We start from the raw sequence: 72,089 nt of genomic DNA, 5'->3' as shown, positions 1-72,089 counted from the left end.
ACTTGTTAGGCTTCCAACTAGTTTCATATAATCATCGTTCTCCCATTAATGGAAAATATTTAATAATAATAATAATAAATGCCATAGTGGCTCCCTTTTATAAAAATAATAATAATAATAAAAAAATAATAATAATAATAATATCTCAATCACATATGTTAACTAAACACCACAGAACATTTCCAGATGCTACCCTTGCTATCTGTACTTAGACAGCTAATATCAAATCAGGAACACTAACTATGACAATCACAATCTAATAACCCTAAACTTTCATTCAACACATCTGGAAACTCTAATCAATTGATTTCCGTTTGTATCACTTTAACCTTGTTCCATAAAGTTCAGAGGATGGCAAACAGTAAACTGTCAAAATGTAAAACACACCAAGCTACTCCCAAGTCAATTGCTTACTGGTACTCATTTGGATACCAATAAACACATGCTCTATGCAAGAGTCCACAATGATTTAACAAAGGTACCTTGTTCCTAAGGCCTAAACACAAAACAAACAGCAACCGAATGTAATCAATTGAATAAACTCAATGATTTCAACACATCTGCAAAATCTAATCAATTGATTTCCTAGTCTTCTCAAGCAATAGCAGGAGAAGCCTGCCCATGCACAACAAACAACGTTCTAAGCAAATAAGAACAAAAATATTTATCCAAATTCAACATTCTGTCCATTAAAGAAGAGCTAGCACAAAGAAACATGATGTCAATTCACCAAACTTTGAACCACACAACTGCAATTAATTGTGCTGATTGATGCAAGAACATCCAACATAACATTGATAAAGAAAAGAGCTACTTAGACAATAGAACGAGAATTCAGAAAACATATTCCTTGGCATACTGGAGGACCACCACAAACACCAACAACCTTTCAATAATCACCACCGCGAAGGCTGAGGACAAGGTGAAGAGTCAATTCCTTCTGAATGTCATAATCAGCGAGAGTCCTTCAGTCTTCCAATTGCTTTCCTGCAAAAATCAACCCCGGCTAATCTTTCTCTCGAGCCTACCCCACCTGGAGATTCAATATCAAAGGTTTTGGCCAGTACCCCTTCAAATTCATCAACAAGACAAACAACAACTGTAACCCTAGTTCAGATTCAATCAGAGAGTCCGATTTGAAACCCAGGCATCTTTTTAACCGAAAGTCATAAGTTATTTAGCTATAGATGATAGACGCATTTATGTGTCTAATATATCTCAATTGTATATAGTGTTAGTACTCGATTCTATACGAAGAACATACTCCAAAAGAGAGTCGTTTATCAACAGTGACAACGACTTGCCTCAGAGGGTCTTAAAACAACAGCGTCAACAGCAGCAGTGAGGTATCGTTATTTACAGCAGTGGTGTTTTATCGTTCTTCTCTGGACGCTTAAAGAGGGTCGTAGTTTCGCTGTATTATATTTTTCACTCTTTTAATCATATTTTGAGCATCAAATATTTATTTCTATAACATGATTATTATGAGTAGCTAAACCCCATTACTGGGGTGATGGAGGAAACCATTCTTTATGCATGAGTAATTCTATTTAATTCTTTTATGACTATTTGCACTATTATGAGTTGTTTTATGATTTTTCTTGAATATTTGTGATTTTATCTGATGATGTATGCTTAGTCTAGGAACTCTTGATGCATCATGCTTATGATTTACATCTAATACTTTACAAAATCTATTTTTGGAAAAGAAAAGAGTCGATATTTGTTATCATTATAAGCTATAATTGTCTAGAATTAATAGTTGATTCGCATGAGTATAAGAATTGGTGGAATCCTGAGTCCTAGTATCTCTTGATCCTGTGACAAATTGTGTATATATTTTTTTTTTTAAAAATCTTTTCAAGTCCGAGTAACGAACTCTTATTTACCGCACGAAAATTACTATAACAAAATGGCGCCGCCGACGCGGACTTGTATATAGATTTATTTTTAATTTTTAGGTTTATTTTTTTTATTATTATTTTTTCCTTTTTACTTTGTCTTTTTTCTTTGATTTACAAGTTCGAAGTGGAGCACTAAGGACTTGGAGAGGAAAAAGCTTAAAGCGAAAAGCGAAAAGAGAAGAAAAAAGGACAATTTTAGGATTTAATTTTTAATTTTTTTTTAGAGTGTGTGAGGAAAACTGTAATTTTTTTATTTATTTTGGACTTTGGACTTTAAACAATTGGACTTTATTTCTTTCTTTTTTTTACCCTACGGAAGGGTATTATTAAACAAAACAAAAAAAAATTATATAAACTGTGTGCAGGGAAGGACGACGATTACTATATCGTCTCGGCCCCTCGGGTTCGTACATGACATAGGAGTCGTGGCCCGAGTCGACTTCAACGGTTCATCCCCCGTCTGGTACGGGAGGTAAGTCCATCGAAACACTCGCGAATCTCCTGTCAGCGGGTTTACTGTATTCCTTAAGGTGATTCATTGATTGAGGATGTATTTGGACTGTTTTTAAATTCCTAGTAAAGGGCAGGGCCTGGCCAATACAAGATAAGGGTTTGGATTTCATCACCGCTCCCTTCTTGCCCGCCTTAGGAAAACGAAACCTAACGCGAACCCAAGCTTAAAATTTGGAATAGAACGAGACCGATAGGGTAACGAGCTTAATAGGAAACTCGTTCGAAAAATATTGGTTGCTCTTTAAGCACACTCCAAAGTTCATGATGGTTTCTGTGAGTTGAATGCGTGACTGCGCCGCCTTGTGATAGCGGCGAGGCCTTGGGTATCAAAGCTCCACTGAGCTTCCCTCGCCTTAATTCAACTTACTTTGACTCGGATTGATTCCAGAGGGGTTTGCTTAAATTGTAACGAATTCCCTTTCGAAAGATAGAAGTTGGTCTAGAAACAATCTAAGTGGAGCCATCATGCTTTTTGTTTGCTATATTTTATAGGTTTGATTTGGTCGAGTCAGCCTTGTTTGTGATTGTGTAGAATTCCCTTGCAATTAAGAATGTCGAGCTGGTATGATAGAAGCCAATACAATGAATATAGACCTGAATTTGAATATGGTCAGCATCAGTTTTATTACCATGGTGATCCCAATCACTATCCTCACAACCATCAGTCATACGAGAAAAATTCTGCTAATTCCTCTTTACTTGAGTCGACACGTAAGTTAGCTGAGACAACACGTAAGTTTGCTGAAATGAATAACTTAGTTATGGACGAAAATAATGCAATGAGTGAACTTTCTTTACCTGATTTCCTAGATTACGTCAGGAATTCATGTGAGTCGGACCAAAAGCTTTTGTTAGAGACCCAGAATAGAACTTCTCTAAAAGATCTAAATTTCCAAAATAGTGTTTCCAATTTTACCCTTGATGTAAATAGTGAATATTTGCCTAATCTAGAGGACGAGGTTAGAATAAAAGACACTACTTATTTAGATAAGGTTCAATCATCTTCATACTATGATGATGAGGATAGCAGTAATGAAGAATCTGAAATATGTAGGCATAGTGATCAGGAGTCTAGTAATCCAATTGAGATATATAGTGATTATATTATTTCTAGTTCAAATCCAAATAATTTTTATGATTATTCACCTATTCAAAAGGACAAGGATTTGATTAGGGATACCACCGTTTTAGACGATGTAGTTTTTCCTTTTGATTACGAAGCCGATAGTGGTTTAGAGGAACGGGTTCATTTCGAAAATACTGTTTTAGAGTCTAGCGACTTAAAAACAATAGTCTTGGAAGACGAAGATAGACCCGTAGAGATGAGTAAAGATGCACTACCTGATAATAACTTAGAAGAATCTCTTGAATATTTTAAGGACTCTGAAGATACGGAAATTCAAGAAATAATTAGAGGTCTATCTAGAGACAGTGAAAACTCTAAGTTTGGGGGTGATTATCACTTTCCTAGTTCCTTACCTTTAACTCTCATAAAGTCCACACACTTAGGAGTTGATATCCATGCCTCAACCATCTTACAAGATTATCTTCATACTAGGTTTCCCGAACCTAATGATGTCCTGAAAAAAGTTCAGTCGTTAGAAACCCATCCTATGGTTGATGTGGTTTGCCCAGGCTATGATACCCAGATTGACTTTGTTTTCCCACCAAATAGTTTTCTTCCAATTGTGGGAACGTATAGATTTCAAATGTGTCACTTATTAAGTTCTGAGACTAATCCTAAGTACTTTAGGAAATTAGAATCGACACATTTGATTCAGAATGACCACTACTCTGACTGTGGTCAACTATGTAAGTCATACCTAATTGACTTAGAGGATCCTAAATTATTTAGGTTATTTTGTGATTCCAGGTTCTTATCTGAGTTTTTCCAGACTCTAGGACCTAATAATTTGGATCCTACCTATGAGGAAATGCATCCGAGGAAAATAGTCTATTTAGACCCCTTCATAGAACCTGAACCTAAACCGCAATTAGCGATAATTATCCAGAAACTAGGTAAGGGCATGCTAGTCTTGTACATTTTCTTGGCTCACTGCAGTTTCCTTTTGTCAGCTCTTTTTGGTTTTAAAGACCCACAGTTATTTCGGCTACTGTTATACGGTTCGAGTTGACTAAACCTTTTCTATGTCTGGCTGAAGACTTTAAACTTAGCACTTCTTGGGAGGTAACCCAATCTCATGCAACACGGTAATATCTTTCCTTATCTCTTTTGCTTCAAATGGTAACAGTTTTTCCTTGTTCATGCTTTTAATTTCATCTTTAGAACATTGAGGACAATGTTAGATTTAAGTTTGGGGGTATGGGAGAAACTTTTTAGTTGCAGTATGAATAAATAAACTCCAGAGCCTAGAAATTTATGCGTATTTAGGATGGCACTAACCAATCTAAGTGGATGGAAGCATTTTGGTTGTAGGAGTTGAGGAACCAATCTGAATAGATGGAAACATCTAAAGAGTCTATTCATAAAAGTACAGAGCTCAGGTGTTAGAAATAACATGATAGTTTCACTATATCTCGTTGAGTCCTTTTCACTTCTATTTTTATTTTTATTTTGTTTTTAAACCATGTTTCTCTAAGTGATAGGTGGGGCCCACGATTCAAGTTGTTACCAATGCTAGGATGAATTAGAGTGATTGAGTTACAAAAAAAAAAATCAATCTGAAAAAAAAAAAACAGTTGACAAAAAAAAAAGTTGACAAAAAAAATTGAGACCAGATCAGCCGACCAAAAGGAAAATTCAATAAAGTCGACCACTGGTACCCTTGTATATGCCAGTTGTGTTGACCTAGAGTTAGGTTATCGACCACTGGTTCCCTTGTATATGCCAGTGTGTTGATATTAGTCAGACTAGTATCTCAATCCATTAGGATAGGTTCATTTTGGCGGAGGCTTTCAGACAGATATGGGAAACGTCGTTCACTTAGTAAACATCAAATCCATATATGTTTTTCTATATCCATCTTCTTGATCTATCCATGTGATTAGTTTTGACTCCGAATATGATATCCATAGTGCAACTATCTGAGTAGAGCTCTGTCACTTTATATGAATTTTAGTATGCTTGAGTGCAAACTCGTGTACATCAATTGGAATTTCGCATCAGGGTACTTCTTCCTGTGGTCAATAAGTATGCCAACCAAGGAGATTCTTTAGTGCCTTCCAAGGTTCTGCGTAGATAGCTAAGGTCTGGAGTACAGGTTTTGTGGGTATATCTCTTGTAAGCCCTCCCGAGACTATAACTCGGCCACTAGGGCCACCTAGGGGTTTAAAGGCTTATTGCATACGCTAAATGCAATCGACGATGCCTGCGACAGTGAGTTAGGATTTTATTTTGTAGTTTTGATTTGCTCGGGACTAGCAAATAATAAGGTTGGGGGTATTTGATAGACGCATTTAAATATCTAATATATCTCAATTGTATATAGTGTTAGTACTCGATTCTATACTTATTTGGTTATTTTATTTATTTGTAGGTGTTTTTAGAAGAATAAGGTTTTGCGGCGAAATTGGCTGAAAATGCGGCGTTTGGACCTCCGTTGATAGAGTATTGGAAGCACCTCAGAAATATCCCGGAGGAACCCCGAAAAAGTGCGGAAAATGTCCCAGAAAACTCACTACACGGACCCTCGATTTTGGATAAGGGGTAACCTAATTACTAAGGGGTAACCCATTTCCAGGCAGCTGCTAAAGGGACACCGGAGCTGGATAGGGGGCATCTCTTCTTCACATTTCAAATGAAGTTTTGGCGGGAAAGTGAGTTTGTTAACCGGCAGTTTTTGATCGGAATTTTTGAAGGAGCTATAGTGCGATTAAAGGGTTGGAAATGTTTGGGCTTACTCTATGGACTTATAGGAAGCTAACAGGGGTGATTTTAAGGGCCAGAAGTGGCTGGAATGACCGGGAGAAGCAATCAAAGTCCAAACAGGACACGTATGTTGTTGTTCACGTTCAAATATTTTGTGAGAAATTTTTGGGAGACTTTCACGCTGGATATACATGTATCTAGTTTTGTTCAAGTCAGGAGAGAGTTTTGTGGCAATGGGATAGCTAACAGACGCGTACAGAAGAGAGAAGAAGATAGAAACCCGTAACTGGCAGAGAAGAAAAAAAGAGATTCTATCGGGATTTCTTTGAGCTGTGAAGTATATAAGAGGTGGAGAGAAGTTAGAGAAGGTGGATCAAGAGGTTTGGGGTCGAGCAGAGACCAGAGAGAGGCTAGAGGAGCGAAGAACGGGAGCTGCAGGAAGGAGGAGTTCTGCTGTTGCTGCTGCCATTAAAGAGCACGAAGAACACGAAGAACGTACTCCAAAAGACAGTCGTTTATCAACAGTGACAACGACTTGCCTCAGAGGGTCTTAAAACAACAGCGTCAACAGCAGCAGTGAGGTGGTGTTTTATCGTTCTTCTCTGGACGCTTAAAGAGGGTCGTAGTTTCACTGTATTATATTTTTCACTCTTTTAATCATATTTTGAGCATCAAATATTTATTTCTATAACATGATTATTATGAGTAGCTAAACCCCATTACTGGGGTGATGGAGGAAACCATTCTTTATGCATGAGTAATTCTATTTAATTCTTTTATGACTATTTGCACTATTATGAGTTGTTTTATGATTTTTCTTGAATATTTGTGATTTTATCTGATGATGTATGCTTAGTCTAGGAACTCTTGATGCATCATGCTTATGATTTACATCTAATACTTTACAAAATCTATTTTTGGCAAAGAAAAGAGTCGATATTTGTTATCATTATAAGCTATAATTGTCTAGAATTAATAGTTGATTCGCATGAGTATAAGAATTGGTGGAATCCTGAGTCCTAGTATCTCTTGATCCTGTGACAAATTGTGTATATATATTTTTTTTTTTAAAATCTTTTCAAGTCCGAGTAACGAACTCTTATTTACCGCACGAAAAATACTATAACAAAATGGCGCCGCCGACGCGGACTTGTATATAGATTTATTTTTATTTTTTTAGGTTTATTTTTTTATTATTATTTGTTCCTTTTTACTTTGTCTTTTTTCTTTGATTTACAGGTTCAAAGTGGAGCACTAAGGACTTGGAGAGGAAAAAGCTTAAAGCGAAAAGCGAAAAGAGAAGAAAAAAGGACAATTTTAGGATTTAATTTTTAATTTTTAGTTTTTTTTTAGAGTGTGTGAGGAAAACTGTAATTTTTTTATTTATTTTGGACTTTGGACTTTAAACAATTGGACTTTATTTCTTTTTTCTTTACCCTACGGAAGGGTATTATTAAACAAAAAAGAGTCTGATTTGAAACCCAGGCATCTTTTTAACCAAAAGTCATAAGTTATTTAGCTATAGACAAGCATAAGATTGTATTATTACAAAACTATATCAATCCTAACTCAATTTCAGATTCAATAAAAGATAATCTAATATGAAACTCATGCATCATTTCAATCAAAAGTCATAAGTTATTTAGCTATAGATAAACATAAAAAAGATATACCTTTTGCTGTTTTTGATCTCTGATAATCGCCCAAAAGGATTTTAGGGCTTAACTTTATAGTTATTCTGAAACGCCAAGCGGGAATAATCCCCCAAAAAGATTTTCTTTTGATTTTCATCCCGCCCAAAAATAGTTAGGGTTCAAATCGAAAAAAAATTGACCGAGATTATTTCCGCTAAATGTTCTTCTTCCATTCCTTCTCAATATATTCTTCTTAACATCCTACGGCAATGGAGAGATGCTTCCGAAATTGTAGAACAAAACTTTACTAATAAACCCTAATTTTCTGTCAATAGCCTAAGATAGAGATAGATAGAAGTGAGAAGAACCGATAGAACCGGGGAGAATCTTTTTAAAGACACGCGTCTTTCTTTCTGTTTTTTTTTTTTTTTTTGCATACATTGTTACTGGTCTCCAGTACCAACTACCAAGAGAACCTTGGAAAGCCCAAGAATCTATACTTCGAAATCACCACATTAGTTACGAACCATAATATTGGGCATACCAAAATCTTCCAAGGGATACTGAATGAAGACAAAAAAGGTTGTGAAATAGCAAAATCAGATAACCCCTTAACCCAAAATTTTTTAGTGGCAAATCTGCCCAATCAAAATTAGTGTTACTAATTTTGATTAGTGATTAAATATTTTGTTTAGTGATTAAAATAATTTTCAGAATTATAAGAGTTGTTTGGATGAAAATTTTGGGGAAAAAAATCAAAGTTTTGGTTTGGTTAAGAAGGAGAGAAAGAGAAGGAGAAAGTGAGAAAATTCTAATTCTTGATTCAATGGAGGATGAGGAGTGTCATATGTCATCTAAAAAACCTAGGAAAATACACATCAAATACAACAATGATTCCCAAATGGTTGATTTCCTAGATTACGAGAATGATTCAATGGAGGATGAAAAGGTTCGACTTACATTTATGAGCCGAACCGATCCCTTTATGAACAGTTCGGCTAGCTGAAACTGTTTAGGTATGCGCCGAACATTTGCTAGACACTAGTTCGGCTTGTATAAAATTTTCCTAGAAAGCCGAACTTATTCCTGAGAGTTCTGGAATAAAAGTCGGCTTATATAATGAAAATCGTATTAGCCGAACTGTTCATATACACTTTCAGGCTGAAAATTTGAAGAACCGTTCGGCTTAAAAAACAACAACATTATGCGCCGAACCTAGGTTCGGCTCACAACGCAACTAAATTATGCGCCGAACCTAGGTTCGGCTCACAACTCACCTAAATTATGCGCCGAACCTTGATCTGAAACCTGGATATTGACAACTAATGAACAGTTCGGCAAGCTGAAAGTGTTATTGTTATGAGCCGAACCAACTAGTTCGGCTTGTTTAAAAATATCATAATGAGCCGAACCTAGTCCTGTGATCTGGAAGAAAAATTATGTGAGGTTCGGCTCATAGATGTAAGCCGAACTGTTCATCAATGGGTTGGTTCGGCTCATAGATGTAAGCCGAACCTATTCCTGAGAGTTCAGGAATAAAAAATGTTAATGGTTCAGCTTATATAATGAGAATCGTAGATTTTAAACCATTAAAATCAAGTAGATTTTATCTTCATCTTTAAGAGAATGAAAATACGAAGATAACGCAAAAAGAATGAGGTCATTCCGACATTGGAAGAAGAAGTTATGATCAAAACAAGATCGAAAGAATTCAGTCTACAGCGGGAAGTTCGGCTGATAACTCATCAACACTAGTCAGCCGAACCTAAAGCCTATAAATCAATATTTTCGAAGTGTTTAAGGGTATATAGGTCATTCGTACCCATTAGACACCCCTTATCAATACACCCTGGTTAGGAAAATGACTTTTTATGCCTATAAAGTTTTTGGTGTGTCCAATATTATGGTTCTTAGTTACTTGTAGCCACGTGCTTCATTGATTTTTTCCTAAAGGCCTCAACTTGTGTTCTTTTTTTGCCGTGGAATTTAGCTTTTGTTAGTTCCTTTGCACGAGCTATGTTGGAAATTTAATTTAGTGTTGTGTATTGGGTGGCCCGCCATTTACAATATGATACGCAGGTGGCCCACCATCTCTCTTAATGCGACAAATGATCCAGAATTTTCTGGACTTAACTTTGGTTTAGATAAGCCTTATTTTTTTATCTATAAGGATTAGTTTTCATCCCCTAATTGACATGTGTAGGCCATCGTGGCTAATTCACAACCCTTTTAACATTCTATGTTCAGGCTATAAATAGCCGAGAGAAGACTTGTAACGATGGCTTTGGGAAGAAATAACAATAATTTCATTCTCTCGTTTTATCAGTGTATGAATCCTTTAATTTTAGACTACTAGTACTTCTCTATACAAGGAGTGAACATTAGCAACTGTATAAGTATCATCCGCTTAACATCCGTAAACAGAGAACAAATTACAAAAGATTATCAGCACGAATCGCTCCCGACGGTCGACGGCCAAGCTATTACTGTTGAACAACTAAAATACAGGGAGTATATGTAGTTGTTGTTTCTTTGAATACTTTTCTTAAATGTCAAATCTAATTAAACTCGAATTCGCAGGTCTTGACATCTCAGGAAAATATTATATTTCTTGGGCACTTGATGCCGAGCTTCATTTGGAAGCTAAAGGTCTCGGGAAAACTATTACGGAAGGAAACAACGCTTCCAACCAGGACCGCGCTACGGCTCTAATTTTCCTTCGCCATCATCTCCATGATGATTTAAAAAGGGAATATTTGACAGTTAAAGATCCATTTACTTTATGGAACTGTCTGAAAAAACGGTTTGACCACCTGAAGTTGGTCATACTTCCAAAAGCTCGGAATGATTGGTTGAACTTGCAGCTGCAAGATTTTCGATCAGTGGCAGCTTATAATTCTGCTCTATTTAAAATTACCTCGACATTAAAATTGTGCGGGGAAATGTCACTGACGAACAAATGTTAGAGAAAACATTTACAACTTTTCATGCCTCGAATGTGCTCCTGCAGCAGCAGTATCGAGAACGTAAATTTACAGAATATTCCGAGCTAATTTCCTGTTTGTTGATTGCAGAGCAGAATAATGAGCTTTTGTTAAGAAACCATGAAGCTCGTCATGTTGGTTCCGCAGCGGTTCCTGAAGCACACGCTGCTACGCATTTTAGACGAGGAAATAATCATGGTAACAAAGGCAAACATGGAAATCGTAAAGGAAACCAACGTGGGGGCCACAAAAATGAACGAGGAAAGGGTGTCCGTTACCAGCCGTACCAACGGCCGCTAAAAATTTTGGAACCGAAGCAAGAAAAGGGAAAGAGTTCTTCTAGTCAAACCCCTCAGAAAAGTGTTTGCTATCGGTGTGGCTTAACTGATCACTGGCAGCGTACCTGTCGTACGCCAGAACATTTTGTTAGGCTCTATCAGGCGTCCCTGAAGCGACCTGCCGAAGACATAGAAACAAATTTAATTAAAGCCAGTGCCCCCAGTACCAGGGATACCCACTTGGATGTATCTGATTATCTCGTCGACCTTGAAAGTGGCGAGCCTAGTCAGTTTTCTTTCGATGAGCTGTAGAACTGTTTCTTCCTTATGCCCTATAGTATATTTCCTTGTGTTTTCTGTATGTTTTTTTTTTCTTCTTTTCTTTTCTCTTGTTATAATTTTGGGTGTGTTCTTTTTGGTGACGTATACCACATTTTTTGGTGTAATATAAGTGGACATTTTGGTAGTATTGTTGTTTAATTTTCTCCCGTCTATTTGTGTTGAAGGATATTGATTCCAGAAGCAATATATCCAAAATGGACGATGGGGATGTTTGTTTGGTTGACAGTGGAACAACAAACACAATTTTTCGAACCCATAAATATTTTATAACCTTGAAGAGGTTTAAGGCTAATGTGAGTACCATTTCGGGTTCGAGTAACATGATAAACGGCTCCGGAAGAACGTGTATCATTCTACCAGGTGGTACAAAATTAATTATTGAAGACGCCTTATATTCTACCAGATCCCAAAGGAATCTGTTGAGTTTTAAAGATATTCGGCGTAATGGTTACCACCTTGAAACAGCGGATGAGCATCATATGGAGTACCTTTATATTAATTCATCTGCCTCGTGCTAGAAGCACGTTGTGGAGAGGCTTAAGGCCATCTCATCTGGGTTATATCTTATGAGAATTCGAGCAGTCGAATCTCATATTATCATTAACCAGAAGTTTAATGACCCTGAATTATTCAAGCTTTGGCATGACCGGCTTGGACACCCAGGTTCTACCATGATGAGTAGAATAATACAAGATGCTCATGGACATCCGTTACAAAACCAGAAGCTTTTGTTAAGTAAGGATATGAATTGTGTTGCTTGTTCCCTAGGAAAACTGGTTATAAAACCATCCTTAACCAAAGTTATTATTGAGTCACCAACATTCCTACAAAGGATACATGGTGACATTTGTGGGCCTATCCACCCACACTGTGGACCATTTCAATACTTTATGGTATTGATAGATGCATCTGCTAGATGGTATCATGTCTGCTTATTATCAACACGTAATGTTGCATTTGCCAGACTGCTTGCCCAAATTATTCGGTTGCGAGCCCATTTTCCGGACTTTCCTATTAAGTCCATTCGGCTTGATGGCGCTAGTGAATTTACATCTAAGGCTTTTGATGCTTATTTCCTTTCAGTTGGTATTGATGTCGAGCATTCTGTAGCACATGTGCACACTCAGAATGGATTAGCTGAGTCTTTTATAAAACATCTTCAGTTGGTTGCTCGACCCATGCTTATGAGGACTAAATTACCGGTTTCTGCATGGAGGCATGCTATTTTGCATGCAGCGGCTTTAGTCCGACTTCGACCAACTGCTAGCCATCAATACTCCCCTCTACAACTTGTCTCGGGGAAGCAACCAGATATTTCGCACTTATGTGTCTTTGGTTGTGCTGTTTATGTGCCTATTGCACCACCACAATGCACTAAATTCGGTCAACAACGTCGCCTTGGTATTTATGTTGGTTTTGATTCACCGTCTATTATAAGGTATTTAGAGCCTTTAACAGGTGATGTCTTTACAGCCAGACTTGCAGATTGTCATTTTGATGAGACACTTTTCCCGCGCGTTAGGGGGAGATGATAAGCCGTCAAAAGAACGGCGTGAAATATCTTGGCACACACCAAGTCTGTCTCATCTTGACCCTTGCACTGATCAATCTGAAGAGGTGCAAAGGATTATACATCTACAAAATATTGCAAACCAAATACCTGATGCATTTACTGATACTGGTCGAATTACAAAATCCTATGTGCCTGCTAGAAATGCTCCAGCTCGGATTGATGTACCGACGGGACAAATTGGGAGCTCAGCAGCAAATGGTTCATCAAAGCCACGCCTGAAGCGTGGACGACCAGTTGGTTCAAAAGATTCTGTCCCTCGAAAGAGGAAGAGCCAATCTGTCTCAATCAAAGGTAGTGCTCCTGAAGAGGCTACAGATAGTGCTCCTGAAGAGACAATCAAAGAGCGATCCACTTTATCTGATGAACCTCCTGAAGAGAATAAAGTCTCCGCTGAGACACAGGTACCTGTGAATGAGGAAATTTCCATAAATCATGCATGCGACAGAGAAGTGTGGGATCGTAATACAATAATTGTCGACGATATATTTTCATTCTCAGTAGCTACTGAAATCGCCACCGATAATGATGATATTGAACCACACTCTATAGAAGAATGTCGACAAAGAGACGACAGGCTTAAATGGAAAGTGGCAATCCAAGATGAATTGGAATCTCTCTCTAAAGCAACGTTTTTGGGCGCCCAATACAGACACCAGAAAATGTGAATCATGTAGATTACAAATGGGTGTTTGTAAGAAAGCGTAATGAGAGCAATAAATTCGTTCTCTATAAAGCACGACTAGTGGCAAAGGGTTTCCTACAGAAACCTGGGATTGACTATGAATAGACATACTCCCCTGTTATGGATGCAATTACCTTTCGATATTTAATTAGTCTGGAAGTCTCTGGAAGGTTTGACATGCATCTAATGGACGTGGTCACTGCGTATCTATATGGAAAGCTAGATACAAATATTTATATGAAACTTCCGAAAGGATTCAAATTACCTGAAGGGAAACCATGTCATATGTATTCACTAAAATTAAATAGAGCTCTATATGGATTGAAACAATCCGGGCGAATGTGGTATAATCGCCTCAGTGAATACCTAATAAAAGAGGGATATGTAAACAATCCTATTTTCCCATGTGTATTTTCCAAAGCAATTGAATGCTTAAAGAAGGAGTTCGAGATGAAAGATCTCGGTAAAACAAAAAAAATTCTTGGCCTACAACTTGAGCATTATGAAAGCGGAATTCTTGTTCATCAATCCACTTACACAGAGAAAATCTTGAAACGTTTTAAAATGAATGAAACATATCCGCTTAGCACCCCAATGGTTGTAAGATCTCTTGATCCCAAAAGAGATCCATTTCGTCCTAAAGAGGAGGATGAAGCACTTCTTGGTCCGGAAGTACCATACTTAAGTGCAATTGGGGCTTTATTATATTTAGATCAACGTACCAGGCCCGATATTTCTTTTGCAGTAAATGTACTAGCCAGGTATAGTTCTGCGCCAACAAAAACACATTGGACAGGGGTAAAACAGATTTTTCGTTACCTTCGTGGTACTACTGACATGGGTTTATTCTACTCGAAAGATTCTTTAGACTATCCACAGATAACAGGATATACGGATGCTGGATATCTATCAGATCCGCACAAAGGAATCTCTCAGACAGGATACGTTTTTACCGTTGGCGGTACTGCAATATCATGGTGTTCCTGTAAGCAGAGCATCCCAGCTACTTCCTCGAATCACTCCGAGATAATTGCTCTCCATGAAACAAGTAGAGAATGTGTATGGTTGCGGTCATTAATCGAACACATCAGAAGCTCTTGCGGTCTGACTTCCATAACTACTGTGCCAACGACAATTTGTGAAGACAACTCGGCGTGCATAGCACAAATGAAAGAAGGCTACATCAAGGGTGATAGAGTAAAGCACATTTCACCGAAGTTATTTTATTCTCACCACCTCCAGAAAAATAAGGATATTGATATCCAGAAGATACAATCTTGTGAGAATTATGCTGATCTATTCACCAAGTCTCCGCCGACTAAAGTTTTTCGAAAGTTGGTATATGGAATCGGAATGCGCCACATGTACAAGCAGAAAAATTAACGGAGGTTTTGTTCAGGGGGGGAGTTTTGGACTATAATGCGTTGTACTCTTTTTCCTTCGCCAAGGTTTTTGTCCCACTGGGTTTTCCTTGTCAAGGTTTTAACGAGGCAGCATACGCGTGTCCAACACCGTTCTAAGACTTTTGTTGAACTCTTTTTCCTTCGTCCGGGTTTTGTCTCACTGAATTTTACCGACAAGGTTTTAATGAGGCAACATTCTTATAAATGGTGGTCCAAGGGGAAGTGTTGTGTATTGGGTGTCCCACCATTTAGAATATGATACGCACGTGGCCCACCATCTCTTAATGCGACAAACGATCCAGAATTCTCTGGACTTAACTTTGGTTTAGATAAGCCTTATTTCTTTATCTATAACGATTAGTTTTCATCCCCTAATTGACATGTGTAGGCCATCGTGGCTAATTCACAACCCTTTTAACATTCTATGTTCAGGCTATAAAAATAGCCGAGAGAAGACTTGTAACGATGGCTTGGGAAGAAATAACAATAATTTCATTCTCTCATTTTATCAGTGTATGAATCCTTTAATTCTAGACTACTAGTACTTCTCTATATAAAGAGTGAACATTAGCAACTGTATAAGTATCATCCGCTTAACATCCGTAAACAGAGAACAAATTACAAAATTTAGGATCTTGTATATTTTTTTGTCAATTTCTTTTTTGAACGAATAGCGTCTAGCGAAGACACGCCCCAACTCAATATTCTGGTATTTCATTTTTAAGCAGCTTTGACTAAGTTTCCTTACGGTTTAGTTAACCATACTAACCATTTTCAGAGGCATTTTGCTAAGCCGGTGGCTAGCCATTTTTGGGCACGTAATAGAAGAATATCGATGGGCGTATAAAGACTAAAATATGTGACGGATTTATTTTGTAATTTAATGTTACACCATTAAATCACACACCTAGTGAATTATCACGTTTTAGAATGACAGTTTTTTTACGTTAAATGGTGGACCCAACTATTTTCATGTTATATGACAATATTTATTTGTAATACCTTAATCACATAATTAATTTGTCATTTAAAAACGTCATTTATAGCCCTTTATGATGTTGCTGATAAGTTGGCAAAACATGATACTTCAAGAGAATATGAAGGAGTTTAGATAGGAACAATTCCAAGTTTTATAGTTTTTATTTAAGAATGATGTAATGGGTGTTACTACACCAAGACTTGTTAGTAGTATTCTGCCTTAGCCTCTTGTTGGAGGCAAGCTTATTCACACAAAAAAATATAAAAAAATCACATACCTAACCAAAATATGTATGACACGTTAAGAGAAGATCTAAGAGACAATCTTTGGGCACAGTATCGGAAAGTCGGCGGGTGTAATTTTTAAGTTTTATTTCATTACCGGTTTAAACATTAAATTGTTAATTTGTTAGTAGTCTGTTCTTCAATATTAATTTTTATATAAATATTTAATTGACACATCTCAATTTCCATTTTTTTATTATCCGATATTATTTTTTATAAAAAAATTTCCAATTGTCACTTGGCGATTTCAGCTGATCGAGCGACAACACACTATCGCCAATATCTAGTTTTTGCCAACAGTTTTCAATATACCGCCTATATATACACACACCACTCGTCCTCATTTCTAATTCACACCTTAGCACTCCCTAATCTCCATCAGCATGGCTATTCCTAATGTTACGCTAGAAGAAGATTTATCCCTTTTCCAAAAACTATGAAATGTATTATCCGAAGATGGGTGAAGAACGACGCTAAGTTGGTTTAGTCAGTCAGAGTTATTGGGGTAAATTTCATGAAACCTTCTGCAATGACACAAGTAACCCTCACAATCGGGATCATGCGCGACTATATTGTCTATCTTTTGAATAAGAAAACAAGTTGAAGAATTTAAAGTTTTAGTTCGGATTATAAGTAGATATAAACTTAGGAGTGAAACTTATGATGAAATTTTTGTGCGATATCGAGAGGAATGACGAAGATGAAATTATTATTTTCTGAATACGAAGCTCATTTTCACATCCTTAAGGAGTTTTTCATTACCAGTACAGGATTTTAATACGATGTAATGATGTTAATACTAGTGTTATAATTAAGTAAATCTTATATTAAGTTAAATTAAACAACTTTTCATTTCAAATTAATATTCAGTAGAAGAATGCAACAATATTGCAAATTTAAATTCAAATTAATACATCAATTATCTAATTAAGAGGTTCTACTACATCTAAGTCGTCATCATCATCATCACTAGATGGGTTGTTGTCAAATCAGGATTGTTGTTCGATCTGTCTTTGTAGCTTATCCAAATTCAATTGCCATTCATGTTTTTGTTGTTGGATCATAATTGAAGTGTCTACATTAATTAAGAATCTTATGCTTGTCATAGTCATAAACAAATTTATCTTGAGAAAGCCAACTTTTTTATTCATCTCCATATTTTAAATTTCCGACCAGCCGGTCTTTGCTACTCGAAGGTCTTCTGATGTTCCATAAACTCCGTCATGGTTAAATCGTCGGAACTTTCTCCTTCTTAAGCTAATTTTCTCGCCAGTCTCGCTTTGTATTTCCCGGGATTTATTTTTATTAGTACCATGATTCACAATTAAGTCGAATTTCGGTTTGTATCTGGCGAAGAAGTTGGATTTGATGGGCCTGGTGAAAATGGTGAAAAATTTGGTGTTGAAGGAGAAAATTTATATGGTGATCTTTCAGGTACTTGTTGCAAACTTTCTAACAAGTATCGAATTATATTTGTTCAACACTTTCAAAATATGGAAACAACTTTAGAATTGGAAATTTTTCCATGTTGGCATTGTCAATTTATATGACACTTTCTTTTCACATCAACATAAAAAACACCGCACTCTCTGGGCCTCTTTTAACTTGGATTATTGCAGAAACATATAAGGCAACTTCCTTATTGATGTTAGTGAAGCGTTGTGACAACCCATTTGCATCACGATCATTGATGTTCCTAGTTTATTCCTGATATTTAGAAACAAAAAGGTTATCCCACATGATGTTACCTTGTTGTTGTCCACCATTGACAAAATATTGGGTAAAATAAATATAGTTTGGAAAAAATACATTCATCTTCAATGACAGAGAATTTTGAATCCCGAACATTTTTCCCCCTTGAGATTGAGGTTGAAATTGAGATTGAGAAGCCATATTACAAAAAGTTAGGATTCTGGAGAAGGTCTAGTTTGTGTATCTTGTTTTAGATTACAAAAGTGAGAGATTGAGAATTCTAGATAATTAGAAATTCTGGTGTGGGTTAAAATGAATATGAAATTGAATATATATAGGTGGGGAATTCCTGATTATTACATGATAAATTATTGAGCGATGATCATAGCGTCGACCGATCGAAAGACTATCGCTTGCGCTATATGGACCATCGAGTGATAATGTCTTTTATCACGTATTACTAAGTTGTAGATTTAACACTTTGGCATTTACATTTGCCACTTTGTTGTCCCCATAATGGTTGTAAAGTGTGAGGTTTGGATGGTGCATAGGTATTGGCCTAAGTGAGTTTGATTTAGACACCTAATTGTTGATGAGGGCATCCTAGTGACAGGCCCTCATGGCAAGTGATATAATAGGTAGGTGCCTAGAGTAACTGAACATCTTCCTTTAGTGATTCTTTGGAAACTTCTGAGATATACGATTGTTAATGCATAGTAGTACCAGTCAATAGGAACAACGTGAAAATATTGAGAGGAGAAATCATTATGCTGGATATATGTTATAAATTGTCGATGATGATGATGATAAATCAACCATGGTTTTGATTTGATGATCATTGATGATAATAATAATAATAGATCTGATGTTGATTTAATAGTAGGAATCTTCACTTGTCTTCGCCGACTTGCAGTTCTACCCATCACTGCCAATTTCAAGAAGAAGAGGATCTAAGATTGTAGCAATAAGGTTTTGAAGAAATAGAAATCTTTATGGATGTTTAAGATTTTGTTTCGGTTACACGTTGAGGGTTCTGAAAGGGATGATCAACGAGGGCTTTTCTTTTTTGTAACATGACTTTTAGTCTTTACTCTTGGATTTGGTAGTCAAATTTGGTATCGAACGCCAAAAAATTAAGTGGAGGTTAACTATAGAATATTTTTTGGACACCACTGTTTTTTTGGAACCATGATTTGATTAGGCCACCTTTCCTATAGTTATAAGGGGTGTCCTAAAAGGTGAAGATGACTAGTTAACCTTTTAACCTAATTAAAATTATAACTCTACAACTTCTTCTTCCTTTATTCTACAGTTTTTATTCTTCTCTTCTTCATCAATTTATGATCATCTAAACCTAATCATATACAAATCTAATCAAAATCATCAAATTTTTATCGTTGTCGATTCATTGAGTTTCTATCGTCGATTAATCAATCTTTTGTAAACAAGCCCGTCCATAAATATTTTCCCACAAAACCATTACTTCTAATTCGTTTTTGATTGAAAATTTTGAGTAGTAGTCATCAAAATAGGTTGAAAATGGAAGTTACAGTAGTAAGTTCGGTTAGGAATTTTGTGGAAAAACTATGTCGAACTAGCCGATCTTGCTGGAAATGAAGATCATGAGAACATTTCGGCTATTTCGCAAAAAAAATATTTACTAACCGAACTTTTAATTTCCTAACGAACTTTTTAATTTCCTAACGGAACTTTTTAATTTCCAAACCGAACTTTTAATTTCATAATCGAACTTTTCTCTGAAATCCTATATATTGAGTTCAGTTACGTCACAATATTTTTGTCCTAACCGAATTTTCTATATATTTAGTTCGGTTACGTCGCAAGTTTTTTTCTCCTACCTGAACTTTTCTCTAAAAGCAAAAAACTCCATTAAAACTAAGTTCGGCTACCTGCGCTTTCATGAACATTAGCTGAACTACATTAGCAGATAAGTTCGGCTACCTGTTCTTCAGATCTTGTAGTCGAACTTGTTTGACTAAATTTGTAGTATGCTTGGGTGGTTTCAAGCAACAAAATAATTGAGTTTTTCCAACTCTTATATTCTCCTTCTTCTTCCCTCTTAATAACTTAATTTTAAGAAAAATAAATATTGATTTAATCTTACAATATTCACTAATTAACCTAACTTAATTACACTAACTAATGATTACACTAACTAATCACTAGATAATCGGTTCCACAGTGTGATGGCCGACCGAAGAAATCGACGCGAAAGTATCATTTTTCCTAACACGTCGCGAAAGTATCATTTTTCCTGACACGACGCGAATTATCATTTTTCTTGACACAGCGGGAAAATTTCATTTTTCCTCACACGGGGTGAAAGTATCACTTTTCCTGAAACAGAAAAGTACCCGATGTATAAACCAAAATATGGATGCATTATGTGTTATGCATCCTTTGTGGTGGCTTGCATTATGGCTATGCATTCAATTTTCGAAAATTGTGCATAAAGTGAAAGTATCACTTTTCTTGAAACGGAGGGGGTGCATCATTTTATTAGTTGCAAAGGAAAATAAGTTGATGCATAAACCAAAATATAGCCACATAAAATATTACATATCCTTTGTGGTGGTTTGCATAATGAATATATATTTAATTTTCGAAAATTGTGCCTAAAATGATAAACACCTCCGAATTTTTCGTAAAATTTCAAAATTTGATATTGTTGTTTTTACTCATTGCATAGATTTTTTTAAAACCATCACAACGATATAAAATTTGTAAAATTCCAAATGCACGAATTTTTAGATATGTTATATTAATGTTTGGTTGCCAATTATACGCCTGAACAATAGGATACATAAGGAGTTATCTTAATTGGATTAAAAGGGAGAGACAATTTGAAAATTTCCAGGATATGACACCAAACCTCCCAAAGCCAATTTTTTTGTGTCAAATTAGAAAAAAAATATCATATCCCACATTAACACAAAATCACCTTATATAGAGTCCTCCCTCGCTTCGCCCGGTAGGCCTAATTACACAAACCTAATTAGGCAATGTAATTTTATTAACATAAATATTTAGATTAGAGGTGTCTTCACTTTACTTCTAAATGTCTTGCTATAAATAGAACCATGGTCCCCACAGAAAACCATGGTCCCAGAAAAAAATCGTTCAACTATAAGACTAAGTCTTATGCGGTGATAGTCTAGCAGCTAGATTAGCAGTCAGGACTACCTCCTAAGTCTTATGGGAGTGCTAATCTAGCAGCTAGATTAGCAGTCCACGTCAGCCCAGCGCTGAATGGTTCCGCGCTTTAAATCAGCGCTTTAAATCTTAACCGTCAGCTCAAAAACAAATCTCTCAGCGCTGAACCATTCCGCGAAAAAGATGGTTTTTCAACCGCTGAATCATTCAACGTAACTATCTAGCATGCTAGTTCACATTCTAGCAACTGGTAGGAGAGAACTAGTGTTAACTTTTTTTGCCACACTTTTTTTTGAATTGAAACACTTAAGTGCTAATCTAGCACCTCCAATCTAGCCCATAAGACTAAGTCTAAGTCCATTTAAATTTCCAGAGCCCAGCTTATATATTTGGCACGTCCGTGTTAAACAAGTCCTGAATCTCCTGACCGAGATAAATCCATTCAAAACTCAAGACCTCTCTCTCTCTCTTTCGGTCAATATTGTCTACCATAACTAGGGCAAAAGAAAAAGGAGTTTAATGATTTCTCTACCATAGCTAGGGCAAAAGAAAGAAGATTTTAGTGATTATTAGGGTTCCGAGCAACAACAATTTTTTTTTGGGGTTTTAGTAAAAGATGGATGTAGTGGTGAGGATACCTAAAGATAACAATAAACAAATTACAATTGGAGGTGTTTTTTTTCAGGTGAGCGTAGGTTGGGAAAGAGTTCAGTTCTGTTATTTGTACCAATCTTGAGTCTAGACTCTTGGATGTTTACTCACAGCAAAAATAAATATTCGAGTCACATCACCTAGGAGACTACGACATCACATTCTATGAAATGCATATATTATATAGAATATATGTACCCCCCTGTAGATAATGAACCTATTTTCAGTTAGGTGTAATATTTTTCTCACAATCACAATTACTATTCATGTACCGTTCTGGTTTTGACGTATATTAGTTTCTCGAATGCCTTGTTCTATTGTCATGCGAAATGTGAGCATAGCATTTAGAAAAATGATTTTTCCAACACTAAAAATTGGTTTTGTTGGCCGCAGTTTGCCAGTGTATGTACTGCACATCATCCAGATATTTCAGATGGACTTTGTGTTTGTATCGCAAACCATTCTAGCTTATATTGTGAAGTTGTTCTGACATATCGTTAAAAGTGGGTCGAGGAACTGGCTGCTGGAGATTAGAAATCCCAGTTCCGAGAATTGTGCGTCGAGAAAATTACCGTGATTGATGTCTTAGTTCAGTCTGCACAACACATCCTAATAAACAGGACATGTTGTATATGGCCTTATCATGCTGGACTGTGGAAGCAACTGAATTAGATAACTTTTGGTTGAATATATGTAGATACGTCGTTAAGTGATATAACCATATGTCGACAGTATGATCTTTGGTGTGGGATTGTGCTTATAAAATGTTAGCAAGCTAGGGTAATGTACCATCTTCTGTTCTGCCAAGTATCTGTTGTTACTTGTTAGTGTACTAGTGTTTGTATCACCGTCTTTCTATCATCTCTAAGAGGAAACTTATCTCTGGCGAAGATTGAAACTCTGCTGTAGCTAATTATGCCAATGCTTCTTTAGCATGTAACAGACTGACTACTTTATGTGTAAAACTTAAATATCTACTCATGTGTATGTTCCGGTGTTGATGTTCCTGTTTCTGTCTTTGTTTGAAGAGCGTATTGTAGTAGTGTGCTTGGAACACAAACATTTCTCTTCTCCATTAAGCAATTTATAATTATATTCCACTTTGTTTGTCTGTGCAGCTAGGTCAAAAAACCTCTCAGCTGCCAGGGGAGTATACTAGAACAAGATGCATGTTGTCTAACCTTGGCCTTCAGAATTACGAGGAGAACTTTAAGAAAGGCTTATTAACAGACATTACTATGCCTTTGCTTACAGATAGGCAAGTGTTATCGAGGGAGTTTGTATCACCTGTTTTGTCTTGAGTATGTTCGTAGCATTTGAGATGATGACAACCTTTTCTATATGTCTTTATCTGTTGCAGTGTTCTTAGAGACGCGAGAGTCCCTCTTGGACCAAGGCTTCTAATACTTGACCACATTGCAAGGTGCTGATCGCAACTCACAAATTTATTTTTCTTGGCCTAAATACTGTGATTTTTGGTGGGGCTATTTAGCATCACATAGTCTCATTACTAGCATTATCAGCATCTTCGCTTGTATTTTCTTCACCTGAACCTTCGGAAGTAGGAGTTTGGCGAAGAAGCATGATTAGGTTAACTTGGTAAGACTGAATTCGTGCCTTCAATTCCAGTCTGGGGACATCCCTTAGCGGACCCTTCACCACGTACAAGGTATTGGGGGATAAACATGGAGCCACACCTCGCAAAACACTAGCCATACATTATTTTTCATCCAACATACCTAATTTAGGTGATATTTACTCAGACAAATGAATGGGGCTTTTATCTCTGTCAAAAAGTGAACCCAAGATTTTCTTAGGAATAAAAAAAAGGCCAAAACGTTTAGGACTTAGCAAAGATCCTTAAGTAAAGTCGACGCCTTGTCAGGTCGAGGCGCCTAGGCACCAAAACTCTTACTTTTGGGTCCTAAGGGGGGCGCCTCGTATGATACAGTCACCACTCAGTTTGTGTACAGCTAGGCACCCCTCACCAGATCCAGTAGTATGGTTGGGGTTGCTGGGCCTGGCCCAGTCTCACCTTCATCTGTGTAACAATAAATGTTTTCGCTATGATAACCTTGTGACTTGATAATATTCAGGGATCCTGAACTGCAAAAGATGCGGCAACATCATGTTGGGTGAAACTGATGGTAAGCACCAAGCATTTAAGTTTACAAGTTAACCAAGGGTGTCAGGCGTGAGTCTCATACTTGAAGATAGATGTTCGAGTCCCTTGCTACAGAGAAAATGATGTTATTTACAAGTTTTTCAGTGTTTTATTGTTCTGGAATCAAGTTTAAGAGGCATCAATGTTTAGTAAATATTTACAAGTTTTTCAGTGTTTTATTGTTCTGGAATCAAGTTTAAGAGGTATCAATGTTTAGTAAAACTAGTTTTTGTGCAACTGAGAGGATTTTTTTTTTCGTTTCTAAATTCTAATCGGAAGTTCTAGTGAGGATTGAAAAAGATCCACCCTTCATTTTAGAAGATCTGCTAGTGAAGAATGTAAAATGGGATCTGGACAATGTACAAGCAGTTTAAAAAAAACGTAATTTTAACTAGACTTTTCCAGCTGGGGGTGCCAAATAACTAGCTTTTTTTTTTTTTGAAAATTTCTTATATGAAAAAAAGAAAGATTACACAGGATGATCCAAATGTTGGTTACCCTTATCTCTTCTAACTGATTACAGATATTGGTGTCTACCAACATGATATTATCCATATTCTGGAAACTTGACGTAGCAACTGAATTAGAAAAACATAAATCTTAAAGTGGAAATTGAACTATTGTCCCTCCTTTTAATGGAACTCCACAAATATCCTTAAAAAACTTTACAAATATCCCTGAAGGTATAATTGTAAATTATTCCAAGAAAATAATAGTTCAATTTCCTTATTTAACCTTCTTTCCCATTCACACACACATATTCTTCTTCTTTATTTTTGTCTAATAAACCTCTGTCGCTCTCACCACCACCATGTTCATCGTTCTCATCACCGCCACCATCTCGATCGCCTCCACCACAACTAGCACCACTACCTCCGTTATTTCTGTCTAATCAAGATGTATCAGCAACATATGAAATCTTCTTCTTCTTCTATAATCGATTTTTAAAATCATACCCAAAGAAACGAGATCTGATTTTTTAGGTTTTGAAATCAAGTTTTGAGCAACGATTTGGTGGTTCGATTCGATTAAGAAAAAGGGATCTACGAGCTGCTGCGATAAAATTGATTTCGAAATGGTTATGGTGTGTTAATCAATAGGATATGTTGGAGATAATGAACCTGTTGTTGCTGAGAAGTAATGGGTGTGTTCGAATCTGAAGTGGCTGATGCTTCTAATGGATTGTGATTAAAATGAATAGATGAACGTGTAGGAATTACAGGGAATATAGAATTATGAAGAGAGAAGTAAGGATGATAATGGTAGCGGCGGTGGTGGTTCTGGTGGCGATGGTGATGGTGGTTCGAATTGGTGTTGAAGCTTCATAGAAAACAGTGACGGTTGCTGCTATGGATTGTAAATGGTGGTTGATGGTTTTGTTGGTGGATCTGAAACTGCAGCTGGTGAAATGGAAGCATTTTTCCATCAGCATGGATAAACATCCATTGTTGATCCAACTAAAATGGATAAACTTATATTGTTGATCCATCATCATGGATAAACATCCACTGTTGATCCAACTGAAATGGATAAGCATCCACTATTGATCCAACTGAAATGGATAAACTACTGTTGTTGATACAAAATTATCTGAACCGATGGTGGCGGTGGTGACGGTGGCGGGTGGTTGCTGCTATGGATTATTAATGGTGGTTAATGGTTTTGTTGGTGGACCTGAAACTGCAGCTGGTGAAATGGTAGCATTTTTCCATCAGCATGGATAAACATCCATTGTTGATCCAACTAAAATGGATAAACTTATATTGTTGATCCAACTGCAATGGATAAACTTCTACTATGAAATGGATAAACTTCTACTGTTTATCTAGGGTATATCAATTTCAGTTTTATGCCACTTACTGTTGATCCGTCATCATTGGATAAACATCCACCGTTGATCCAACTGAAATGGATAAACATCCCTTGTTGATCCAACTGAAATGGATTAACTACTGTTGTTGATACAAAAATATCTGAACTAATGGTGGCGGCGGCGGCAGACTAGTGGTGGTGGTGGCGGCGACAGACTAGTGGTGCTGGCGGCTACGGACTAGTGGTGGTGGAGGACTGTTGGTGGTGTAATGGTGGTGGTGAAGGAGTGGTGGCGGTGGCGGTTAGTAAGTGGTGGTTGTTGAACGGTGGTGGTGGAATGGTAGTTGAATATTGGTGGTGGTGGTCCTAGTGGTGGTGGTGAAGCGGTAGAGGAACAAATTTGTTCCATCTTGAAATAAAGAAAAATATTACATGGGTGAGGGTATTAAGGTAATTTAATATTAAATGGATAAGGTTATAAAAAAGCAGGGACATATTTATTGTTGAATAAGGATATATTTGTTAGTTTTGAAAAGGGAGGACATATAATTAATATACCCAATCTTAAAACAAAGTTAAGAAATTGAGGCATCATCAACCGTTGTTTTTTATGTATTTCCTGTTTGCGCGTTACTTTTGCCAAAATGTCTGCCGCTTCATTACTCTGCTTATTTGTAAACGTAAAGCCCAAAAAGTTATCATAGGTCTTCAGAATTTTCACTGTTTCTGAGACTATGCCCTGATTTCTCCAAAAAATGTTACTTTGCTTGTCATGTACATAAAAGATTATCCTCTGGCAATCACCTTTCACCCAGAATTTTTTTAAGTTCATACTATTTGCCCAGGTTGCTGCCTCTAGCATGCTTAGAGCCTCTGCTTCTTCTGCTGTGGAGGCCCTGAAAGTCCCAGATGTAGCTTGGATTGCATTACCTGTATCACATCGCAAAATTATACCATATCCAACAGGAGAAAGAGAATCAATCCAGGATGCATCAAAATTAACTTTCAGTTGGTTTGCCTGAGGTTTGTACCAGCCACTATTATGTGTGTTTGTTTGATTTCGTAAAGCAGCAAAAGAGTTAGAATTTACTCCCTGATTTGCTTATCTCAGGGGAGACCAAAAAGCCAGATGTCTCTGAAAATCCAGAGAGAGTTGGATACTTGTAGTCGATTTGGATTTGAAGATTCTTAGACATCTTTCTTTCCAAACCAACCAACATTTGGTGATCATAATTTATATTTCTGAATTATCATACAATTATCATATATTTGAAAGGAAAAACTTATATCTCTACTAGAGCTTGTTCTTACCACAGGAGGTAATAATGCAACTAATTTTTCATATGGAAAATCAAAGAACAAATGCTTTAAAGACTCACAATCATGCTCGCAGAAGATACATTCATGTCTATATTGTCTCTGTGTTCACCTAGTTTTTTTCCTATCAGGAAAGGCATTATGTATACACTTCCACAAGAATATTTTGATTCTTTCAGATACCTTTAACTTCCAAAAAGATTTCCAGAAGGCAGTAATATCAGGGTTAATGCTATCAATCGAAGGATGTTTTAGTTTTCTGTACATTGATTTAACGGTAAATTTTCCGTCATTTGTAAGAAGCCATCTTAATGTATCTTGTTTCAGTGACCATTTTTGGTTAGTAGAACCTAGAATCCTATCTGCAATTTCCGGCGCAAAGTTACTTCGAACTGTCATTACATTCCATTTTTTAGTATTTGACTCTATCAACTCAGATACAAGTGTTAAAAGGTTTTGTTGATTACTATAATAAATTATGAGGTTTTGTTCCATACTTGGGATCCATTTATCTGTCTAAACGTGTATAGACTTACCATCGCCTACCTCCCAGCAGCTAAATTTATGAATTAAAGAAACTCCCTGCATAATACATCCGCATATCCACAAAGCATTATAATATTTTTAGGAATGAAAAATGGTAGTGTTTTTAAAGTATTTGTTTTTAAGAACAAAGACTAATAGGGTATTTAATTGAGTTGCAATTCTGCATGCTAACTTAGCAATCATTACTTTATTCATTTTGTTTGCTTCCTTAAACCTTAGACCTCCTACTTCAGTTGGTTCACACATAAAACCCCAACTAATGGGATAATAACCCTTAGAATTTTTTTGTTTACCCACCAAAACTCCCTTTGGACTGCATCAATTTTATCTGTGATTTTTATAGGCAGAGAAAAACAACCCATTTGATATATAGGCAAACTAGATAAAGCAGATTTAATTATGACTTTTTTACTAGCTTGAACTAAAGTTGTACCATTCCAACTTTGAGCTTTGTGTTCCATATTTGTAACAATTTTATCGAAAGTATTAATTTTTGATCTATCGACAAATAAAGGAGATCCTAGGTAAGAGTCTGTAATGCTAATTTTTTTAATCTTTATCAGTCTAATCATAGTTCTCTGATGTTTAGAATGTATTATTCTGCTAAAGAAAATACCTGACTTAGAGAAATTTATTAGCTGGCCCGAGGCACTACTAAATTGATTGATTATATTTAAAAAGTTTTTACAGCTAACAAGACTTGCTTTAAAAAACAACAGAAAGTCTTTTGCTAAAAGAAGATGAGAGATTGGGGTATTATGTCTAAAATTTTTAATTTTAGTTATATGTTTGCTTTTCTCCTTTGCTGAAAGGAGCCTAGAAAAAACACCCATACATGTTAGAAAAAGGTAAGGAGATATTGGATCTCCTTTCCTTAACCCTCTGGTAGGAGCAAAGAAATCACCTGGCAATCCATTTAAAAGAACTGCAATTGATGCAGTCGATATGCATTGATGGATTAGACTACACCAATCCTTACTAAAACCAAAGGCGAATAGAGTTTGGAGTAAAAAATTCCAGTTGACTCTGTCAAACGCCTTGGACATGTCTATTTTGATACCTAATCCTCCATTTTTTGTTTTCATTTTCTTTATTGAGTGGACCACTTCATGTGCCACCACAATATTATCAGGAATTTGTCTGGAAGACAAGAATGTCGTCTGGAAAGGATAAAATCATTTTTTCTAAGTGAATTTTCAATCTATTAGCAAAAAGTTTAGACAAAATTTTATAAGGGGTATTATTCAGTCCTATTGGTACGAAATCACTAGGAGATTTTGGTTGTTTTTTATTTTAGGAATTAAGAAGAGAAATGTCTCATTTAACATTGGGTTAATTATTTTTGTTATAAAAATATTTTGTATTATTGCAACTATTTAACTCCCAACTAGCGACCAATTGTGTTTAGAAAAACTCACCGGGAAACCGTCTGGTCCTAGTGATTTGTTTGATTTCATCCGAAGTTGGAATCCATAATAAATCCTCATTGTCCTTCTTTGAAATGACCTTAGGAATAAGATTCATAAGTTCTTGGTCAGGGGAAGTTGGAGAGACAATGAACATGGTTTCAAAATGCATTTTCAGTTCCTCCGCAATTTGAGTTTTTTGTTTCAATATTTCCCCATTTTTGTTTAAAAGACAATCTATTTGGTTACATTTACTTCTCTGTAAGGTTTTTATGTGGAAATACTTAGTATTTTTCTCTCATAGTTTTACAAAATTGTCTCTTGACAATTGCTTAGCAATTTCCTCTTGAGTGTTATACAGGTCCTCTAATTCTAAAAGTTTGTGACTTATGATGCACCTGTTTATTATGGTCAATGCTAGATGACTGAATTTTCTCAATACTTTTTAGTAAATTTTTTATTTTCTTGTCAGGAACTCCGAAAACATCTTTGCGTCAAGAAGTAAGATTTTCACCTAAGGTTTTAAGGTTGTCAAGCACAACATCAGTGACATTAAGTAAAGATGGATTCCAAGTGTTTGTTATTAACTGAATACATGAGTTTTCTTTAAGCCAGTTATCGAAAAATTGAAAAGGGAAGTTATGATTTTGAGCCGAGAAAGAAAAAAAAATCCAGTCTAATTGGGCTGTGATCAGAAACAAAAGAAGGCAGGTGAGTCAAAAAAGAGTCGGGGAAATGAGATATCCATTCATCATTTATATAGGCTTTGTCAAGCCTTTCCTGAATATTTTTTATGCCTTCTCTATGATTATTCCAAGTGAAAGCATTTCCTTGAAATCCTAAATCCGATAAACCAGCCCTTTGAAGCAGCCTTTTGAAAAGCTCGGCTTCCATACTATTGAAGGGAAGACCCCCCATATTTTTAGGGGGACTCAAGACTTGATTGTAATCTCCAATTAAAACCCAAGGCATACCAGAGTGTGCTATCCTAAATGATAAGTTTCTAAGAATTCCCATGACTCTAGTTTCGTAGGTTTATAAGGGTTACCGTAAAAATTCGTTAAAAGCCAAACTTTATCATAGAATTTTTTTTTTATCAGCACATTTAACATATTTATGTTAGAGTGCACAATTTAAAAATGAAAACCGTTGACCCATGCCAAAGAAAGACCAGATAAAAATAATATTTTAGGTTTTTCGGTTTTTATTATGTGATCTAAATGTTGCCTAGTTTTCTTTATATCACACCCTTGAGTATTCCAAGCAATAATTTTAATTTTTCCAAAACATAGAAGATCTTAAGTATACTAGAGATCACAGAGAAAGACAGGATGGCACTCAAATAATGCCTAAATAAAATCTAGAAAGAAAAAATCCAAAAAATAATTAAATTCAGATTTCACAAAAATAATGAAGTATGCGAGCTACTAAGGGAAGTACAAATTGACCCAGATTATATTTGTGCATAGCCTAGCAATAGACTAAAGCAAGTGCAGTTGGGACAGCAAAACGAAAAAAAGAAGTATACATGGTCCTAAAAGAAGTATCAAAGTATCACAAAATAGTTCATAACAAGCAATAACAGCTACCCATGATCCTAAAAAAAGTTCCAATAATGATTGTCTCATAAGATCAATAAAAGACCAAGAAACACAATCGCATACTTGATGGTACGAAACACCCCATTGAAGGCACAATTGTCTTGCAATTATACCACCTATATAATTTCATATATCCACTGAGAATTGACTAGATTAGATGAAAAATACATAATCATGAAAACCAACCAACCACATAATGTCGCTAGGATGCTGTGAAATGAGCCGCAATATTTGTGGGTCACTGTTTCGTAACCCGATTTTTTCTATTTTTTCTAACAAAAAAATACAAAAGTTACTAGGCCAACGGTTTGTAAAAGTTAATTACATATCTTCATTGAGAAGAATCATTTTAAATGGACTAAATAAAATTTTCTTTTTTTAATATATACATTAATAATACGTCCGATTCAATTTAATTATCTTATCTTACTCTTAAAGTATCTTACTCCTATATTATCCACGTAGAAACCAAATTTTGGAAACAATCATGACATAAGATTTTCTTTAGGAGTATATTGGTTTTGAGAGATTTTAGGATCTAATTATGTTTATATAGGAAAGTAATATTAAAAAATAAAATTGGAAAGTGAAACTGTTGGCACATTTTTAGGTGGCACTAGGAGATATGGCGCGTATTAGCTGGACTGAAAAATGTTGGATCCAAGGGAAAGGATGGTGCCACATTCTAGTGGCGTATATATTTGGTGCAACTAGTAGTATATCTTTTCCCACACCAAACCATCCCTCCCTTGACACTTGGAGATTGAGTTTTTATACCGTCCAAGTTGTTTCTTTCACTTATCATGATCCTAACAAAAGTTTCCAATAATGGTTGTCTCGTAAAATCAATAAAAGACTAAGAAACACAATCGCATACCTGACGGCACAAAACACCCCATTCAAGGCACAATTGTCCTGCAATTCTGCCACCTACATAATTTCATATATCCACTAAGAATTGACTAGGTTAAATGAAAGTAAAGTCATTAACACGAGCAGATATCCATCAAAGTTGCATCTATATACATTATTCACCGACAACCTTAAAGGATATAAATGCATATAGAAAAACCAAACATATTGGTTGTCTCTCAATCCTTTGAGCAAGTTTTCTAGCATATGGGTCTTTGATTTTCTTAGCTTCTTCAGTTAAGAATGAAGGAAACTCTCTTGCATACGCCCTAAAACTCCTTGATGAATTTATGTAAGTTATAATCATTGTAGTTGACGAAAAAGCTTGCATGGAAGATATTATCAACTGAGAGATTGAATGTGTCTCTTCATTCCCTCTCTCTTGCTTAAATCACAGAGCCATTGATGGAAAAAAAAGTAGAGGATTAACCCATTTCTTTAACCAATTTGGAAAGTCGGTCAGAAGATTTTTAAGATAGTGCCTCTGAGACTTGGTCTCAGATAAAAATAATATTTCAAGTTTTTCGGTTTTTATTATGTGATCTAAATGTTGCCTAGTGTTCTTTGTACCACACCCTTGAGTATTCCAAGCAATAATTTTCATTTTGCTAAAATATAGAAGATTTTAAGTACACTAGAGATCACAGAGAAAGACAAGATGACACTCAAATAATGCCTAAATAAAATCTAGAAAGGCAAAATGCCGTAAATAAACAAATTCAGATTTCACAAAAATAATAAAGTATGAGAGCTACTATGGGAAGTAAAAATTCACCCAGGTTATATTTGTGTATAGCCTAGCCATAGACTAAAGCAAGTGCAGTTGTGACATCAAAACGAAAAAAAGAAGTATACATGGTCCTAAAAGAAGTATCAAAGTATCACAAAATAGTTCATAAAAAGCAATAACACCTACCCATGATCCTAAAAAAAGTTCCAATAATGATTCTCTCGTAAAATCAATAAAAGACCAAGGAACACAATCGCATACCTATGTACGAAACACCCCATTGAAGGCACAATTGTCTTGCAATTCTATACCACCTACATAATTTCATGTATCCACTAAGAATTGACAAGGTTAGATGAAAGTAAAGTCATTAAGACAAGCAGATATCCATCAAAGTTGAAAGCTATATGACATCATTCACCGATAACATTAAGGGATATAAATACATATAGGAAAACCAAACATGTATTCGTAGTCTTTCAATCCTTTGAGCAAGTTTTCTAGCATATGGGTCTTTGATTTTCTTAGCTTCTTCGTTTAAGAATGAAGGAAACCCTCTTCCATACGCCCTAAAACTCATTGATGAATTTATGTAAGTTATAGTCATTGTAGCTGACGAAAAAGCTTGCATGGAAGATACTATCAACCGAGAGATTGAATTTTGTCTCTTCACTCTCTCTCTCTCGCTTAAATCACAGAGCCATTGATGGAAAAAAAGTAGAGGATTAACCAATTTCTTTAACCTAAGCCCACCTTTACCTATAAATTCGACCAAAAATGGTAGATTTTGTCAAAAAAAAAAAAAAATCTTACTCACTCGACCGGTCCAACTGATTCTATAACACGCACATGGTTGATGCTTTTGGACAAGTTCAACCATATATATATATACCTTTAGAGGGAGTAACTAATATCCCTGAGATTTACTCAAAAACCAATCCCAATTTACACTTTGTTGTTTGCGATAAAGAATTCAAAGCCAAACATAAATCATGACAACCAACCAACCACATAATGTCGCCAGGACGCTGTGAAGTGAGCCGCAATATTTGTGGGTGACTGTTTTGTAACCCGATTTTTTTTCCATTTTTTCTAACAAAGAATACAAAAGTTAATAGCCCAACAGTTTGTAAAAATTTATTACATATCTTCATTGAAAAAAATCATTTTAAATGGGCTAAAATAAAATTTTCTTTTTATTAATATATACATCAATAATACTTCCAATTGGATTTAATTATCTTATCTTACTCCTAAATTATCTTACTCCTGTATTATCCACATAGAAACCAAATTTTGAAAACAATTATGATAAGATTTTATTTCGGAGTATATTGGCTTTGAGAGATTTTAGGATCTAATCATGTTTATATAGGAAAGTAACATTAAAAAAATAAAATTGGAAAGTGAAACTGTTGGCACATTTTTAGGTGGCAGTCGGAGATATGGCGCGTATTAGCTCGTCCGAAAAATGCTGGATCCAAGGGAAAGGATGGTGCCACATTTTAGTGGCGTATATATTTGGTGCAGCATGATAGTAGTATATCTTTTCCACACCAAGCCCTCCCTCCCTTGAAAACATAAATAGGGGAATTTTATTCTCTAGGATCACTTCAATCCCCAATTATGTTTGAGTTAGGTTTTCAGTCTGTGATGATAAATCCAAGGCTTGTTCTTGATCATCAAGAACAAGTGGGAAAACTTTTGCTTCATATGAGGCTTAAGTTCTTAACTTGGATCTTTGAGACTATTTGTGTTTGTAGTTGCACACCATTGCTTCATATGTTTTTCTTTAAGTACAATTTTTTTTTAAATTTTTTTTTTTTTTTTATGATCTCTGAGGCTATTTATGTTAGATTTGCAGTAGAAACCCTCCATTTTTGTTGCTTAAAAGGGGCTAAAACATGATTTTTGAAAGAGTTTTTGTGATGTTGAAATGTGAAATTGAATCGGTGACCTTTCTCTTTGTCCGATCTGTTATAATATTTTTGTTTGTGTGATTTCTGTGAGATCTTTTGGGTAGAAAAGCCATTTTTAACCTATTCTCTAGAAAGCAATCACCAATCGACCCGTCCGATTCAACTCGGCCTTTTCAGGAACCGACTTCACAAGGTACTTGGACTACAGTAACTACTATACTCCGTCCACACCGTATCCTCTCTAACCGTCTTGGTTTTAAACTCATTTGAAAGTCATTTTTTCTCCCGCTCTCAGATCAAATTATTTTGAAAACAAATACTTCTCGTCTCCGGCGTTTCTCTTTTTCTCTTCCCTACTTTTCTCTTCTATTTCTGAATCTGGTACTATGGGAATGCTTTCTGTTTCTTTGCTATTCAATTCTCCATCTGTGTTTCGAGTAATTGTGGTGTTTTTAGGTTTAGTGTGATGCTATTATGAATTTGATCGATTTCAACTGGTTTTTATTCATTTTTAGTCTAATTTTTTTGGTGAATCAGGTTGAGTTAGGGTAAACTGAATTAGGTTGATTTACGGTAATAGAGTTAACAGATTGGGTGATTGAGTTAGGGTAAATGATGGTAGATTGTTTTATTGACTACATAACGTGGATTGATTTTGATAAGTTCACAATGGTTAATTTAGGAAACTCGTTTGCTATGAGGAGTTGTTCTGGATATGAATCTGTATCAGGGATCCGCAATCCAGGTATGCTTTATGAGTTATCTATATTCAATAATAAGTTTGTTATCTTCTTGTTGGATTTCTATTTTATTCCCTGGTTTGTTAAATATGGGAATTGAAACCAATACAGGTTATGCACTGAGGAGTTCTAGTTCTACTGGATTAGTGATTCGTAACCCAGGATTATCAGGTATGCTGTATGAGATATCCATTCTCAATAATAAGTTCATTCTCTTCTTGTCAAGTTATTGGTTTGCTATTGCATGTTTATTCACTTTTCTGGTTTTTAGGTTTTTATGGCCATGGATTGTCATTCGGATTTGTTAGATTCCCTTCTCTTTCTAGAGCTCCTCGAAAGCTTGTGATCACAAACTCTGGTGTGGAAGATGCTATTCTACGAGCTACTGAATCAATGGTCGACAATCTAATGGATAGGAGTTCGGAACTCATCCCAAAACCAGTCAAAAGAATTGCTCGTATCATCTCATCCAAGAAGACTAATGTGTTGGAAATATTGCTTTTCTTTCTAATATTCTATCCAAGGTCTGCATTCTACTTGGTGAAGAAACTTCTTCCTTCATCTACACTCATGAAACAGTTTGCTCTAGAGGTCGGAAAAGAGATTGGTAAGCAGGTCATAGAGCAGTCTGTGGGTGTTCTGTTTGGAGCTGCAGCTGTATATTATTGGAAATCGGGTGAATCTGCTTCTTACATTGATGTTGGAGGGAAGGCCAAGTCAGTTGATCACAAGTTTGACCAAAAGTTTGATGTTGAAATTGATCAAGCTTCTTTGATGGTGACAAAATTTAAGGAGCTGGTTGAAGGTTTTGAAAAGAATGTAGATCTGAAGTTCGTTGATGGGCAGACAAGCGTCTATTTGGATAGCTTCAGTTCTGATTTTCTGTATGCTAAGGTTAGTTGTTGCTTATTTATTCTCTTTTATATCAAATTTCCCTGCTGCTTGTTATCTTTTGTTATGAAGACTGTGCTCTTAAAGAGCTTTCAGTGTTCAAGATTGTACTCGTAATGAGCTAGTTTTTACTCTCAAGGAGCTGTTAGAATCCAAATTATGCTCTTAGAGAGCTGTTTGACCTTATTTGTGCTCTTGAAGAGCCTCTAGGCTTCTATAATTGCTCCGCAGAAGCTGTTACCAATTGTCCTTTAATCAGCTCACTGTGGCTTCTAGTCCATCTATGCTGCAGGTAGTTGTACCTATTATAGAGGCTTGGGATTGGATCTGCCACCTTTCCTGTAGCTATTCTGGGTCTTTGTGCCCTCATATAACTTGCTCCATTTTAGAGTCATGGATATAGCTGTAGGTATACGTCACTCCTTTTAGAGATTATGACTTCTCCAGCTCAGAATACATTAAGTGTGTATAATTTCAAGATGCAATTATTAGTAGATGTTGCTGAAGATATATATATATACCGATTGAACCTCTTAAAATCTCAGTAATGCTATAATTCAAGTAACATTTAAGTTCTCTTTTGTTATGTGTTCCCAGATTCATGTCTCCTTCGTGATGGGTTGTGAGAATAAAGCCTTTTGCAATATCAGTGTGAGTGAGCCTTGCTAGCTTCTTCTCTCGACTTAGCTTTAACAACTCTTATGGTTCTCTTCGATTATCATGATTATCAGTTTGACTCTTCGTTTTGTTTTTTGTAGTCGATTGTTCGTATGGAGATCTTAAAGGCTACAAGGGGTTCCATTTTGCAGTGAGGATTTGTAGGCCTGTATAGATTAGCTCAAGACACTCTAATTGAACATGTGGTATATACATATTGTCAGGGAGACGGTGATAGAACAGTTTACTAATTAGAGCCCTGTTTGTTATTCGGGTAGATCATAAATGTTTGGTAGACATAATTGTATATCCTTAAAAAAGTTTTAAGTACTATCAAGAGTTATTACATGAATGAATTTTAGCTTCATCTGTTAACCTAGGTAACTAGTTATTTTCATTTGGCGCATTAGTTTCCGTGCTATGAAATTATAAGTATACTGTATATGCCTTTTGGGATAACAAAAGTTAGTTCTGCAGAACTTTTTTTGAGCATTAGTTTCTGGGTTATAAGGGTTTACCACTGGTGAACAGTTATCACACTCACAACAAAAGTTGAGAAGTGAAAGTATACAAAATTTACTTTTAGTGTTTACAGTAGAAAAGTTACTTTCATGAAAACATTTTTACATTCACATAACACCTATCGAAATTAAGTTGAATTGAATTGAGTTCCATTTTCTGACCCTGTTGAAGACGAACACCTTTCTTAACAAAAGTATCAGCTGAAAAAAGTTCACCTCACGGTAAACATGTTTAAAACTGATAAGCTGAATGCATGCCTTTGAATCAAGCACTTTGGACTTCTGGTTTTTGAATAATGGCCACCATGAACAATGAGCCCTTTTCACTGTCAGGTTTTTCATCTTCAAAGCAGGCTTTATTCCTCATAAACCACAACTCTGCCGTAAGTGTGAATGCAGCAATAAACCAGATTAGCGAGTCCTTGCAATTCCATTTCCAGTGCCCTGGTTTTTGGCAATAAAAACACTTTCCTTTGGGTTCTTCACCTTTGCCCTTCTTAACCCCAAAAGGGTTGTGGTTTCAGGATCTTCTTAATTGCCCTTCTGACGAGTTCATACATACCATCAAGAGACGAAATTACTCCATCCAAAACAATTCAGAGAAATCTTGATAGATGTTCCTCGCAATAGCTAAAGCAACCCTACAGTTCGGAAGACAAGGATAATAAGTTAAGGATCATCGTATTGGTAACATATGAAGGCAATTAAGGTTTGAGTTGAGTTCAGATTTATGAATGATTAGACGGCGTTATCAAGCTTAAGCTGAATATTTCCAAGGTATGAGATTTCACCTCTGCTTTGGGCCACCACTCAAATTGAACCCATCTGTCCAATATTGGTTTAATATCCATCTGAAAGATTTCTGATGAACTCATCTGCGTTCGCAGTTGCTGCTGCATGCTCAACCTTCTTCCTATTGATTTTTGCCGAAAAAATCTTCGCAGCCAAATAGCAGCAAATGTGCCTGAGAGAAGTATCTGAAAAGGGCATGTCAACTTCTTTCAATGCATTAGACAATGATAACTACCCAGGAAATACCAAACTTAAACCATTTTTTTATTTTTTCTGGAAACATACTTAAACTAATATTTAATCAGGCAGAACGATGAAATTCAATTAAGGAATACCAGGTCCAAATAATGTTGAATCTTTAGTAAGATAGATGTTAATACATGAAATATATGTATCGTGTAGAACCCATTGGAACTGCAGAGGAAAGAAAATATACACAAATCGTGAGAAGCTAGACCAATATGACACCTCCAGATAAAACCTCCAGATATTATGACCATCATAAGAGCTGAACCCTCCAATAAATGAAGAAAATACTGGACCTGGTTAACACAAGGGGAATGCATTTGATACTATAACGTGCCAGGATAAGAAGGGCACATAAATCAAAAGATCTGATTAAATATAGATACTTGGTTTGCATAATACAATTTAACGTCTAAAGCATTATAAACTAAACACAAATTGGAGAAACTACGGATTCACGAAACAGATAATAATGTCAGTACAGTAATGACATAACTATATATTCAAGGAAATTAGTCTCTCTCTCTCTACCGAATTTCTGCTTGTTTAGTGGAGAACTGGAGCTTATGCTTCTGATATAATGGATTCCTCAATACTTGAATATTCCTGGTATAGTTAGTCCGTACGGTAAATTGCTAATGTCGTAAAACTTCTAGTCATACTGTAAGCAGAAGGCAGCCCCACACCCGGATACAATCTCTTCCTAAAGCACCCAATAAGGCATTTTCTAACTACTACTATTTTCTGTAATTCAAGGATTATAAGCCACAATAATACTTACATACTTCAAAGTTCAAACAGCAAATTTATTATTAGGGAGTGGGATATAAAATATGATTACTATTACCTTGAGGGATAAAAGCTCACTTCCTCTGCAACTAAACCACTGATAACCCTCTCCATACATCTTTCCACAATCAATCAAGCAAATCCACCATGGTTTTCCTTCTCAGAAACCTCTCTGGCAACCTCAATATCATCGCATCCTCAATCTGGATAGGAAAATGAGTTGCCACGAACACGATCCCGCCTTTCTTTCGATGCTCAGCAATAATGTATAATTTCACACCTTCAGTATCCAATGCCACTGACGGCTCATCAAGTAACCAAATCGGATGATCAAGTGCACCTACTCTAGCAAGCTGGAGCCATTTGCGTTGACCCATGGAAAGCAATAAGCCTGCCTAGTCCCATGAGCTCCAAAGCTGCCTTTGATTTACCAGATTTTCCTTCAAGGACTTCAAACCATTGCACATTATCAAGAACGGTGAATTTCTCTTTGACGGCGTCCCTAAGAGATAACCAATTGAGCTGGAGCTTGTATTGCTCAAAAACTCCTGACTTTGTTTGTAATGTCGTGACCGTTCCATAGGATCTCTCCAGCTGAGGGTCTTGAGAAACAAGCTAACATTCTTAAGAAAGTGGATTTCCCTGCACCATTTGCTCCTGTTAATACAAGTGCACCTCCATCATGGACTGATGCGTTAATTTTCGAAGAAATAGTTGGGCATTTCTCATGCATGAGACATTGTTTAGCAGCATTCTAGGAAGTGGTGGTTTTCTTATAAACATTTTAATTCCAAAACGATTTCAACCTACAAAAGTAGAACACACAAAACACAAAACCCCAATTCAGAAATCACAATTCAAAACACAAAGCCCCAGCTCAGTAAATCGAATTCCCCCAAAACTTCAACACAAATGATGGAAACTCAAAACCAACACCAGTCACCGACTCGTATCTCTAAATTGAACAGTGGCATAGTAATAATGAATCCAATTACTTCAAAAGAAAAACAAAATTTAGGAATTCTTTGGTAAGATTGAGATTACCTGGGAGATGGTGTATTGAAACAGAGGGAGTTAACGAATCAAGTTCTTTAATAATCAGCAGCTTAGGGGTTTTCTACTTGTTGTGCCGCTCACAAAAACCCTTTGCATTTTGGTAAGTAATGCACACAAAAATAATGGAAAAGCATTTTTATCCGGCACCCGAAAAAATACCCTTCCGGGTTCCGGCACCCACACAACAATTTCGCTTCTTCAGTGTCCCTCACTTTAAGCCAAGCATTATCAAGATTGCTAATAGGGGTACCAAATTGTGTGGGGTGTACCAATCCCTTACCAATATGTATTTTGTCCTACATGTATAATGGTACACCCCCAAGCAATTTGGTATCCCTATTAGCAGCCCAGAGCATTATGGTCTCTCAATTCTCTTCGCTACAACTATAATATAGCAAACAAACCCCAAGAACCCATCCCCATGGAGGAATAACATCTGTCCCTTACGAGGAATAACATCCTCGGCTTTGTGTGAGTTTCTCTCAGTTAGTTTTTTGGGTCCGTCATTCATAAAGCACAAACATAAGTTTTATTGTCTATTTGGATATCAGAAGCAGAAGTCAAAAGTATAATATTTTTGTCTCACAAATGATTAATGTTTTTGTTTTTGAAGTCACTCTGAAATTGTGTACCCAAATTAACTTCTGACTTTTTTGCTTCAAGAAATTAAAAAACAACTTCTTGAGTAGTATCCAAACATGTTATTAATGGTGGACCCAGAAAGCCACTTTACAGAAACTCAGCTATTTCTTCTGTGGAATTTTTTCAGTCAAAAAGTTATGCTTTGCAGCACTGATTTCACTTCGCTATATTCCATTATGTTGCATCGTCTCTTGCAACTATTGGAGGATTATATCCTTTTACAACACAAACTCAGGTTTGGAAACCGCGAGCTTGTAAGAAGGAATGCATAGCTTTTTCCCACTATAAGTAATTTATGCCGTCGAAGGCTAGCGGTACGTTTATATAGATTGCAATTTTGTTCATAGATTCAGATCACCATAAACACAAACTTATTAGGTCTTAACGTATTTTCCTGGTCTGATACCATAATGAAAACGCGGGGGTACCAAATATACCACCAACCTTTTAGTTTGACAACTTGCATGGACAATACCTTAATACAAATCCAAATAAAGGGGTTATATCTCTTTCTCTTACAATCAAAGAGTTCTAGACAAGAAATCCGTGAACCTGATTAAACCATGGGAGTAGTTGGACGATTCCAAAGATCAATATCCAAGCTCAAATAACCGAATCTGAATTCTTCCAAGTATGAAACTTGTTATCTATCTTTCAAGATAAGAATTCAACAAGAACAAGTTCTTATAATCGATCACAATCAAGATGGTCGTATCTAGTACGATTAATTACATTGTAGATATGATAATCATATTATAAAGATAAACAACATAATACGAAAAAGGAATAACACAAGACACCAAAAGTTTTGTGTTAATGAAATCATGTAAGGGGTGTAGTGTAGGATTTCCTGCAACTACAAAAAAATTTAAATCCCTATCGTCCAGCCAAGCTGGTTATTTCCCAATTCATACATAAGGAAACCAAAACATTATCTGTCTCTCATACTATACTTTGTCTTCCATGATTCTGTTCCTGGTTATCTCGACGTTACTGTACTCAAAGCATATACAGAAAGAGTAGAGCTAATGATGCCACTGTAATTATACAAAGTATATAGCATCCATCAATATCATGATTGTGAATGTCCGGTGTAAGCACCCTTGACGACTCAGATCAAGAACTCACCACTAGTACTTGAATTTGAATATTACAAAATCGGGTAAGCTTCTGTTGCTGGTTTTAGAGTTTTTGATCAAGAACTTGCCTTGAAAAAAAAAACATAATAATTTAGGATCTTCCCAATATTATGGTGCCTATTGTTACGTGAGATTTTATTTAAGATCGTACGTACTTTTTTTCTTCCCTTACACGTTCGGTTTGTATTGACTTAGTTTGGGTTAGTTATTATCTTCTGATCTTTGAAGAGATTTGTTTCCATATTAACGGAAGGGTGATTTGGGAGTGAAAATTCATAATAAAAATTAGTCAGAAACCTTCTAACTAGCTAAGCATCATGGTCTCTTAATTCTCTTAGCTCCGGCTATAATATATCCGAGAGCCACCGAGAGCCCATCCCTACCGAGGAATAACATCTATTCCTTATGGGAAATAACATCCCTGGCTTGGTGTGAATTAGATTTTTGGGTCCATCATCATAAAGCACAAAATTAAATAGTCAGTTTGGATTGTATACCAAACGTATAGTTTTTCGACTTCTGAAAGTCAACTTGGCTGTCAAATTTCAAAACAACTTTTTAGAAATCGAAAACTTAATTTTTGGGCTATTTTGGTTTCCTCCCCTATTAAGATCGCTAATTAGCGTTTTCTCCTCAAATAGATTAAATTAGTGTTTCCTCCCATCGTTAGTTTTTCCATCCATTGCTCGGTTAGCTGAGTCAGCGCCTGTGCATGCGTGGCATAAACTATACACGTGTTTCGCGATCTTCCGAAAATACCCTAGTCTAAAAACAAATTAGATCTCACACACCTGGCTGAGTCCGGTGCCAACAACGGATCTTAATTCTTAACCCTACAAACTAGGTCGTATTCACTTAGCCCTTCCCTTCTCTTTTCAACAACACCAGGACCTCTGCCCCAGCTGTTGTTGTCGGAGACCATGGATTCAAATGGGTATTCATTGAGTATTGCTAATAAATTTGAAGATCAGAAGTACTCGAGAGTTTGTAAGAAGATTAATGGAGTTCGATTAACGTGATGGAAGAATTGTTGTTGCTGTCGATTGAGGTGATAAATTGAACATGTTAAAGAAGGGTTTATCAAAGATCGTATTTGGTGATGATGGCATCGATTTGGTTAAGTCTGGTGGTACAGTTATAGCCGAGAATTTTTACAGTCGATAAAAATGGAAAAGAGGAAATGAATTTGATGGTTAGAAATTAGGGGATTTGATGGTTGGATTAATCAGGTTATGAATTAAATATGAGTTTGGTTCAAATTTAATGGATTTGTAGGAGTTTATGGTTGTATATGGGTTTAATTTGTAGATGGTGGTTGTTTGGTGGATTTAGGATTTGACAGTACCGATGGAATTTGAGTATGATTGGGGGAGATGGGTCATGATGATTTTATAATTGGGGAAAGAACACGGTTGCCTCTGTGCTGGTGATTGCAGCTGGGTAGAGAATAAAAATGGATGCAATTGGTGTTGGTGGTGTATGGAACAACTGTTGTTGCTGTAGAGGGTTTGACAACAACAAATATTAGGCTAATTTCCTCCCCACTGTTACAACTTCAGTTCCTATTCGATGGTTTGACAACATCAAATTTGGGGGTTCTCATATTCATTTGTTTTCGGGTTTTGATATGGTACGAAATTGAGAGGAAAGTTCTTGAAAAGAAATTCTACAACAAAAATACCGAGAAAAAGTTGATCGATTCATAGCTAATTTGATTATTTTACCGAATAAATTAGATGTTTGCAGTATCAGGAATAATTGTGGATTTGATTTTTTGGGTTAATGGAAGTTCTGGTGTTGGTTAATGGCGGAAATTAAAAGGCCAGCGTACAGGTGCCGGAGAAGGAGGAGAACATTAGAGGCTATTTTCGGAAGATCACGAAACACGTGTACAGTTTATGCCACGCATGCACAGGCGCTGACTCAGCTAACCGAGTAATGGATGGAAAAGCTAACGACGGGAGGAAACACTAATTTTAATCTATTTGGGGAGGAAACGCTAATTAGCGATTTTAATAGGTGAGGAAACGCAAAATAGCCCTTAATTTTTTGTGAAGCAAATAGTTTTTCTTCTAACTCCTGTTTATGGCTTCAACTTTTGAAGAAACATACGTCGGAATCATATTTATACCTAAACGCACTAACATTGCCTGTTTGGGTACATGATGCAAAAATCAGAAGTAAAATATTTTTATTTCACAAATGGTTATAGGTTTGTTCACTTGTTTGGTACACATAAGTTACTTTTTGACTTCTGTAAACAAAAAAGTCAGAAGTTAGTTTGGATACACAATTATAGAATTACTTCTAAAGTAATTCTATAAGTGTGTACCCATTATCTTTTTCTTTAATGAGAAAAGATCATATATTAACTAGCAAATATAGTACAAAAGATTCACAAAATCATTTCTATCAAAAACATTAGAATTTATGCTAGATTTATGAACTTTTTGGTGCAGGTTATTTGACATGTGTTGCTTTTTAATCCTTGCCTTCTTGGCAATGTAGTCCTTTGCTGAGTTATTCTTCCTCTTAATATATTTCACTTTCGCTTGAGAAAGATCGCCCAAGATTATCCTTATTTCTTGCAAGGTGTTTTCCGCTGTCCACGAAGAATCTGTGCTTACTTTGTTTGTATTGTATGCCAAAGCTTCACAATCGTTACTATGAAAACACTTGATAAAATATTTTCTTTTAACCACGTAACTGCCTTCAGTAAAGATTTTGCTTCTGCGTGGAAAGTTGACGTAGCCCACTCCGAACTCGCAGATATGTGCATGAAAGTCTCTTCATCTGCTGAATATAGAATAAAAGCGCATCCCATCGATAAATCCTCTTTCTTAAAAGAAACATCAATGAAAATTATCCAATCTGAGTTTAGGTTGGACCAAGAGTAATTGGTTGAGATTTTCTTTTGAGTTTTCATATCGCTTTGAAGGGTACTTGACGGGGAGGATTGTAAGAATCTATTGATTTTCCCTATTAAATTGATTGGGTTTGAATTTATTTTCTCAAAAATTACCGAGCATCTATATTACCAGATGAACCAGAGTATGGTAGATATTTTTACCTGAGGATGGCTCAAGTTAGTTTCCATAATCCACCATTTAATCCATGAAATAATTGTAGATTGAGATTATATTATTTAGGGAGAGACCAAACCAAACTGCTCTTGCAAATGGATACTCGCGGAAAAGATGAAGTTCCGTTTCTTGCGCTTGATTATTACACAACTGGCAAATCGAGTCGATATCTGGATTATAAGCACCTAGTCTAGCAGAAGTTGGAAGTACTTTTTGCGATAGTTTCCAGATGAAAAGTCTTATTCTTGGAATTGCTTGAATTCTCCAAATCTTATTCCACGGAAAATCTATGTTGTCATTATTGTCTTAATCTTGATTATCTAGAAAGTTAAAAATATTATTGGTCGTGTATTTTCCTGAGTGATGATGCCTCCATCTAATGATGTATTTCTCTTGCTTCCTTGGATTTATAGCTTGAATTTTTTCCCTAGACAAAATAATTGGTTTATCTTTTCTTGATCTCACTTATTCTGATCCGTTATTAGCTCTTGAACTCTTGTTGGTGCCTAATCTTGAGAGTTGGGGACTTTATGGACTATATCAGTGTTAGGAATCCACCTGTCTTCCCAAATTTTTATCGAAGCCCCGTTTTTGACTTTCCAAACAAAATTTCTTTGTATTAGCTCTAAACCTTTTTATATGCTGGTCCAAATCCAAGAAAAAAGCGTGTTTGGATACAAATTTATAAGTAACTTTTTGACTTTTAGAAGTTAAAAACCATTAAGTTAGCTTAGGTGTGAAATTTCAGAACGACTTCCAGACACAAAAAAAAAAGTCGAATTTTTGTAAAGCAAAACATCTCTGTCCAATGTCCCAGGGTCCCGGGGACTTATTCTTCTGACTTCTGATTCTGGTATCCAAACGTGCTAAAATCAACTTTTCGACTTCTAAAAGTAGTTTTGAAATTCGATACCCAAACTGATTTCCGGCTTTTCAATAAACAACGCCTCACATGCTATCCAAACAAGCTATAACTTTTTATGAAGGAGTTCGATACCCAAACTGATTTCTGGCTTTTTAATAAACAACGCCTCATATGCTATCCAAACAAGCTATAACTTTTTATGAAGGAGTATTTCCTTTTCTTCTTTTTTTTCATTTCCATTTTTTTTTCTCATTTTTTCCCTAATTTAGAAACTTTTCAAATAAATTCTAGTATTCTAAGATTAAATCAAAATATGATATTTTTCCATACAAAAAAATTCAAGTTAACTGGACTTGTCCGACTGCGAATAATTTCTAGAATTGACATATGCCCAAAGTCCAAATTCCAAACATGCCATAAGACCGGGTCTTATGGAGATGCCCAACCTCTTCCCAAATGCCTTTACACCTCAGTCTGGGAAGGGCCCAACTCTTACGGTTTTTCCCAGAGAAATACAGGGACGGCTAATGGTTAGCCGTTTTCATCATAAAAACCGGATAACCATTAACCGTTTTCGGAAAACGGTTAATCATTGTTCGTTTATTCATATTGACCGGTCAACAAACAAGACCCGGTAGATTAGATTCAGAGATCGAACTCAGCCATGACAATCGCAGAAGCAGCTGTGGTTCTTCCTGTAGGTGTTATGATCATTTTCTCAAGCATCATCGTTAATATCATTCAGGTCCTATTCTCATAGATTAATTTTCTCCCTTATCTCCCTCAATAGTTTCACTAGTATTCTGTTATTGCTACTTATGTTAGTTTATTTTTAGGAATTTAATAGATTAAAAGTTCACCTCTTGATTCTTAATTTTCGTTTCGAATTTTTGGTTTTACCATTATCCACAAAGCGACGAAACAGGAGTTGGGTAAAAACATTTAGGGAAAAGCCGATCAACGAATATCTGACAGCAGCATCATCAGTGAACCCTGTAATCTAAATATTTAACAGAAGTATCAACAAATTCTTCATCTTCTTCTGTAGGAATTCAAGCAAAGAGAAAAGATGGTTCATTGTGAAATATTTATATTAGAAGAAAATTTCGGCAATTTTGATTCTCTGTTGGTTGTTGGGTTTGGGGTTGGAAGAAATCTTTGGGTTGTGATCTATGATTTGGATGCTGTGAAACTATTATAGAAAGGTCAAGGAACAGTTAATCATAATCCATATTTTTTGCTTAAAACAATATGTCATTACCCGTTTTTCACTTTTTCAGAACGACTATTGGTTAGCCGTATCCGGAGTCTTCCCGCTAGGATTCCCGCACAATAGGGAAGCCTCGCGGGAAGATGCACTTTCAACAACGGTTTTTGCTCTTGCCTCTTGGGATGGGCAGCTCCATAAGACCCAGTCTAAGCGCTGAAAAACTATTCCCTAGATAATGAACATGACTCGGTCCAAGTGGTCTAAAGAGACAGCTTCACGAGTCACATCGAAGCGTGGGCCCGTTCTCTACATACGTCGATATCAGTAATCCAATTTTATAATTATACTTAGGCTTAATTTGGTAATGCTTTTATTTTCCCAAAAGCACTCTCAAAAGCTATATATGTCAATAATTTTTAAAATCAGTGTTTAGTAAAAAAAATCAAAGTGCTTTTCACCGAAAGCACTTCCCAATTTCCTCAATTTTTAAAAGCTAGGGAGGAGGAGCTTTTAAAAGCTGCAAAAACATAAGCTTTGGTCCCACCAAAATTTAGTGCTTGATTTATCGTTTTTGTCCCTATTTTATTTTGTAAATGACAAAAATTACCCTTAAATATATATACAATTGTTGTAGGGCTTTAGCCCACGGGTGCACGACCCAATGTAGTAACTAGGATTCTATCCCTATTGTATATAAAGAACTATATTGATGTAATAAAGACTAACTCTAATGAATGGAATATCCTTTTCTCTTTGTCCTTTAATCTTTCACATCCACTGCAAAATGTTATCATACGCAGAGCTAGATTGAATCAAATGTTTTTTTTTTAATACGGATAATTAACATCAATTGTCGTCAAGCTAATGTTGGAATCGCTGAAATTGAAATCAGATAAGTTGGTCTATTTTTTTTCTTCCATGTCTTTGATTTCGGCATACCTAATGTCAAATCCAGAAAGTTAATTTGATATGTCTTTGTTCAAGATCTGTTCTGTATCTATGTATCCCATGATCAATTGGTTAAATCATAAAGCTACATCTGTGCACCCTATATCAGTTGACCTAAATTTTATAAGATGCAACAACACTGCGTGTGTTCAATCTTGAATTTATAATAATTGATTTTGATTTGTCCTAAGTTATGCATACAAATCCACAGCAGATTGATTTGATCCTACTGCGTACATACTACTCATTTTTGATTTGTCCTATATAAGCTAGTAGGTGTATACAAATCCCTATTAAATCTGTGGTGAAAATCCCTCGTATATATACTGATTTTGATTTGTCTTATGTGATATGTATATACCATTCCCCATGTAATTAATCCGAGGAGGAAGGAAAGAAGATCCATGGGAAAAGAGGAGAAAGAGAATCTAATCCCAGCTCCATCCGTTGATGTCTCCTGTGGGGAAAGAGGCGAAAAAGCGTCCATCTCATCCGGATCTGGTTTCGTCTGTGGAATGGAAAACGAAGAGTTTCTGTAGACCCGCCTGTCTCTGTTTGTGGAGAAAGAGGAATGTCCGGTCCGGTCAGGTCAAACAACCCGTTCCGATCCACCCGACAGATCCAACCCGTTCCGATCCAGTCCTGTTCCTGAGTTGGCCCGATCCAGTTCGGTTCGGACTTGGTTCCAGGACGTGCGCGAGCAAAGCCGTTCCTATTTTGGGTATATACAAAGGGAACCAAAGACTGAGGTATATAACTAATGTGAATTTTTACATTGAGTATTTGTTAGCCTTTTTTTTAGAACATAAAAGTACTTGAACATCATGATTGCGTACATGATATTTTCTTCCCAAATTTGAATATTTCCTGGGATGTAATTTACTTGCTCGACTATTAAAGAGTCAGTATTTTCAAAAGATACGTTCAAATAAAATCACATGTATCCCAATTTTTGTGGAAGAACTCACAAAATATGATCTGCGTCAGAAAATTTCCATTTCTCTACTTCATCCATGATACTAACGAATCAGTATATATTGAAGTATAACAACAAGAGAACCATCTTTAGTAATCTATTCAACCTAAAGTAAGTGGTTGACATGTATACTGAGATTCTTTTGGCCTTTGAGATAAATAAATTTCTCAAACTAAGCTAATTGTAGCAACATTGAAAATGAAAAACCCCAAAGTAATGAGGGTTCGACATATTGACTCATGTGAAAACAAATATATACATATATGAGATAAATAAGTATTATTGTCCCAGGTAATAATAACACCAAAGTACAGGTATCAACCGAACAAGGGATCAAGATAAGATGTCATTCTAGGTCACATCAAAAGGAATGAGTTGGGAATGAATATTTCTACTGGTATTGGTACAAGCAATGCAATGCGAGTACCATAGTAACAACCAATATCCAGAGGGAGGTCATACTTTAAACATCAAATTTATTGGCAAGAAGAACTATGCTTAGCCAATTGACTATCTTATTCAGTTGAACTTTATACATTGTCTGCACTTATGGAATTAAAAGTACATCGTTTCCAAGAGACATAAATTTTCTAATGCACTTGAGATATATTTGGATGAAAAAAATATCATCCCCTCTGAAAGGTAACATATATTTACTCTAAAGTACTTGAGTTAAATCCCACCTTTGTTATGAATAAGGCCACACCACTTATTGTGGTTTTTCTCCCACTAATTTAAGGAATATACACTAGTTTTTGAACTAATTCTTTGTAATGTGACTACGATATTGGATCATCGAGCGAAGCAATGCTCAAAATTTGTTTCCAAGATGGAATAAAGATTAAAAGTCACAAAAGCTCTATATGTACGAGAGCTAATCACCTTGTTAAATTCCAAAGATACCCATGCAAGTGGATATCATATCGAAACTCACAATGATGAGAATGTACTTGATTGCATCTTTTATAGTCTCTAATATATTTGGAAGGAAATATATTAGAGAAACTAATGAGTCAATCTAGTGAAATGTAAATCACTATAGTATTTGGATTATTAAATCCATATTGACTCCAACGATGAAATGCTGGGAATTGATTCATACAGGCTTTGACATAAGCATAAAGGCACTTTGGTTGTGACATGATGTTTCATTTTGAAAGGAATCGTACGTACATCACTGTGTTTAAGTGGACGAGACAATGGGAAAAAGATTGACAGAATGCGAAGTGACGACATATCTCTCAATAAGTGTTTTCTAAAGTACTAGATGTACAACCCCCTTCCTATTATGCTTTTAGGTAAGAAAGCATATCACTCATTTTACAAAGTCTTAAATAAAACAAGATTGAGACCATCCTAAGATGCAAATGGTAAAATTTAAAAGAAAACAAGGTGAAATTCAAAAAAAATATTCATGCAGAATGCGGACCATTAAAGTGACATATGGCTTTGGTGAATGTTTTGACATGTTGGACTAATTATAGTTCCCAAGAAATTTGCGTTTGAAAAACTACTAGCACATATTTTACATGTAAGGACTCACCACCCCCCTGTAAATGCTAGCGAGTGTACATCAAAAGGACTTGTTGGTTATTGCATGTTTAATAGGATCATCGCAGAGTATGCTATACCCCAAGGTCTCGCAAAGGCTATCTTCAAAGGTTACAGATGGTGCCTAAGGCATGGTTATGCGTACAAACCTATCTTTAACTGCTTGGGGAATATGCAATATAAACGCATATTTACTTAATTCGTTTTAGAACCCAATATTAGTCAACCTTTTATGTGTACCAGTTGGTAATTGGAATTAAGCCTGACATTCGTGTTCTTGCACATTTTTGGTTGCACTATATATGTGTCATTACGACTCCACATCGTACTAAGACGGGTCTTCAAAACTGTTAAGTAGTTATGTTGGAAATGAGTTCCCAATAATTATCCGCATTTTAAAACCTTTGGCAGGAGATCTCTTACCGCTGGATTTGCGGGTTGTCATTTTAACGAGACATTCTTCCCGTCGTCAGGGGGAGATAAGAAAAGTATTTTCTAAGGAAACGAGAGGAATTATCATGGTGAGCTCCCATTGTGTCTCATATTGATTCTTGTACTCCACAAATGTAAATGTGAAGTGACAAAGAATAATCGATTTTCAGAATGTACACTGATGTTTCTAAAGTGATGAGATCACACATACCAGCTGTAAACCTACCTGCAAGGTTATAAATCCTCAATACGGGATATACACCATAGACTAAGATGTTGCAACTACACTCGGTGGAAGTGTGGTTGAGGCAGTGTCTCCATAAAGGAAGTTGGAGAGACCACTTGGTTCGATCAATCTCACCTAGAAAGGAAGTAGGTGAGTAAGGCACGACTTATTTATATCATCAGAAATCATCTCATAAGATTTTCTCTGAATATTTCCATGAATCAAACTAGAGGACGCTCCGAAGTTTTAAATGATTATAGAGAACAATGAAATCCTGATGGATTATGAGAATGCATATGAGTCAATGGAAGGATCATGCGTGCACAATGATGATATAATCCATAAATAGTTGCTCCAGAAGTAGAGCACAATGAGATCGAACCATGCTTTGTTTTGATTAATTTCAAATAAATAGCATATTTTGCCTACGCAATCCAGTTAGAACTTAGCTTTTTGACAAATATACGGGTATTTGGTGTGGTAGTGCTAACCAACCTAGTGTAAAGCCTGTGGGACATATGTGGTTATTTGTCACAAAGTGTAGTGAGAATAATGAGATCTTAAAGTATAAAGAATCACCTTGTGGCGCGAGGTTTCTCACAATCCCCTGGATCGCTTACTCTTTTGAACATTATAATGTTCAGTTAATTAGTTTGCTTGGTAGTTTCAAAGAACTTGAAACATAGTAGATGTGGTTATATCTCTGAAGATTTAGACTCAAAGATATTTGCAAAAGTGTATGATGGACTTTTGCTTCCCAAGTCGAATGACTCTAAATCACGGAGTGTGTTTGCAGTTACACTGGAACACTCACTTATTGATTTAAACAATCAGGCGGGTGTGGTATACCCGTCTAAGTGACTATTTGATTGGGAAGGGATAAACAAGTAAGGTTTCGTGTCATGCGTATTAAATAAGTTCCTGATTCAGAATTATAGCCATCTATGTCGACGGTATGGACATGATAAGTACTCTTAATGGAATAAGAGATCTTACGAGCTATTTAAAATCTGAATTTGAGATGAAAATCTTAGGAAATATCGATCTTATATATGTTCTAAACTAGAAGACCGAGCTTGTGGTATATTATTCCACCAGTTTGCATATGTCCATTGTCGGGCAATTTAACAAGGGCGTGCATGCTGCTAGCACTCCCATGATTAGTCGAGTTTCAAATCTACGTAGATGACCAATTCGTCTAAAGGAAGATGACGGAGTTGGGTCGGGAGATGAACTTTCTTTATCTAAGTATAATAGACGCATTATTGTACTTAGCATAGTATACTCGACCAAATGTTGCATCCTCAATGAACTTGTTATCTAGATATAGCTCAGCGCCAACGGAACGTCATTGGAATGGTATAGTGAATGTAATCATGTACTTAAAAGTAACCATTGAAAAAAATTTGTTTCATCCATGCAAATACATAAAAAAGGAATGCTAACGAAAGTGCAATCTAAAGGTTGTTGATTATAAAGGAACAATAATCTCTTCTCCAACGAAAGTAATCAGGGGAAGATACGGTTGACTATTTTCTAGGTCATTACCGATATTCAGTTTCGAAAAGTACATGACTAAAGGAACAGTATGGAACAACTCTGAAAGTAATCAGGGGGAGATGCCGACATCAGGGGGGGATCCAAGGATATGATGTCGACATATTTTACTTCGAAAATGAAGTTGTGTTGTACTCTTTTTTCCTTCGATCGAGAATAGTTTTTTCCAAAGGGTTTTGTTACTCGACAAGGTTTTTAGCAAGACAATACTAAAAGCATAAAGTATGTTGAACGTTGAAGACATGAAGATCGCGTTGATATTAGTGAAAATATCTGAATCAAAGAAATGAAACGCGATAGTCTGTTAAGCAACGTAACTTCTAGAATCAACAACATGGTCTTATAAGCTTTCAAGACACCAAGATAAAGTGTGATAAACTCCTTTTGACTGCATTAGACTAATGAAGATTTCCTGACATCAGGGGGAGCATATAATGGTGTGTTGTACTCTTTTTCCTTCGTCAAGGTTTTATCCCGCTGAGTTTTCCTTGTCAAGGTTTTAATGAGGCAACATATTCGAGTCCAATTATGTTATAAGTTTGCTTAATATATTGTACTCTTTTTCTTTAGTTCAGGTTTTGTCCCTCTGGGTTTCCCTAGCGAAGTTTTTACGAGGCAATTGACATAGACTCATCGATCTGTGAAGATCGTATTGCATGTGATGAACTACATGTAAAGTACGAGATAACATGTGAAGTACTACATGTGAATAGTTGTACCAAGATTTTGTCCCACTGGGTTTTTCCTTGTCAAAGTTTTAATGAAGAATTGCTTAGCCACAATAGTCATCAAGGAGAGAATTACATTTGAAGACTTGCATCCCGAAGCATTGTATGAGAAGTACTGCATATGGAGTTCTATTGGACCGCACAAGGGGGAGTGTTGTAGGGCTTTAGCCCACGGGTGCGCGGCCCAATGCAGTAAATAGGATTTTATCCCTATTGTATATGAAAAACAATATTGATGTAATAGAGACTAACTCTAATAAATGGAATATCCTTCTCTCTTTGTCCTTTAATCTTTCACATCCACTGCAAAAACAATCAATTTTCTACTATTCTTATATTGCAATCTTTAAATATTATTATTTATTTTTTAATTTTCAAACATATAAGGGAGATTTTATTTAAGTAAATAAAGGAAAGTTTTTACAAAAAAAATATTAAATAATTACTTAATTTTGGTTTCATTTTTTGTTTGAAATATATATATATATATATATATATATATATATATATATATGAGGAGGGATCCCCTCACACTTTTATTATCACACTATCTCACACGTTGGGCGTCATTTTTGCGAATAAAAACCAAACCGTAACGGATTTGAAGCTAATATTTTGGGGATATGTTCCTCTTACCAAGTTCAACATACCTACCAAAAATGAGCGTATTCCGAGATATATAACACCGCAATCTACTACTTTGAAAATGAGCCGTTGAAAATCAACGGATTTCTGGCCGTCGAAATTAAGACTCGTAAATTGTGAGGTTTTATATTTCGGAATGTGCTCATTTTTGGTAGGCATGTAGAACTTGGTAAGAGAAACATATCCCCAAAATATTAGCTTCAAATCCGTTAAAGTTTGATTTTTATTCGTAAATATTACGCCCAACACATGAGATAATGTGATAATAAAGGTGTAAGGGGATCTTTCCTCTCTATATAACTGGTTAAATAAAATAATTTTTTAACAATCATAATAATAGTGGTAATTAGTATGAAGATTAATATTATATAGTAAAAAAATTAATTATTTTTTAAATACAATAAAACTGAATAAAACTTTCATCAGAGATGTTTGTTTTTGTCATTTGCTACAACAACTATGGTTGAATCTGAAAATTTACCAAACACAGTTTGATTGCTTTTTTAATCAGCTTCAATTTTAATTAATATTTTATCAAACATCTAACTGATTTTTTCTCACAGCACAGCACAGCAGAAAAATGCTTTTACAAAACCGGCAGCAATACCAAACTAAGCCTTATACTGTTTCTCTAATTCTTGAAACAATTGATTTCATTTCCGTGGGAAAAGAACTTGTTGCATAGCCAAAAATAACATCATACCAATGTAGTCAATTTCGCTCGTACCGGCCGAAATATCGGCGGAATTTCGTGTACCGGTGTTAGAGCAAATCGAAAACACAAATATCGTGGTACGATATTTAGCCGATAATATCGGCCGATATGCACGAAACGATATAGTCTGGTTTTTCCAATATGCGACAGTTTCAAAATTTTTGTTTGGCTCTAGCTTTCTACAATTCCCAAGTTGGGAAAATCCTACTATTCAATTCATCATAATCACTAACACACATCAGAGTTAATCAGATCAAAATCAAAACAATGAAGGGGAAAAAAACGAATTCCTCTTACCTACCTCAGTGATTTTAACGAATTCATCAAATCCTACTTTAAATGTATATTGTAAAACGAATTCCTCTTACCAACCTCAGTGATTTTAACCGCATCAGGATGCCGCTGAAATGGTAGCCTTCCAAAGCTCTCAACTTCAGGTTGTAATGAGATTGGAAATCTGTCCTGTAACCTAGAAGAAGAAGCCTCAATCACTTAATTATTAAGATTATTATGCAACGAATTAGGAAGTAATGGAAACCCTAATTGTCTCTCCATATCCATTTCTCTTTTAACTTCAGCTTCTAATTCACGTCTACGGATAAGTTCAGCTGCAATATCTCTTCACGAATTCTTCTTTTTTGAATTTTCCTTTGAATTGCTTCTTCTCTAACAGGATCTGAATCACTAAAGAAATCTCTTCTTTTGATTCCATTGCTGAAATAACCATCTGAAAAACAAACAAGCAAAAAAATTAGCATCAAGAAAATCAGATCAAGGTTTTGTTTTGAGTTAGTGAATCATACCTCGCATTGCTTGTTCTGTGAAATAATTGTTGTTACGGGAATTGGGAGGGAAGTAATACGGAGGAGACGGAGCATTTCTATTTGCAGGTCAAAATCTGAAATCCATGGTGATTACAGTGATGGAAACGGAGAAGGATATAATGAGTGAAAAATTGGGGCTAGGGTTTAAAATTTCGACATAAACAAGGAGGAAAGACTCGAAGAGAGAAATTTTTTTTTTTTTTGTAAGTCGAAGAGAGAGAAGGTAATTGGGAACTGTAATCAGTGGGGGTGGGTTCCCACTTGGAGGTGGTTTAGCAAGTTCCTGTTGGGGTACTGCAAATTATTTTGCTTGTCCAATCCTATATACTTAGTATGATGGATATGATACTGATGATTTGACGTGCGACTCTAATTATGGACTATTTGGTGGAGATGATGTAGCTACGGAAGATTATAATATCTATGATGAATCAAATGAATTTGATTAAAAATGTAATGTCACTGTTTAATTATCATTCTAGACAATGAACTTTAAAGTTGTGAAGTTTCTCCCCTTTTTCCAATTTGAACTTCACATATCGGCTCATATGTTTTGAATGAATTTTGTTTTTCTAAAATTGATACATTTTTATCTTGTCTAATTCTGTGTGAAACAATATAAATTATATATATAAATTTAAAACCGATATTATACCGATATTTGAAACCGAAATCTCCCCGATACAATGTTGTCCCAGTGTACCGGTCCTCGGCCGAGACAAACCGGTATCCGATATTAACTACATTGCATCATACTTCATTTTGAATCGCTGAGGGAGACACGAGTGATGGTGCCGGTCTTGTGTCGGCCGGAATCGGTGGATACAGCAGACATTTAAGTGAATCGAAGTTATTCAAGTTGGAGGTCATCAGCAAGTGTAGCGGTTGTAAGGCCAAACATTTTTCCATTTTTCTTATATGTCAATGTGAATACTTAATCATCTACTGAGCAAAATAACCTGAATCCAAAACTTTAGATCGGAAGAGGGTTTTTTTGAGCGACACAAGAAGTAGAAAACCGCTGCTGATTATCAAAGAAATTGGATTCGTCCTCCCTCTGTTTCAATACACGATCTCCCCCGGTAATCTCTCTCTTATCAAAGAAATCCTAATTTTTGTTTTTCTTTTGAAGTAATTTTTGGATTCATTATACTATGACGTTGTTCAATTCTGAAATATAAATTAGTGATTGGTGTTTTCATCATTTGTGTTGAAGTTCTGGGGGAATCTGATTTACTGAGTTTGGGGTTTGTGTTTTCAATTGTGTTCAAGTTTTGGGGGAATTTGATTTCTGAGTTGGGGTTTTGTGTTTTGAATTGTGTTGAAGTTTTGGGTGAATTTGATTTCTGAGTTGGAGTTTTGTGTTTTGTAGGTTGAAATCGTTTTGGAATTAAAATGTTTATAAGAAAACCACCGCTTCCCAAAATGCTGCTAAACAATGTCTCATGTATGAGAAATGCCCAACTAATTCTTCGAAACATCAACGCGTCAGTCCATGACGGAGGTGCACTTGTATTAACAGGAGCTAATGGTGCAGGGAAATCCACTTTCTTAAGAATGTTAGCTTGTTTCTCAAGACCCTCAGCTGGAGAGATTCTATGGAACGGCCACGACATTACAAAGTCAGGAGTTTTTGAGCAATACAAACTCCAGCTCAATTGGTTATCTCTGAAGGATGCCGTCAAAGAGAAATTCACTGTTCTTGATAATGTTCAATGGTTTGAAGTCCTTGAAGGAAAGTCTGGTAAATCAAAGGCAGCTTTGGAGCTCATGGGACTAGGCAGGCTTATTAATGAGAAGGCAAGGATGCTTTCCATGGGTCAACGCAAAAGGCTCCAGCTTGCTAGAGTAGTTGCACTTGATCGTCCGATTTGGTTACTTGATGAGCCGTCAGTGGCATTGGATACTGAAGGTGTGAAATTGCTTGAGTACATTATTGCTGAGCATCGAAAGAAAGGTGGGATTGTGTTTGTGGCAACTCATCTGCCTATCCAGATTGAGGATGCGATGATATTGAGGTTGCCAGAGAGGTTTCCGAGAAGGAAAACCATGGTGGATTTGCTTGATTGATTATGGAAAGATGTATGGAGAGGGTTATCGGTGGTTTAGTTGCAGAGGAAGTGAGCTTTTGTCCCTTAAGGTAATACCTATTCGTATTTTATATCCCACTTCCTAATAAGAAATATGATGTTTTAAGTCTGTACATATTATTGTGGATTGGATTGCTAGATAATAATCGTTGAGTTACAGAAAATAGTAGTAGTTAGGCATAATTTTGAATTTCTCCTTGCCGAAGATGCTTTATACTTAATAAAGAATTCATCTATAAGGTCCATTGCTGCTCCATCATGTATAAAATTGCTAATGTCCTTTTCTTTATCATTTCTGGAAAATGTCGTAGTTCTCAATCACATCTTTGCAGGATTCATGCCTTATTGTCACTAGAAGTTTTACCACATTAGCAATTTACCATAGACTAACTGAACCATCAATATTTAAGTATTGAGGAATTCATATATCTGAAGCATAAGCTCCAGTGCTCCACTAAACAAGCAGAAATTCGGTAGAGAAACACTGAATTCCTTGAATGTATACTTTTATGTCATTGCTGTACTAAGATTATTATCTGTTTTGTGAATCAGTAGTTTCTCCCATCTGTATTCAGTTTATAATGCTTTAGACACTAAACTGTATTAGGTGTATTATGCAAAAGCTAGAAGCTCTACAAAAACATTTTTATGAGATTATTTGCTTTTCCATGTGGTATATAACTGTTTTTTTCCCCCCTGCTATGTTTCCAGTCTTCTCTAAGAAACAGTAATTAAATGCTACTTAGACATGATAAGTCACTTATCTAGAAACGGAGATAGATATATCGAAGGGCCTATTCAGTGCTTATTGATGAAACTAGCTTGGATGCACCTACAGAACAAGAATTAGCCAATTCAGGCCTTAATGTACCTAGTTAAACTCCTGCACTATGTGGTGGCAGTTGAGCCACCGGCCTACTACTACAACTAATGTATCAGACCATGAAGATAAGTAGCAGATATGAGTGTAGCCTGTATTTTGCATTGCAGTTAAGTCTGTATATGTATTTCAGTATTTCTATGTATGTATTTTGCTATCTATGATAAACTACTTATCTATTTTGTATATGCCATGTCCCTGTTTTCTAGTTTTTACGTTGTCGTGTCAAGGTAACGTATTGGACACAAGACACTGACACCGTGTCCGTTTCAATGTAACACAGGATAAGTGCTATTTCATCATTAATGAAATAAGCGTCTATGTGTTAAGGGATCAAAACTATTCCGTCTTTTATTTGGTTGAAACTGATAATCGTGGTGGAGGCAAGCCAACTATCTATATTTGGTCAGATCTTTTGATATATGTGGCCTTCTTATCCTGGGCATGTTACAATATCAAATGCATTCCTCTTGTATTAACAGTATTTTCTTCATTTATTGGCAGGTTCAGTTCTTATTGATGGTCATAATATGCGGGGGTTTTAGATTGAAAAGTCTTCGGGGTCATGTTGATCTAGTATTTCAGGACACGATTTGTGTATATTTTCTTTTCTCTGCAGTTCCAATGCGTTCTATGGATACATACATTTCAAGTATTAGCATTTACCTTATTAAAGATTCAACAATATATGGGCCTGGTATTTCTGTATTTGCATTTCATCGTTCTTCTTGACTACATATTGGTTAAGTTCGGTATTTCCTGGGTAGTTTATCATTGTCGGATGCATGGAAAGAATGTTGGCATCCCCTTGTCACTTTTCAGATACTTTTCTCAGGCACGGTTTCTGAAACCATTGGCTGCCAAGATTTGTTTGGCAAAAATCAATATGAAGAAGGTTGAGCATGCAGCAGTCACTGCGAATGCAGATGAGTCCATCAGAAGCGTTCAGCATGATATGAAACCAACATTGGACAAACGGGTTCAATTTTGAGCGGTGGCCCGAAACAAAATTTACTCATTCATATATCTGAGCTCAACCCAAACTTTAATTTGATTGCCTTCATATGCCGCCGAAAAGATGATCCTTAATTTAATAAGCTTCTCTTATGAACTGTAGGGTAGCTTTACCCTTTGCAAGGGTTAACGAACAAAATTCCTTGCACTGTTTTCGATGAAGCAACTTCTGCTCTTGATAGTACATCTGAGCAGAAGTTTCTGCTCTTAAATATTATGCGGTGTATGACTAATGTTCTGCAATTTAACTACAACGGCTATGTGCATGTTGCTATAACTTGAAAAGCCTCCACGGCATGCTTGCAGGAAAACGGAAGCCACTATGAAACTTGTGATGTTTTTGGTTAACGAATTGGATGTTTTGGGATCTACCGAGGATGCTGATTTGAGAAGGATGGAACTAAGGACAACATCATGAGGTCTCTCTTCAACTACGGCAAACTTCTATGCATGGGCAAAGCAGGTAGCCCACTCGGGAACCCTGAACCGTAAGTTCATTTGTTTCTTTATTTTTTTTTAATTTAAAATGATCTAGAAAATGGGCAGTGCTGTACTCCTCCCCTTTCTCCTCCCTCGTTACCTGTCATCCCATGTGATACAAGTTCCGATGATGGTGAAGATTTATGATCAAGATCTGAAATAGATTCCGAATACCATTTTTGTTCTTCAGCTCATAATGATACTGCTATTCAAACAATGGGTGCTGGGAGATTGCATCAATAATTTGATTTTGATGTTTAAGTTTGAGTTGGTTGTATTGTATTAGTTAACTTACTGATAGATTGTTAACATCATTCTTTCTCGGATGAAAATGGAAGAAAGAAGAAGAGAAAGAAATCAAAAGTCAAACCTACGTGTTTTAAGATTTGGCTGATCTGTGTACATCCGGGAGGAGAGCAGGGAGGTGAACGGGCATTTCTCCACCCCCTAGAAAATCCCTTTTGATTTTTATTTCTTATCTAATTTATTTTTTTAATTTAAAATGATTTAGTTTCTAGAGATTGGAGCTCATGAATGTTAGTAAATCTCTTCCAAAAAAAATGTAATTAGTAAATTAAAATGAAAGTAAAACGGAGAAAAAAATCATTCTGAAATTGATGTTTGACTCCCTCGTGTCCCATTTCTCTAAAGCTAGCTGGTGCACATTAAGAAGCATTTTCTGTCTGAGAAAAGTTGATTACAACTGCCAAAATAGCATAGTATTTAGTACCTTATCCATCTAAATATGGATGCTTCATTTCAACGAGAAAGAAACGAGTGAATATGGTGCTGGTCTTGGGTCTTGAATCAAGTGAATCCAGGTTGGAGGTCATCAGCAACAGTAGCGTTTCTCTAGTCGCAAAAGCAGCATTGAATGGTCGCAGCAGCCAAGGGCAAGGAACAACAGAATGCTGGACTGGAGAGGTGAAGTGAAGTTATCGGTGGGGTGCCGAGAGGAAATTTGACCTGGTGCAACATACTCCGGCTTGCTAGAGTATTGCACTTGGTTACTTGATGAGCCGTCTGCGGCGTTGGATACTGAAGGTGTGAAATTGCTTGAGTACATTATGCCGAGAATCGAAAGAAAAGAGGGATCGTGTTCGTGGCAAGTCATTTGCCTGTCCAGATTGAGGATGCCATGATATTTAAGTTGCCAGAGAGGTTTCCAAGAAGGAAAACCGTGGTGGATTTGCTTGATTGATTATGAAAAGGTGTATGGAGAGGGTTACTTAAGGTAGCTTTTGTTGCAGAGGAAACGGGCTTTTATCTATCATTGGCTAATATTCTACCAAAGGTAATACCTGATCATATTTTATATCCCGCTTCTTTATAAGAATTTTGCTGTTGTAAGTCTGTACATATTATTGTGGCTTGCATTGCTAGATTATAATCCTTGAATTGCAGAAAAAGATGGTAGTAGTTAGGCATAACTTTTGAACTTCTCCATGCCGAAGATGCTTTATACCGAATAACGAATTCACCTATATGCAATGAGGTCCATTGCTGCTCCATCATGTGTAAAATAATTAATGTTGTTATCTTTATCGTTTCTTTTGGAAAATGTCGTAGTCCTCAATCACATCTTTGCAGAATTCATGCTTTATTGGAGACTCTAGTAAGAGATAAATAAGTATTCCTTGTTGCACCGTTTATATTGTTTTTGTTTTGAAGTGAAGATTATTGACGAAGATGCATGATGATAATTTCTTAAAATTAGATGTTGAAGAGATTCTATCGGGGTGTAGGGTTGCTTTCTGCAGCTCTGCTTACAATGTCATTCGAAGTTTTACGGCATTTTCAATTTGCCACACACTAAATAAACCACAACCCTTGGTGGTTTCTGAACCTTTTGCTAGAACTTCTTCTTTTGAGGCCGACCAGAAGAAGATTCACCCAGTACGAACAGTTTAAAATTTTAATCCCTTTATTATTCTCTCAGCATTTGCAACTGGAAATACATGGTTGGGACTAATAATTTGGGGTGAAAAACAGATATAGGCCTGTTTTTTTTCAGGGTTATAATCATAGGCCCGTTTTTTTGAAAGTTACAAATCTAGGCCGATTTTGACCGTTTTATTGAAAAAACGGCTAACGGATCCACCTTTTTGGCACCGTTGGTGTGTTAGGAAAAGACTTTTAAGCCCTTCGACTCATTAAACTCACCGTGTTAATCTTTGAATCGTCGATTCTGCACAGGGACTCGGTGCTGACTGTGTAAAGACGTGTACACTGCACACGTCATAGATTCTGCCACGTGCCAGTAAAAATTTGGCCCCCACAGTACCCAACCGCAGGATTATCTCCAATAAAAACATATCTTCTTCGTATCTTTTTCTCCGCGTCATTTTCATTCAGATCTAAAAATGGTTGGTGGTGTTCATCCTTCATCAAAATGCAGCACTAGCAGCATCAAGGTGTAGTGTGATATGTGTGACAAAGAAGACCATGAAACCAAGAGTTGTCCCTGGGTATATTTAAGGTGCAAACATGTACCTTGTAATGGAGTTAGAGCATTATTGAGATCTAAAAGCGATCAAACAAATGGAAGGGCCTTCTTCAAATGTTTGAATCCCACCTACAACTACTTTGAGTGGTTTGATCTTGCTTCTTCTCCAACTACATCACTTCAAATCAAGCTTCCAAGCCAACATAGCTGCATTGCCTGTGGAGATGAGAACCATTGTTTCAATAATTGTCCACTAAACAATCACCCCTGCTTCAAACAAAATTGCAATTCAAAGTTAGAACTTAAGGTTTGTAAGAATCGACGCAAAAAGACTGTGATGCTTTCAGATGGGCTTCAGATGCACTTGTAATTGAAACAAAAGAGATATTGAAAGGAAAAGTACTAGAAGTATGTAATGAGTTTAAGAAAAATCTGAAAATCTAATGAAACAGAAGTTGTAATCTGAAAATGTTATGCAAAAGAAACTTCCAACATACATTGTCTTAAACTTCATTATCCTAAAACTGCACCAACAATCCAAAGTGGAAAAGAAACATCCAACATACATATCTTCTACACAAAATGAAACTCAATCAACATAACCAACTCAGATCTTCATATACTTCTTTGTTTTCTTCTTGATCTTTGGATCTGACACCGTGAAGTTGACATTGTTGCTAACTGTACCAACCTTCTTGAAGTTCTGATTCATACATGAGGTTTGAGAAGTTCCAACTTTTGCTTTTGTCTTTCCCTTAACACCTTTTTCAGATCTTGCAGCAGCGTGCTTAGATGATTCACCAACACAACTCTGGTTATTGGATTTGGTCTTAGTTGCACCCCTTACACTGGTACTTTGACCTGCAGATGAACCATGAACAACTTTTGCAGCTTTCTTGTTCCTCTTTGATGGACCAGATTCGTAAGCTGTCAAAGTATCACCATCAACACAGGTTCTAGCCTTTGGTACCTTTGCATTAGAACCAACTGCTCCTCCAACACAGGTCTTTTCATAGTGACCTGGTTCTCCACATCTCTTGCATCTTCTACTCTTCTTTTCTGTGGGTGGAGGTTCATCATATGCTCTAATTCTATTTCCCCTTGGTCTACCTGGTTTTCTGATGTTCACTGGAGGTTTAATCACAATGTTGTCTGGATAAGAAGAAGAAAACAAATAAAGTATCATATATAAATGCAAGGCTGAAACCCTAAAGGAATCAAATATGGATATTTTATTTATTGCACAACAAATGATAATGCCAAAAGAAAGAATGGGTCAAAGACTTTTCATAGTGATAATGTACCTTTTCATAGTCTTCTGGGCCCAACAATGGGTTGAATTCTGGAGCATATGTTCTCTTGTAGCTGTCAACCCAATAATACTTGTCACAATACATGCAACAATACCCAACATGTATAAAAGAAATCAGTTATGACAAACCAATTAAAATTAAGAAATGTCCAAAGTACATTATCACTATTAAAAGTATAGAAATATTATAAGGACAAAAGTACAATACTTACTCAGCCCAAACAGGCCTCAATGGCTTTAGAGCACAAACAGCATGTTGGCAGACAAAACCCCTCAATTGCCATTGCAAACAGCTACAAGTCCTCTTTGGCAAATCCACAACAAAGATGGCTCCATGACAACTTGTAACCTCATATACTTTCCCCCTAACAACACTCTCTAGTTGAAAATTTGTGGTCAAGTCACACATTTTGGTAATCAGCTGCATTGCCTTTGGAACAAGGTCACCATCCTTCCATTTTGCAGCTTCATTCCTCCTCTTGTTGAGAAGTCCCATCACCAGTCGTCCATAGACAAACTGAAAGACCTTTTCTCTCTACTTTATTCTTTTCCCGCATGTTTATTTCATCTCAGCCGTCCAAAAACATCGAGATCCAATGAAATTCAGATAAACGACTAATATCTCATGACGGGGTCGTTAATTACGAAGTGAGTTAATCCTATCCTTCCATTTTTCTTTCCATCTTGGATGACCACCACGTGTCTTGGATCACACGTGTTTAGAGGGCTAATGGGTACGTTACGCGTGGCTAATTTACAACACGTGTCTAACTTACACCTAATAGCCTCCACGTGTATAGAGGGAAAAGGGGTAATTTCGCTTCATTAACTCATCTCATCTGATGAGAAATTGACAAAAGAAACGGATTTGGATGGAAACATGGATGAAGGCCTAGATTTGCAAATTCAAAAAAAAACAGGCCTATGGTTGTCTATCGGATTGAAAAACAGGCCTAAATCTGTTTATATTCCAATAATTTGTGACAAGGCAGGTGCACAACATGGAGTAATATGCTGGCCAGCAACAGCTTAGAACCGGAATAAGCAGAGGCTGCTGCAGCTGCTTTGTTGGATGTTACTCTGGCTAAAGAGAAAGGGATCAACAACATTCATTTGGAGGGTGACTGTCAATGCATGGTGAAAGCTGTTAATGGAAGATGAAGTGCAGTCAAGTGGACATCAAACAACTTGAAGATATTATTGCTTTATTAGTTTATAGTTTTGATAGCTGGGTTTGCACACTTAAACGTCGTGAGGCTAATAATGTAGCTCATAAAATAGCTCAACATGCTTTATCTTAACTTATATAAGGAGGAATGGATTAATCCATCTTGGTGTCTGCAGGTTTATGGAAAAATTCATTTTATTAAATAGCTAAGAATTACAAATTGCAGAATTAAAGTACAATTTGGTTTTTGTGCTAACTCCCTTTACGGCGTAGTGCCGTTTTTTATAACGTCTTTTCTCCCTAGCCTGCTTCTTGATGGTAGCTTTATCACGTCCTGCAGCAAAACCCTCTCCCTTGTCTTCGTATTCAGTTTCGGTAGGCTGCTTAATATCTACTCCGATTGTAGGTTTTTTTCCTGTTTCTGCAGAAGATGAAAGATGTCTAATACTTAACTTATTAAAACCATGAATAACAGCTCCTCGAGTTAAAGAAGAATACACTAGAAGGGGTTTGACTAGGGTTACATCTTTCATGGTGATTTTCTTGAAGGTTCTTTTAATGTGATCGCAGTAGTTTAAGTTTCTCAATTTATCGCAAAAGCATTCGCCAATCGCTGAAGATAAAGGCTTTAGATGGGTAAACAACATGTATAGTTGCTTAGAGCGTTCACAGTGGTACGATCATAACCAAATATCAAAGACCAAAACAAACGATCAAATTTGAGTTTAGTATGGAGTGTCACGTTAAGGCAGTGGACTATATTTAGTCGAGCGGACGTATAATCTATGCTTGCATGTGGAGCGTGCGTATAATGTTCGTCCCGAAGAGGCGTAGATATAGTTTACGCTGGTTGTGGGGCGTTGGTAAAGAATACGCTGGTTGTGGGGCATACATATAGTTCACGCTCGGAGAAGGGACGTAGGTATAATCTACGCCTGGTGTGGCGAACGGGTAAATCAACGCCTCATTCAGGCGTACGTATAATCAACATTTGGTTTCACTCAGGCGAATGACTGAATCAACGCCTGCATGAGGCGTACATATAGTGTTTGACTTGTATTAACACACGTATTGAGCACGTGTGGCATTAAAGCCCAGGTGAAGAGAAACCACCACGTATAGCCCACGTGTTTGGTTGGCCTTTACTCTAATCTTCTCTGTCGTCTTCTTTTCTTTTCTACCTCCTCTTTTTTTCTACCACCCACAAACACAACTTCTTTTGTTTTATCTATATTGTTGTATAATTTATTTAGGGTTTTATTTGTTAAAATTAACGAACAAATATGAATATGAAATTGGTTAAATATAATTGGGTATGTGTGTTTTATGTTTTAGAGATTAATATGTATGTGAAAAAAAACCATATTTGCTGCTTATGTAAATTTGGTTAAAATAAATTTTAAAATAGTTATACAAGACCTAATTTGTGGGTTGAATAGATTTAAAATTTTTGGGTACTGTAAAAATTGGTAGTTATGTAGATTATGTGTGTTATATATGTAGAAGAGATGATTTGTACGTATGTGAATATGGTTAAAAATAATTGAATTTGTATTGTTTTTTATTGAATTTTGAGGTGATTAATTTTAGTTGTTTTTTGGTTTATTTTGATGTTCATGTGAATTAGGCTAAAAGATTTTTTGAAATTTTGTCAAATATGTACAACACTTAATTTGTGGGTTATATAGATTAATATGTGTTTTTACAATTCATGTGGTTAAGCGAAAAATTGTAGTTATGTAAATTTTGTGTGTTACATATGTAGAAGAGCTAATTTATATGTATGGAATTGATTTTGTAGTGATTTTTATGTAATCTTGAAGTGATTAAATTGGGTTGTGGAATCTTGTAATGATTTTCGAAATGCATCGGTGACGATTTAATTTGTGTTCGTGGAATTATAGAATTTGGAATTGATATAGTTTTTGTTAAGGATTTATAGTATTTGGAATATAAATGGTGATGGACTAATAAAAATATGGAATAATGAGGGTTGGTCTTTTAATAATGTAATTGCATCTATCTTGTGTGTGCACAGATGTTGAACAAATTCACGGCGCGGTTCAATGGTCGCATGAAGACGAACAAGAAACAAAAATCTGTAGCCAAAGAGGATTATAACTTAATCCCTACTGGTAAAATTAAGGAGGTTGATATTCCCTGGTTAGGGAGGTTTCCTATACTGCAAGATGATAAACTGCACGCCACTACGGACATCACATTTACAGGGGAGCACAAATTGAAGTATCAACATCGTAGATCTTTGGCATCGGTAATTCATCACTATCAAACTATTTCACAACACTGTCCTAGAGCTAAATATATTATTGAAAAAGCGGGATGCCAAAATTTACTGAACATATAATGTAGCGAAACCAACCATTCAATGGTTGATTATATTGCTGAGCGGTTTTGGGATACAACAAACACTTTTCACTTCCCATTTGGTGAGATGGGATTCACCCCCTAGATTGGATCATGTTGACTGGACTGAGTATCGGTGATGGGCCTGATGTTCCTTATGATTCGGGGAAGTACCAATTTGAACATGTTCGTGAGCATATCTTTCTGGATATCCAAGATGTCACGCTCTGTCCAAAAGCACCGTCGTGGGTTTCAAATTCAATTACATTTAAATATTTAAGGTCATATTTCTTCGAAGACAAGTTGGTTGTGGCTGAAAATGATAGCACCCTTGCTCATAGAGTAGCAATTGCCTTTTTCATGTATGTTTTGGGACATTTTTTCTTTTCTAATGCAAAGACCTATATTGATGCTGGATGGTTAGCTGCTTTTGAAAATCTCGATGTAGTATCCACGTATGAATGGGGTGGTGCCGCGTTTTCGAAATTGTATGCGGCACTCCGTTTATCTGGGAGGAGACAGAAGGCACTATGCGGTCCATTCCAAGTATTAGAGGTATTCTTTTAATCCAGTTATTTCTCCTTTCATTGTTTATTTTTTTGCGAAGTTATTAAATTAGCTAATTATTTTGATGGAGTAGTTTTGGGGGTATGAATACCTGGGCATATGTCGACCAGAAATCCCAGAGGCGAGTACAGAACAAAAATGGCCTGTATCTTCTAAATGGAATGTACCGAAGAATACAAATGATATTTTTCGTTGTTGGGATTTACTGAGTAAGCTTACTGCTGAACAAGTGACATGGCGCCCATGGGAATCAGACAGAGAAGTTCTTGCATCTGATATGGGATGCACGGCTACGTGGCTATCAGACTCGAGATATATATTTTCTTACATGGGCATTGCGAGTTAATAATTAAATTTTATTCAATAATTGTTGTTAAATGCCAAGTACCCTTTTTTCATGCTTTTTTTCTATATAACATACTTACTAAATTCTTATTCCCTTTCTAACTGTACAAGACAACATGTATCTTGGTGAAAGGTGTTGGAGGCAAAACCATTGTACTTTCGCTGTTCCTATAAGACTACACATAGTTATAGGGGATATCGGAAATATTCAAGCTGAACGCCTAAAAAAAGAAGGTTTGGTCGATGCAACAAAGATAGTGCAAGTTGTTAAAGATTATGATATATATTTACAATACTGGAGAATGGTAACCAACTACAAAGATTATGTGACTCATCCTATTTGGGAATCCCAAACATATGGGTATGTCGGTGACTTGTATACGGACCCAATTGAACAACCTGCTGAACATGTACATATCCCTCCTCCACATCTATTATCCCACGTAAGTGTACTTTCGACTTTTTATTGTACGTTCGATTTTTTATTGTATATCTGTACTTATGTATTTTACTTTTTCTTGACAGCATGAAGCTTACACATTATTTCAAGAAAATGCTGATTTTAATCAACAATTTCACGATTTTACATTAAAACAAACGAAGGAGAGGATGAACGTTATTATGTCGAAAGAAGCAGAAATACAAAGGCTAAATAATGCGAACGTTGATTTGCAGCAACAACTGTCTCTTTTACGTACGCCGCACACTGTCCAACCTCCCCTTGGATACGGTTCCTTTTCCCAAACAATGCCACCGCAAGTTTAGAGTTGTATGAATCAAGGATCAACTTCAACAATGTCCTCAGTCAATACCACTCCGAGAATGCACATGCTTTTTATGGCACCAAGATCGACGACTTCGGATACTGATAATATGAATGGTTAATTTGTTATGACTATTTAGATGGCCTGTCTTTGGTGTTATCTTTTCTTATATTTTTGTGTAATCATACTAGACCTACTGATAGTTAGTTGCTTATCTATTCTTTCAGCGACTAGTCATTTCAAGTCTACTTTGTTTGCTGTCCCTTTAGTAGTCCTCTGAAGTTTGAGCGAGTAGTCAGTGTGTATAGGATTTTCATCGTCCATATATATACTATAGTCATATCAGGTCACTGACAAACACTTTATCTTTTTTGGAAAACACTTTTGCTCCGTACCCAAAACAATATCTATTTTTTGTTTTTTTAATGCTCTTGAAAATGGGTTATAAATTAAAGACCTGATCACTCAATACATGAATAACAATACCTCTCTTCTGCTTCATATAGTAATGGAAAACTATGAGAAAACCGTTCATTATTGCTCTTCTGTTTCTTCTTCATCTTCTTCTTCTAATAGTAGTTTTTATTCCTCGGATGATGATGCAATAGCAATTATGCAAAATAACATGGCCGTTAGTTTGGGAGTCCTTGTTACCAATTCAAAATGGCCTCAAACTCGTATCAAAATACCAAGAGATCGTGAGTCAGGGGCTCAACTTCTATGGAACGACTATTTTTCTCCGTACCCAAACCAACCACCCAATGTTTTTCGCAGAAGATTTAGAATGCGTCGACAATTGTTTAACCGAATAGTGGAAGGTGTTACCAATGCAGAAAGATATTTTGTTCAAAAGCCCGATGCTTGTGGAGTTCTAGGATTAAACCCTCATCAAAAAGTAACAGCAGTAGTACGAATGTTAGCTTACGGATGTGCAGCAGATGCAATAGACGAGTACTTACGCATAGGAGAAACCACTGTGCTGGAAGCTACTCGTAGGTTTTGTAAGACGATTGTAAATGTGTATGGGAAAGAATATTTGCGTGAACCAACGGCTGGTGATATTGAACTGTTGCTCAAGAAAAACAAAGACCGGGGATTTCTTGGTATGCTGGGTAGTCTAGATTGCATGCATTGGAAATGGGATAAATGTCCGTCGGAAGAATCCGGGGCTTACACCGCATATAAAGGGAGCGAAAGTATCGTGTTAGAGGCAGTGGTGTCGTATGGCCTATGGTTTTGGCATGATTTTTTTGGTATACCCGTCTCTAACAACGATATTAATGTTATGAACCGTTCATATGTTCAGGGACGACCAAACGTATAATTATGGTCCAGGGATGAGACGCAGCGGGACGGAGTAAAGACTAAAAGCTGGACCAAAACCAAATTCCGGACCATATTTGGTCTGGGACCAAGACCAAAACTATATATAGTGGAGCGAACGTATAGTCATCGTTTGTCATCGGGCGTGTATATAAACTACGCCTGTTGTGAAACGCACGTAAAGTCACCGCCCCATAAAGAGGCGTGTATATAAGTTACGCCTCATTCAGGCGTTGCTGAAATGTTCGCCCGTTGGGACATTGCTGAAGTTTACGCCCCACGCCAGGCGTTCATAAAGTTTACGCCCCAGTGAGACGAAGATTATACATACGTATCATACAGGCGATTATATAGTTAACGCCCCAGCCGGCGTATGTATAGTTAACGCCTGATGTTGAGCGGACTTAATAGCTCCGCCCCATTTAAAACTTCAGTTTCAAAAAAAAATTTAAAACGTTATTAGACAAAATTGTTTTTGAAATTTTTTTATACCGTTGGTAATTTTCGAACGTTCAAGAAAATCGAACGTTGGATAATTTGGAACGTTGGAAAGTTTGGAAGACATTTTCGAACGTTGGAAATTTCAGAGGAAACACCTATATATACACATGAAATCCTGTAACATTTTCCCACAACTACTACTTCAAACTGTCTATCACAACAAGAAGAAGAAATATTATTTCGGCTTTCAAATCATTTGGAAATTTTTCACCGATTCGCTTACAATGGCACCAAGAGCAGCACGAGGTCCAAATTTTACGACAATCGAAGATGTAACGATGTGTAAAATTCATTTATCTATATCTCAAGATCCTGGTGTTGGAATTGATCAATCAGAGGCGACGTTGTGGACTCGTATCAAGGATGATATTGAACTTCATTTACCTAATAATCCAGAGCGGTCTTGGAGTTCCTGGCAAAAACTATATCAGGGAATAAGTAAAGATGTGGCGTTGTTTTCGGCAAAAGAGGCAGAAGTGGAAGGTGAATATCATACTGGATGGGGTCCTGAAAAGAAGGTAAGCATTCTTGATTTTTTGAACAATTATTTTCTAATATTTAATAAGCGTCCATGTACTTAAGTGTTTTTAAAAACATTAACAGCTTGAAGAAGTGAACAAGAGGTTCAAGGAATGCAACGATGGGAAAAAATTTAAGCACGAAGAGTGCTACCCAATTGTGTTAGAAAATATAAAATATAACCGGCGATCGACTTTTGTATTCGATATGACGCACGATTTGGACACTTATGAGAATAACGAGGAAGATGAGGAAGGACCGCAAACAACAACTCAAGGAGAAACTGGTAACGACACAGATGGGGGAGACATAGAGAACACATATCTCCGTAAGATGGGGAAAAAAGAAGCAAAAAGATTGAAGAAAACAGGGAGAGAGAAATCCAGTCACCAAGAGGAATTGATGGGAATAATTATTAAAGAACAAAAAAATTTCAATACTCATTACCCAGCACAATCAAGATTCAAGATGGAACAAAGAGCAGCAGAGTTTGCAGCAAAACAAGCTGAACATGCGGCAAAATAGCCAAGCAAGCTGAAGACGGCGAATTTCGCATCATTATGATGGATCTTCAAAAAATGGATCCTGTACAACAAGAGTACTTCCAACTTCGCAGGGCGGCCATAGTTCGGAATAGAAGAAACCAATCTTAACACAAAGGCGGAATAGTTCAAACATTACTTATTTCTCCTATTTAGTGATTAGTAGTATTATTAGTATTATTATGTTTTAATATTTCTTATTATCTGAACAA

General features: G+C 36.3%; 3 protein-coding genes, 1 long non-coding RNA gene and 1 pseudogene across 7 annotated transcripts; 4 read left to right on the top strand and 1 right to left on the bottom strand.

The window, feature by feature from the left end:
• The first annotated feature begins 10,839 nt into the window (after positions 1 to 10,839).
• Positions 10,840 to 11,454, top strand: LOC113311763. The gene has a single exon (XM_026560562.1). It carries the CDS (start codon positions 10,840 to 10,842, stop codon positions 11,452 to 11,454), a length of 615 nt encoding a protein of 204 aa, XP_026416347.1.
• Positions 11,455 to 23,280: 11,826 nt separating this feature from the next.
• LOC113308922 lies at positions 23,281 to 24,490 on the top strand. Its single transcript, XR_003340178.1, has 2 exons — positions 23,281 to 23,345; positions 24,019 to 24,490. It is a non-coding gene; the product is annotated as an uncharacterized LOC113308922 (long non-coding RNA).
• Positions 24,491 to 34,313: 9,823 nt separating this feature from the next.
• On the top strand, positions 34,314 to 36,969 carry LOC113313771. 2 transcript variants are annotated; one of them, XM_026562557.1, is made up of 6 exons: positions 34,314 to 34,522; positions 35,012 to 35,074; positions 35,181 to 35,240; positions 35,341 to 35,963; positions 36,558 to 36,611; positions 36,719 to 36,969. In XM_026562557.1, the coding sequence occupies exons 2-6, from the start codon at positions 35,026 to 35,028 to the stop codon at positions 36,770 to 36,772; spliced, it is 840 nt and encodes a 279-aa protein (XP_026418342.1). In that variant the 5' UTR covers positions 34,314 to 34,522; positions 35,012 to 35,025; the 3' UTR covers positions 36,773 to 36,969. The 2 variants fall into 2 exon arrangements, with proteins under 2 accessions (XP_026418342.1, XP_026418341.1); XM_026562556.1 differs by lacking the exon at positions 34,314 to 34,522 and having other exon boundaries at positions 34,952 to 35,074.
• A 2,124-nt stretch (positions 36,970 to 39,093) lies between these two features.
• Positions 39,094 to 39,748, bottom strand: LOC113309444 (annotated as a pseudogene).
• A 16,600-nt stretch (positions 39,749 to 56,348) lies between these two features.
• Positions 56,349 to 59,296, top strand: LOC113308213 (ABC transporter I family member 1-like). Of its 3 annotated transcripts, none has more exons than XM_026556693.1 (4): positions 56,349 to 56,644; positions 56,935 to 57,702; positions 58,816 to 58,915; positions 59,037 to 59,267. In XM_026556693.1, exon 2 carries the CDS (start codon positions 56,958 to 56,960, stop codon positions 57,630 to 57,632), a length of 675 nt encoding a protein of 224 aa, XP_026412478.1. In that variant the 5' UTR covers positions 56,349 to 56,644; positions 56,935 to 56,957; the 3' UTR covers positions 57,633 to 57,702; positions 58,816 to 58,915; positions 59,037 to 59,267. The 3 variants fall into 3 exon arrangements, with proteins under 3 accessions (XP_026412478.1, XP_026412477.1, XP_026412476.1); XM_026556692.1 differs by having other exon boundaries at positions 58,816 to 58,937; XM_026556691.1 differs by lacking the exon at positions 58,816 to 58,915 and having other exon boundaries at positions 56,350 to 56,644; positions 59,037 to 59,296.
• Positions 59,297 to 72,089: the final 12,793 nt, after the last annotated feature.

The sequence above is a fragment of the Papaver somniferum genome, chromosome 9 (genome assembly GCF_003573695.1).
Source record: "Papaver somniferum cultivar HN1 chromosome 9, ASM357369v1, whole genome shotgun sequence".
In the NCBI taxonomy this organism is placed as follows: domain Eukaryota; kingdom Viridiplantae; phylum Streptophyta; class Magnoliopsida; order Ranunculales; family Papaveraceae; genus Papaver; species Papaver somniferum.
The sequence above is the reverse complement of the archived record's forward strand: the minus strand, read 5'-3'. Positions and strand labels throughout refer to the sequence as shown.

What these genes read in the sequence shown, in the direction of transcription:
- LOC113311763 (XM_026560562.1), top strand. Translation starts at nt 10,840, where the DNA reads ATGTTAGAGAAAACATTTACAACTTTTCATGCCTCGAATGTGCTCCTG.
- LOC113313771 (XM_026562556.1), top strand. Translation starts at nt 34,999, where the DNA reads ATGGTTAATTTAGGAAACTCGTTTGCTATGAGGAGTTGTTCTGGATAT. An exon ending in TCGTAACCCAGGATTATCAG is followed by an intron (nt 35,241 to 35,340) that starts GTATGCTGTATG and finishes TCTGGTTTTTAG; the next exon opens with GTTTTTATGGCCATGGATTG. An exon ending in AAGCCTTTTGCAATATCAGT is followed by an intron (nt 36,612 to 36,718) that starts GTGAGTGAGCCT and finishes TGTTTTTTGTAG; the next exon opens with TCGATTGTTCGTATGGAGAT.
- LOC113308213 (XM_026556691.1), top strand. Translation starts at nt 56,958, where the DNA reads ATGTTTATAAGAAAACCACCGCTTCCCAAAATGCTGCTAAACAATGTC.